Source organism: Trichomycterus rosablanca, chromosome 5 (genome assembly GCF_030014385.1).
Source record: "Trichomycterus rosablanca isolate fTriRos1 chromosome 5, fTriRos1.hap1, whole genome shotgun sequence".
In the NCBI taxonomy this organism is placed as follows: domain Eukaryota; kingdom Metazoa; phylum Chordata; class Actinopteri; order Siluriformes; family Trichomycteridae; genus Trichomycterus; species Trichomycterus rosablanca.
In genome coordinates this window covers 33,660,468-33,732,556 of record NC_085992.1, presented here as the reverse complement: position 1 = coordinate 33,732,556, position 72,089 = coordinate 33,660,468, and the positions used below count along the sequence as shown (strand labels likewise).

At 39.1% G+C, this 72,089-nt stretch overlaps 1 protein-coding gene across 2 annotated transcripts; it reads left to right on the top strand.

Annotated features, from left to right (window-relative positions):
- Positions 1 to 16,044: 16,044 nt before the first annotated feature.
- Positions 16,045 to 68,860, top strand: fgfr3 (fibroblast growth factor receptor 3). 2 transcript variants are annotated; one of them, XM_062995077.1, is made up of 17 exons: positions 16,045 to 16,189; positions 27,848 to 28,132; positions 33,167 to 33,232; positions 39,426 to 39,595; positions 47,277 to 47,400; positions 47,504 to 47,694; positions 54,364 to 54,508; positions 56,307 to 56,482; positions 59,497 to 59,645; positions 60,041 to 60,162; positions 60,261 to 60,371; positions 61,054 to 61,244; positions 62,610 to 62,732; positions 63,892 to 63,962; positions 66,644 to 66,781; positions 67,895 to 68,000; positions 68,139 to 68,860. In XM_062995077.1, exons 1-17 carry the CDS (start codon positions 16,045 to 16,047, stop codon positions 68,301 to 68,303), a joined length of 2,478 nt encoding a protein of 825 aa, XP_062851147.1. In that variant the 3' UTR covers positions 68,304 to 68,860. The 2 variants fall into 2 exon arrangements, with proteins under 2 accessions (XP_062851147.1, XP_062851148.1); XM_062995078.1 differs by having other exon boundaries at positions 16,049 to 16,189; positions 59,500 to 59,645.
- The last annotated feature ends 3,229 nt before the right edge of the window (positions 68,861 to 72,089 follow it).

Below are 72,089 nucleotides of genomic sequence, written 5' to 3'. Positions count from 1 at the left end.
CAATGCATGCCATTTAAACAATATTAAATGTATTATCTGGTAGCTATAAGATACAGTATCTATTGTACCTGTTAGTCTATCAGCTTTTTGGATCTATGCCACTCTAATACAGAAAGAAAAACTTCAAAACCGAAAGCTTGTCTTGACTAGAATATCCCCACCAACAACTGCTTCAACTGCAAATGTTAAACTATTCCTTTAATGATTACATCAGAGAAAGTTTCTGAAGAGAAAGGGAGTGACCTGAAGGAAAACAAATAGACTGTTATCAGCTGCTGAGGTTATCAGTAAAACTATGCACACAGATAAAAGCTCCCCTAACATAGAGATGAAACACATAAACACACACAAACAATTATTAAATACACTTACCAGCCACTTTATTGAGTACATTTACCTTATATGTACAGTTAAAGTCATAAGTTTACATACACTCAGGAATGTCACTTATAATTCACTCTAGAAAAAAAATGTGTTTACATACACTTTAAATATATAAAATGCCACAAAACAAGATCAAGGCTTTAGAAAGGTATATTGACATTATTTGAGTTATTTAGAGGTATAACTGTGGTTGCATTTAAGGCCTGCAATCAACGATGGGTTTACATTTACATTTTAAGCAAGGCCTGTCTGTCTAAGCAATTGAGGGTTAAGGGCCTTGTTTAAGGGCCCAACAGTGACAACCTGGCAGTGGCGGTGCTTGAACCAGCGATCTTTTGATCACTAGTCCAGTACCTTAACCACTGAGCTACAACTGCTACAACCACTAGGCTACACTGACTTACCACCTAACATGGGTCGTGCCAAACCTCAGGAGAGAAAAAGAGCATTTCTCAACACAAGATTGCAAACAATTTAGTTATTTACCATCTATTGTAGATAATGTTGTGAAAAGATTCAAAGAATCTTGAGAAAATCTTAGTCCATGTAGGCCATGGACACAAGCCAAAATTATTAGCCAAAAAATTATATTTAAAAGGCACATAAACACAAAATGGCAAATTGCACCATTGCAGACAGACCCAGTCTTCTCATGAATTAAGTATATATTATTTTGTGGTTTATGCGTTTGGAGTAGGATGCATTGTTTTTGTTTCGTGTGGGTCGTGTTAAAAATCATGGACAAAATGTGGGTCGGAAACATTTTGAAAAACCCTGCCATAGATTGAAACCACTGTTGAATGTGTATGACCTTAAAGTCCCCAGATGGCACTGCAGGAGAACCTGAATACAGCCACATGGGCTTGGGAGTACTTCAAAAAACCGTTGCCACACACAGTCACCACTGCATCAAAACACATAGCCTTAAACTCTACCACACACAGAAAAAGCCATACATCAATTGTAATACAGATATGCTGCTGAGTTTAACTTAGATGCACTGAAAGACAGTGGAAACCTGTGCTGTGGTCAGATGATTCAACATTTGAGCTTCTTTTTGGGAAAAACTGTTGTTAAATGCTTTGTGCCAGAGAAAAACAGGACCATCCAGACTGTTATCAGCGAAAGGTGCAAGAGCCAACCTCTGTCATTGTATGGGGGTGCGTCAATGCCCATGGCATAGGTGATTTGCATATGTGTGAAGGTACCATTAAGGTGGACTTTGTGTATTGGGATCTTAAAGAGAACCAGGCTGCCATCAAAATGACACCTTGTCCTGAAAGGTCTATGATTATTTTAGTAAGACAGTGCCAGGCGTCATTTTGTACATGCTACAACAGTGTGGCATCACTGTGTGAGTGACTGGCTTGCCTGCAGTCCAGATCTGTCTCCTATTGAAAATATACAGTGCATCATGAAGAGAATAATCAGACAACGGCAACCACAGACTGTTGAGCTTCCCCACTTTTTGTTTCTGTCCCAACTTTTTGACGTGTGTTGCAGGCATACAATTCTAAATGTGTTTACATTCACAAACTACAATGAAGTTAATCAGTAAAAACATTGGAGCAGAATTAATATATCACAGGTTCTTATTTTTAATAATAATAACACTGGGTTGGGTCTGTTGGTACCACTAGTTGACTGGTACTGATATAGTGTAGCATTGGGAAAATTCAGATGGTTTGAGATTAAGACTGATTTATTCGTCAGTTTTCATCAGCAGTAGTTCAAATGCAGAATGTCTGACTCTGCATTCTGCACAATTCTTTATCAATCTTCATCTGATTCAATAACACATGCTCTATTCAACAGCACACTGACCGGTCACACCTACTTAAATAGTCCTGCCAACTTCTATTCATTTGCCAAAGCAATTTTAATTTCAATTACATTCACATGTAATATCTGTCTCTATTAGTAGACAGTGTTTCTCTGGTTTAATCTTATAATACTGTTATAGCAGATATGAACTGAGGTATTAACTGCCATGGGGGTGTTGATAAAGTAACACCCCCACACCACATCTCCCATCAACACCCACTTGAAGGTCAGTGGTTATCACAAACAGCTCTCCATCAAGCCTGTATCTGAATGCAATACATGAATACACTATCTTGCAGTAGTGTTTGGCTCGGTATGAGAGTTTTGGTAGTTTTATAGGGACAGTGGTAGGCTAGTGGGTGGGGCTATCAATTGGAAAATTGTGGGTTCGAATACAGGCTCTGCCATGCAGTCACTGGCCCTTAACCCTGTCTACTCCAGGGGTGTCATACAATGGCTACCCCTGTGCTCTGACCCCAGCTGCCACACAAGCTGGGATATGTGGAAAAAAGGCATGTATTCTGTGTAGTAGAAAGGAAGTCATTTGTGATCTGGCATGTGTGCTTATTAATAAATGCATGAAAGATGGCAAATGGTGGCAAATGGTGGTAAATGTCTAAAACACATCTGAAAGTTTAAAGATTATGATGAAATGATTACAATTATTAATTCATTATGCTTACTGCTAGAATACACATCTTACCAAGATTCGCCTTTGTAGATAAAATCATCTTTGTCTCCTTTTGTTTGCACAGATTTTTAAACTTTTAAAAAATCTCACAAGATTTTTAGACATTTTCACAAGATTGTTTTTAATATTACTTATACAGTTAGGTAGTAACTTGTGAATTAACTGTAATTTTACTATTATTGCTACTAATACTATTGCTACTAATACTACTGCTATTACTACCAACATCTGCAGATCATTATCTGACTCATGTAGACTAGTGTGAATTTCAGTATCAAATACTTGATTAAATGCAAACTCACTGATTGACATACAACAGAAATCTTGTAGTTATCTTATTATTTGATACAGGTAATCATGCTCAGTGTTAAACAGTGTTTAAGAATTCATCTGTAACCATACTCTGTCAGTGAAGGTGCTGATGTGACTTAACATCTGTCTTTAAACATCTTGTTTTTACACTGATTATAAAACTTGGAGTCAATGGTCCATCATTTAGAGCAAACACAGATGAACAGCTATTGAAGGACACAACTCATCCTCCTTTTACACACACACATACACACACACAGCAGAGCCCCTCTAATTAAGAAGAAATCTCACCACTTTATAGTCCCATAAAACTCCCAGTACAAACACATTTACAGCTGCAGCAGTAATTGAGTCTTTGTTTAGTGCTTATTCTACAGAATTACAGCTGTTATTAGCATTTAGCACACCGCTAATCAGCCTACGTGAGACATGGGCGTGACATCTTTATTATCCAGGTACATGAAATACACACTGTGTGGTAGCAGCGTACTTGAACTTTAAGTAAAATTAACACCTGCATTACAAGAAGATTGTTTTGAAAACAGATATAGGGTGTGTTCGAAAACCTGGTGAGCTGCCCTGCTGTCTTACTGCCTACATAGGCAGCTGCCTAAGTAGAGAGGATTCTAATAAGTCATTGACTTATAAGGCAGGTTATTAGATTGCGCTACTTAAACAGCGATTCCATCAGTTTTCGCTAACTAACACAGTTAGCCTCATGCCATTCAGACCATCTCCCTCCATGTACCGAAAATGGTTAAATTCGCTGAAGCCCGAATTTGCAAATAAAAGACACTTGTGCAAGTTTATACAAATTAAAAATCAATAGTAATTTATTTATGTTTGAAAATAACTTAGTTCGTTACTCTGAACCGTTGTGCTGCACCATTCTCTGCAAAAGTTGTGCTGCACTGAATGCTGGGATTGCCTTCACCACTAAGGCAGCATCGGATGCTCACTCGTTCCTGAGTCAAAACAGCGTTGAAATTTTAAGATACCTTTCTAGAGGGCATATTAAGTCATCTAGGATTTAGAACAGCCTCCTTCTCGGGAGCGCACGTAGGATAATGTAAAATGCTGTCTATGTAGAGAGCTCCCTAGGTTTTCCAACACACCCATAATCTTATAAAGAATTACAACAAATTAATGACAATGACAATGAACATGGTCACTCATTTTCCAGCAGCTTTTAAATTATGACAGATTTGTTCTTGGATTACATCTGACCATTAAGACAAATTTCCTCTGAGTAGAATGTGAACGTTTGGGTTTCTATTTTTACCAGTCAATTTTAACTGTTTTATTAACAAACCCAATTTCCAGAAAAGTCTTGTAGTTTGAAGCAATGTGAAGAAAAATCTGGGATTTGTTAATTCTCTTGAATCTTAATTTAACTGATAAAAGTAAGAAACAAAGGATTTCCAGTGTTTTTACTGGTCAACTACGTTGTAGTTTGTGGGCGGAGTAATGGGTAGCACTGTCACCTCACAGCAAGAAGGTCCTGGGTTCAAACTCCAGGTGGGGCAAACTGGGTCCTTTCTGTGTGGAGTTTGCATGTTTTCCCTGTGTCTGCGTGGGTTTCCTCCGGGTGCTCTGGTTTCCTCCCAAAGTCCAAAGACATGCAATTGAGGTGAATTGGAGATACTAAATTGTCCATGACTGTGTTTGATATAAACTTCTGAACTGATGAATCTTGTGTAATGAGTAACTACCATTTCTGTCATGAATGTAACCAAAGAGTGTAAAACATGACATTAAAATCCTAATAAATAAACATTATAGTTTGTAAATGTGAACAAATGTAAAATGTTAAATCTGGTGTGATATGTCTATTACTTGTATATGTAGTTTTAACTTTGTATAGAAGTCTTTCTGGCCCTCTTAAATGTTTTAAGATTTTTTTTCACATTTCTCTGTTTTCTTCACCTTCCTGTTTATCAAAAGGAGTCCACACATATTTGTACACTTACTTTTTTGACCAGCGTAGAGTAAAATAAGTGATGGAATGTTCTAAATAGTCAGTGGCCAGTTTTATGTCTTCATCACTGTGTTTACGCATCCTTTATGCGCCTCATTATGTCTTAAAATCCATCAACACAAGTCACACCCTGTTTTATAAAATGTGCCGGGGCGGCTGGTACACTGAGTTTAACAGCTTTCCTGTTGCCACTCTCTTCGGATTGTGGGTGCGTGGGCATGTGTTTAACTCTTTGTAAGGACCAGCTGTCCCCACTATGACATGCATTTTTTTCCAGTTATACTATCACCTTAAACAATTTAATGAAAACCTGACATTGTTTTTCAATTTCTTCTATATGTGAACACATATTCAAAGCATCGAAATAAAATTCAGAGGCATCTTTTCTGGTGTAGTATGTTTTGAATGGTCTACCTTGTTTGCAAGGGTGTTCATTGGGTACTCCAGTTTCCTCCCACGTCCCAAAAATACACAAAATGGGGATTGACTGCTTTAAGGTAGGTGAATGTGCATGTGTCCGAGCAGTCAATCCAGCCTCTATTGTAGAAACAATAAGTGCAACTGGAAGCACTGAATGCATTTGCCAGCCCATTGCTATCCACTTACCTATTTACACAAGTACATTATAAGGGCAATTTAGCATTGCCAATACATGATGGGGTGGCATGTTTTGCAGGGGGTGGGAAAATTAAGTAGCCAGACGAAAACCCATGTTTATATCAGTAGAGCATCTCATCTCCCATACTCATTCAGTTATGCCTTAACTAAAGGGAATTAACATGGATATTGTGAGAACATGTCAATCTTCACACAGACACTAACTGAGGTTTAGGAGTGAATCTGGATCCCTAAAGGTTTGCAGCACTACACTGCTCATATTTTATCAGCAGTGTGAGTAATTAAATGAATAAAATGAATTGTGTTTATTCCTCTATTTTAATTAACTGGTTAAGGTCAGGAATACAGTGGCCCAGACCAGAGTGTGAATTACACAGTAACAATTGAGGGGTCAACTTCATGTATTATCGATGTAAATTATTTAATTTAATGTACTGCCTTGTGTATATTATTTGGGGAGGTGGGAGGAAACCCATGTGCCAAACTCAGACTACCTCAGAATCACTAAAACTTCATTCCCTGTATTTACACCACCACTAATTACTGCATCATTGAAAAGAAAAGTAATTCACTTGGACAGAAAAAAAATTGATGGGTAACACTGTCGCCTCACAGCAAAAAGATCTTGGATTCGATCCCCAGGTGGGGCGGTCCGGGTCCTTTCTGTGTGGAGTTTGCATGTTCTCCCCGTGTCTGTGTGGGTTTCCTCTGGGAGCTCCGGTTTTCTTGCACAGTCCAAAAACATGCAAGTGAGGTGAACGTGTGTAAAACATGACGTTAAAATCCTAATAAATACAGTAGACCCTTGAGTTACGAACGGTTTACCATATGAACATTTTGGGTTACGAACGATCTTTTTCAACTTAACGTACGAACAAATTTCGGATTGTGAACCGAAATTCACGAAACACGTGACGTCATGAACAAGTTCACTCTAACCGTCTCTCTCTCTATATATATACAGTGAGTGAACATTCGGACAGCGGACGGTCTTTTTCCGGTGTTTTCTTTATATTTTGTAAAGTTCAATATTAAAATGTCCCCAAAGAATGTGCAGAGGAAGTGCAGTGGTGAGAAAATCACTATTTGTTGTTGTATAATTACTCCTGCAAGTAGATGTCACTGTGTATCAGACAGAGGGACAGTGAGTGAGAGAGAAGAAGGAATTCGGCTCAGTAAAGTATTCTTTCTTTCGTGCAATTACACCTACAAAATACAACGCTACTGAAATAAAGAAGGAAATAATAGAGTAATATGAGGGTTATTGTTGTTTCTGGTAGATACATTTCATAAAATGAAATGTATCTACCTGCTGCGTTCTTCACCCCACTGCTGCGTTCTCTTCACTGGCTTCCTGTAGCTGCACGCATTTAGTTTAAAACACTGATGCTCGCCTACAAAGCCAAAAATGGACCAGCCCCAAGCTACCTTTGCGATCTAATCAAACCCCGCTCTGTACCACGCAACCTCCGAGCCACCAGTCTCGCTCGACTTGATCCTCCACTCAGGACTAGAGGAAGACAAGCATCAAGGCTCTTCTCTGTTCTAGCACCCAAGTGGTGGAATGAACTTCCTCTGTCTGTCCGAACATCTGAGTCTCTTGCTATCTTTAAAAAACGATTAAAAACCCACCTTTTTACTAAGCACTTAAGCTGACTTGTACTTATTTACTAACATTTTTTTTCCTTTTCCAAAAAAACAACACTTTGGTTCTAACAGGTTCAGCAGATTTGTGTTCATCGACTGTTGTTTACTTAAACTAGAGAAATGAAATGCTATTACTACTACTATGGAAGCACTTCTGTAAGTCGCTCTGGATAAGAGCGTCTGCTAAATGCAGAAAATGTAAATGTAAATAAAAAAAGAAGGAAATTTATTATGGTGTATAGTAAAGCACACGTACTGTACTAAAATGTGGTGTGTTTTATGTACAGTACAGTACTACTGTGTATTGTTTATTACAGGAATGTCTATTCTATAATTTAAGATTAAGGGAAAATATAGTTGTATTTATTACAAAAAAGACCTTTTAAGACATTAAAAGGGTTGGTTAGGTAAGGGAGTGGTTTGGGAGGTCTGGCACGGATTAATTCTGTTTACATTATTTCTTATGGGAAAAACAGGTTTAACTAACGAACATTTTGACTTAAGGACAGCCCTTCGGAACCAATTAAATTCGTAAGTCAAGGGTCCACTGTAAATAAACCGAAAGGCAGCAGAAATAAGCGCGCGCGCGCGTCGGCTCATTAGACAGGGGGCGCACGGTGAGGGTGAGGTGAGAGGATGATGGAGTGTTTGGGTTGATTGGGCGTGTCCGCGTATAGCCACACCCCCCGCTCAGCCTCGTGGAGAGGAGGCGGGAGACAGTCGGCGAGTGCGGAACGCAGCACTCGCGGCGGGGACGCGGTTTGAAATTCGATGCCGGCTAATTTTTTTTTTTTTACCCCCCTCTCCCTGCAGAGTGCGGAGCTCCAAAATGTTTAGCGGGAGTCGGATAGTCCAAGCTTTCACACTGTGCAGAGCTGCGAGTGAGTACACACAGACAGAGACACATCAGTTTCATCACAGAGCAGCGAAGTGAGTCCGAGCCGGACTGCTCAACCACATTCCATCTTCAGAGCTGCTCCGTGGAACTACTCCGGTGCTGTTAATGCGGGATTTCTTTCAGTTTAAACGTGGACGTGAGACGAATTTGGACATTTGGATTGTTTGGAAGAAGCTGAACTTATTTGAGGATTCTGTGGACATTCTAAGCTTCAGACTAATTAGGAGCTCTGCACTTTTTGGTGATTACTACTAATTGAGGATTACTGGCAAACTCACGGCACTTGGGTAATTATTATTATTAATATTATTAGTAGTATTAGTAGTATTAGTATATTATTGCTGGTGTTTTCCTTGCATGTGCTGTCAAATCTCAGTTCTACATTTCCTCGTTCTCACCCCAGACAGGTCGGTTCAGTTTAGTCAATTTTATCTCCTACACGGCGCGTTCCAATGACAGCCAACTATTTACCAACTAAACCCTGTCGCTGTGTCCTAAACAGTGCAATTTTCCCTATTTTCTTTATAGTGCCAACTTTATTGTGTTAATTCTGTTTTCTCGTTTTTACTCGTCTCTCGTATTTGCTTTGCTTTTGGAATTTCTAAGGAATTAAGGCACTTGATATTCTAAACTCTGCTGTCACTCATGACGAGAGAATAGAAGGAGCACCTTAAATAGTGCACTATCTAGTAAGCAGGGTGCGGTTTAGGACAGTCCGAAGAACCTGCGCGTCTCCGAGGCAACTCACGCTCTGGGTGCGCGGCGGTCACTGGCTGCTGCGCGCTCCCTGTCTCCAGTCTGCACACTTCAGTAGCATTGCTCCTACTTTGCTTTTTTCAAACTAAACATGTAAAAATTGTATATTTGTTAAAAAAAGCTTAGTATAGCAGTTATATGCCACCTGAAGTAGTTTTATTTGGCCATGTAAAGAATTACATTTAATATGTGCGTATCTATGTGTATATCTTGCAATTTAAATGAACTTGTATAGCAGTGTTTTCTTGCAATTCCAAGTCATTTCTTAAATATTTTGTTATAAAATTGCTTCTATTTTCTGTCAGATCACAAACCCTTTACATTTGTTTATGCAATTTCAAGTGAATGTTGTTATCATTAAATGTGTTTAAATAAATAAATTTGTGTTAATTACCACTAGCACAAAAATTTAGGTGAAACTAGTTATTTTGGTCTTTTTGGAATTGTAATAAGTAAAACTCCTGATTTATTCACTTAAACTGTCAAGATTACCCCCCTAAGTACGTCTTAAAAAACACCAAAATCTTTTCCTTTAAAGGATTATTTACTAAGAAAAAAAAAGGGTTCTGTACCATGCCAGCATAAGTACAATCATTTAAAATTAAGGTTCTCTGATTCTAATCAATAGTCCAATTACTCTACAGTATAAAGTTTTGCAGAATTTGGAAGGGAAAATATTTTATATTATATTTTATGTATTTCTGATTTTGTGTATATAAATACTTTGTTCTGTAGTGATTTACACAGATCCAATATAGTGAAGTAATCTAGGGTGACAGCAGCAGGGAAAAAGTCTTCAATTGGTCTAAAAATTGCTCTAAGAAACATTGAGAAACATCGACAAGACCAAGACTTTTGAAGCAGCCCAGATTTCAAATGACTATATCCAATTACTCTGCTTCAGTTTCTGTGTTTCTTTCTATGACTATAAGACAGTATTTAAACTTTAACTTTGTTCACATGACTCTGTAACGTTCTTCTGTAATTTGTCAGTTTAACGTAATACAGTAATCTTACTTTTATTTATATGACTATGAATAATAATCAAAATCTAAGTAGGTGTTGATCAGCTTTTGGGATCCTTCTTTCGAATTTGGCCACTCATAGGATTGCATTTTAGTTTCCCCTTTGGTTGACTGCCATCTTTGCTGTTGGTATGCTCATAGTGGGTCTAGATCCAGATTTTTGTAAATAAACTATGTCACATTATACTAAAAAGCAGCAGACCTGAGCATGTAAAACTACCTGTGTCACAGTATAGACTACAATGTGTTATAGCGATTTGATAAAATCTTCCTTTTGTATTCATAGTAGCTCTTATCCGATTCCCAAGTTAAGAAATCATTACAGATGTTAAGCTGCCCTGCGACTCTCTAAGACTGCACCCAGAGACTTTTAGTTGGAGCACTTATCCATTTTTTTCTAAAAAAAAAATGGATCCGTGTTTGTCAAGGGTCAGTTGAAGCAGATTGTGGGTGTTTTTGGTTGACTAGGCACAGCTGAGCCACTCTGTGTCCATTTGCACCCAGAGTACAGGCTAGACATCTGAAACCAATTTTGCACATCATGTTGCATTTAATGTCTTGCGGGGTGTTAACAGGGAGCCAGCAGGATTCATTAGCCACCTGCGAACAAACTGCTGTTCAAGTCTGTTTAGTCTTTCTTAGCTAACACTCGCATATTGGATTGAAACTGGGTAAATGTGGGCTTAATGAATTTTACGGCCAATGTAATTATTCATTACATTTTACACGAGTGGCTACAATCCACCCTTACAATGAAACAGTCCACATTTGACCATTTTTTATTGGAAGATATTCTGGGGTTTGCTTTGAGACTTGGTTTAGAGCTAACTGGTATTAAATCTGACTGCTATTTCTAACATTGGGTATAAAGAGCAATTCTGGACACCAGTCCCTTTTTTAGGTCTTCGGAGCGAAAAAACAATGTCTTCATTGACTGGCCTGTTTGAATGTGGCAGTGGTTAAAACAGCACATGCTTACCTAGGCCTGACTTAAAATCAATGTATGTCAGTCAGGATCCTCTCTGAGGAGCTCAGTCGGTCTGTGATGCTCACAACCAGTCCCTGATTAAACCCTTTTTCATTGACTGCCTGTCTTATTTGCCCTCTTTTCACATTTTCATTCTGTAATTGTAGCAACTGGCGTTTGACTGGAGTCTTAGTGGACATCAGCAGTGTGTAACATTCGAGTGATCTTTAAATACGTCCATAGACACTCTCGTGATGTCCTGGCAGCGTGCTTCTGTAAAGCCAAACAGGCTTAGCGCTGCTTTACGAATGTATTTTTGCTGTTACAGAAGGATGAGGAGTTATTTGTGACTGGATTTTCTGCGATTTATTTCATTAAGCTTCAAAAATAGATTACGATGCTTGTGATAGAGCGTGCAGCCTGATCAAAGCAGACACATGCGCTCACACACTCATACAGATATAAGCTACTGGTAAGAGTGAGTTTAAGAGAGAGCTGAAAAGGATTAGCCTACCTTTATAGTCTCTCTTCTAATCCTTGTGTTAAATGGCAGACCAGATCTGGACAAGTCATTGACTTAGCTGCATAATTATTACAGCTTATGATTTTTTTTGGATGTGAGCTGTGACTAGCATGTTATAGTACTAACATAAAGTCATAAACATTGATGAATATTTACTGATCACATTTGAGCAGTTGCATTTTTGCATACATATTTCAAGTGCTTCATCTTATTACTGCAAAATAGTTGCAGCTGCATGGATGCACAAACATTTATCTGTGCCAAGCTGGCCAGAGTCAGGGCAGCCTACATGCTTTGTCTGCTTCAGTGTTTTCATGCATATTTCTTGATTTGTGCCCCAAACCAGTAAGTGAAAAGCAGAACTAATGTGGCAGCCAACATTTAAATGCACAGGTCTGGATAATAAGATTTGTTTTTCATTAGAGCCCAAATGAAATTCCTAGTAAATCCCTTGGATAAATGTGGCCTAGCGAAGGGGTCCTGGCATTTTCATGCAGCAGATTTGCAGCAATGCTAATCAGTCATAATGGCCTGCCTGGCCATTTCTGACTTTTGTTAAGACTTTACACTTGATGTGCCGAAATGTCTCTGCCTCAAATTAAGCAACTCTCATTTGGATTGGATTGTTGCAGTCTTATTTTAGAAATGGTACAAGTCAAGCAGGGCTGGGTTTGGGCAAAATGCTTTCAAGAAGTATTCATGTCTGATTACTGAATTCTGTCTTTATTCTAACTGGTAATGTAATCTCTTAAAATACACAGAGTAAAAGAGTCAAATATTTAGAATATATTTAGAGTTCGTTTTTAAGGTTAAATGTATTTGGTCTAGCGGTTAGGGTACTGGACTAGTTATCAAAATTTCATTGGTTCATGCCCAACCACTGCCAGGTTGTCATTGTTGGGCCCTTGAGCAAGGCCCTTAACCTTTAATTGCTTAGACAATATCCTGTCACAGTACTGTAAGCTGCTTTGGATAAAAGCGTCAGCTATATGCCGACAACGTAAATGTTCCCTTTTTTAAGTCACTGCCCAAACACACATGCATTCATGCATTCAAACATGATTTTAAGTCAAGTGTAACACCGTCTTACACTGACTGGTTAGATTTTGTTTCTCCAGTTTACAGAGCATAGGACAGCTGTACAGACCAGCATCTTTCTTGAACGCTGTTTTATTGTCGCCACCCTGAATGTCAGGTGGACTTTACTAAATATTAAAATTTTGCAAAGAAAATAACATGCTTAGGAAAATGTGAGCATTTATATTTTAAGTATTAAGAGCTTGAGATTGTGGTTCATATTTGAAGGCAAGGTTTAAAAGTTCTGTGTAAAGAAAGGATTTAATAGCAGTTCGTATTAGATCATAAAATCTTGTAGGATTGTCAGAAATATTGTCAGAAATTAAGACCACCCATAAGAATAACTAGACTATTTTATCTCACAAACAATATATTACACTCAAACCATGGGAAAATCATTTTAGAATAGCCCAGATCTACTGGAAATCATATATAACATTTCCATTTGAATGCTAAAATGGGCGGCATCGTGGCTCGGTGGGTAGCACTGTCGCCTCACAGCAAGAAGGTCCTGGGTGTGATTCCCAGCTGGAACAATCTGGGTCCTTTTTGTGTGGAGTTTGCATGTTCTCCCCATGTCTGTGTGGGTTTTCTCCCATAGTTCAAAGACATGCAGTCAGATTAATTGGAGATACAAAATTGTCTTAAGTGTATGTTTGCCCTGTGATGGAGTGGCGACCTGTCCAGGGTGTTTCCTACATTTCGCCCAGTGAATTGCACCCACTGTAACCCTGACCAGGATAAAGCGATGGTAAAACACTCAATACATTTTCAAAATGATTACAAATCACAAATATTTTTTTGAATACATATACCTAATATTTGCATTCCACTGCTCAATACACAGTTAAGATTAGACTCCACAAATACACCCTTCATACACACAGATACACTATCACACACAGCGCCTAACCCACTCTGCACAGCACCGCCAGAAAAAACACAGCGTTGCTCAACATGTGTGTATAGATAAGCTCTCGAGTTTAACCTCTCCTCAGCATGTGCTGACCAAGACATGGTCTCTACTCATCAGGAGAAAGAAAAACAGGACAGCGCCAGCCTCGGGCGGGCGCGTGGGTGTCAGGGTTCGCGTCAACTGCGGTCGCCTCCGCCACTATTTCTCATTTATATAAACACTGGGAGTTTTTGTGTGCGTCTGTGTGTCTCAGCCAAGGTTATAAAAATAATTCAAATTTCCAAGACAACACAGAGCTCTGTTAGATTCAAAGCAGAAAACCAGTAAGTGGGGCACAAAATCTGACAGTGTGTGTCTGTACGCGCACATTTAGACCACTTTACATTCTTTGTATTGTAAACTTTCAGTGTGTTAGGGCAAGGCAATCTCACACACACACTCAGACAGAGGCTGCAGTGTGTGAGGGGAGCGTGTGTTTTTTTTAGGGAGATAAGTGTGTTTGTATTGGCCTAATGAAAGACGCGTTTCAAAGCAGTACGACTGCACAAAAAAGCATTCACAACAAATCCACCAATGTAAACCTGAATAAGACAGAGAAATGTAAATAATTCCATCTGCACAATTAGCACCTTATTTTCTCAGCACATGTACTAACAACATTTCAAAAGCAGCTAACTAGTAATGATAATAGTCTGGGATAATGTGTTCCCTGAAAAACGGGTCCTAATTCCTGAATGTTTAGAACATTTTTGGGCGGCATGTTTGCACAGCGGTTAGTGCGAGTAAATCACAGCTTTAAGGTGTTGTAACTCTAATAGTCTGTGTGAGATTTTGTGGCTTTCCTCTGGGTATTGACACCTTTCTCCTCTCCCCTAAAAACCGACCAGTGAGCGGTGTAGAACAAAGTGTTCCTCAGACCCTGGGTTCATTTCGAACCTCTGGTTGCTCTTTGTGTTGGCTTCCTTTAGTTTCTACCCACTTTGTCTCTCTAGGTCTGAGTAATTAAGTGATTGGATGAATGTGTGATACCTTCTGATGATTGAAGCTGTACAGTTCCATGGTCCTGAGAACCTGGGTTTGATCAGTGTCTCTAGGACAGTCTCTTATATGTAGGGCCCTACTAAATTCACGGGGAAATGTGCTTAATTTCACAGACCTCGTTTTTCAAAAATCACAGCTTACATGTATTTTTAACCACCACCATTTCATGGTGGTCATTAAATAACACACATAAATTACATTATATAATCAATGGAAGCTACAACACACAGCACAGCTACCTTTTGTGTTACCTTATGTTTTGACACACCATCCTCTGTGTCTACAGAATCGAGTCTTGTTTTTAGCTGCTTTAGACTTCGACATCTTGAACATTTTGTTTAACCAATTGCTAGTGTAACTGAGCATCTTTGAAGTTTATATAGAAATAAATAAACTGTACTCAAACTATCGCAGTAGGTCACCTGGGTAGTTTTAATGTACTACATGTTTGGCCACACTACCTGCTCTCGCATACTGCTTTTGCATACTGTTTAGCATGGAAGTATGCGACTTCGGATACAGCCTCAGTCAGCTCTCTACACACCACGTAATTACCGTCTGATTGCTAGGACTGCCGCACATTACATATTGCGCCTCATATTTCATACACTACGTGAATGAAAAATTTAAAATCGCTGAACCCAAACCTTACATTTGGACTTTTACAGCAAATCACATATTACACGGGAAACTGCTCATTTCACGGTCTGTGATGCGATTTTCACAGCCGTGAATTACGTAGGGCCTTACATATACTATGTTAAGCATATAACCACACATGGGTTTCCTTCTGATACTTTAGTAGTCTTACACCTAAAAACATGCTAATAGGTGGTTGGTTATAATATTCCCTTTATGTATGAATAGTGAGATAGTGAGTTTGAAGCCCTGTGGCAGATTTGCACACTTTCAGGATGCTTGTCATCCTTTTGAATTGTTGTTCCCTGTCCCACTGTAACATTAATTGGATAGTACTGTGAATGAATAGATAAATATAATATTTTATTGTTATTTTCTAAAATTGCCGGAACAAAGTGAAAACATATCAGGGAACACTTTCTCAGGGTACATGACAATATTTTATTAATATTTATCAATAAGTCATAAGTGAAAAATATCTCTAAGGCAGTGCTTAGAGTTTGATGTAGCTTTTTAAATCTATAAATTTTCATAATTATCATTAAATACAAAAGAATTACAGCAAAATATAAAAAACATTTTCATTTTGCTTGCTATTTTATGCTTATGTCTGTCATTCTAAATAAAATGATCTTTCTGGTGTTGCCTTTCAGGTAGCAAGAGAACCAGAGACACGTGCGACTGCGGACCGCTCTCCTGCATTGTGTGTGGCAGCACTCCGTTGGCGTCATGCGTGGGACAGTGAAAGATGTGTGAGTCTGGTGTCTGTGGCGAGGAGCCAGGGTCCCGCAGCACTTCGGCTGGGATGATGGCGCTTTGCCTTCTCCTCTGCCTCTCCTCTGCCATCCTTCCATCAGTCCACAGCGCCCGCCTGCCCTCGGCACAGCCCACAGGTCAGACTGCGCCACTTTATTTGTCCTCTCAGTCTCTCACTTTTGCTAACGAGTGTCCTTGTATTATATCCTCATGAATTAGGCTAGCGGTTTTTCCTGCAACCTCCTTTTCTTGAGATTTTGTGTATTTATCAGGGGAGTTATCTTTGTATTTTGAGAGTAGTTAAAATTGTGTTTTCTGATTATTATCACTCTATTTGTAATAGTACCAACAATAAAAAACAAAGCACTGTTCTCTAAAGCTTCAGTCGATTGGGATCACTTTACTGACACCTGCATGCTGGGTGTGTGTTTATACTTTCCCCTGTGTTGTGGCATGGGGACTACGGAACTAGTCAAAGCCCACATAACCAAATTGAAGCTCTGAACACAAGAGTGGAAGGTGAAAGAGAAAGAGGATGGCCGGCAACATGATGGATGGTGGATACAATTAACCCAAAGATCTAAACAGTCACCATAATGTTCTGGAAAAGCGCTATCCACACGGTTGCCAAGGGTCAGAATCGATTTGACAGCAATTAATAATATCCTACCCACAGACCTGCATTCAGGGATTACCAGCAGCGAAAGACAAATTGACTACACTAAATTGGGAGAAAAGGGGAGAAAAACGCATAAATAAATAGGAAAATTTTTTATTGTATTTAACTTAGCTTCGCCTACACTCAGCTCTGCTAAACCAGCTTGATGTTTGTCACTTGGTCGTCTTTTTCATTGCCAACCTGACCCATTGTGCCCTCATGATGTGGACATGGTGACCTTCCTCGTTGGGAGACGTACATCTTAAGCTATAGACTGCTTATTTAAAGTCTGCAAAGCAAAACTATTTAAATCACAAACGTAAATATTCATAAAATGTGAACACAGCCATGGACAAAGTGCAACTCGTGTATCGTCTGGCATCATTCAGTTCTACAAGCACTTTATAACAACACACAATTCTGATGACTTTGCCTTTTAGTCATTTAACGAATTATGTTAGAAAGTTTTGTTGGCCTTGTGTATGTGGGTATTGGAGTGTATTATTGGAACGCTGCGAGTAGTCCGGGCAGTTTTAATGAGCGCTTGTAGCTGTTATTGTGTAAGCACAACCTGTCTGAGCTGATGATTTATTACATAATCCAGACGATGGATTGGTTGCTGCAGCGTGGTTTACATTACAGAGAAGGCAGTGTGTGCATGTGCATGCTTGTGAATCTTATAGCTTCTATGCTTACCATTCTCATCCTCATCCCCATCCAACTTATCATGCAGATTTTGCCAGTTACTTTTAACCGATAACTGATCGCCATTGGTCGACGATTGACTGATTAAAGTGTCAAACTCCATACTGATACTAAACATTAGAAATTACTAAGTCATTCAATATTTAAATAAAATAAATACATTAAAAGTTTTACTGTTAAGGTTAGAACTGTAGCTTGTTGTAATACAGCGCATGTGCTTTCAGGGCGGGTAAAGGTGAGTCTTAAATCAACACTTCTCCTGCGCTCTACCACTTACAGATCTGTAGCGTCACTGTTGCTTTAAATCAAGCGCCAGCTGTTGAAAATTAATTTAATTGACATTTTTAACTAAAGGCATTAATCAAACAATCACTGATTTATTCCTTATCAACCATCCCCACCTCTAGTACAAATACTAAAATCTAAAAAGCAGGAAAAAATTCGGAAAGTCAGCAATGAAGAAAAAACTTCTCCACTTGGGCTACACTCACACGGACATGTTTAACGTCTGTCAGAAAATGAATTAATAAAAATGATAAGTAATCATGTGACCTGGGAACGTACACATGTGTATGTATAAGCAAAAGCTGATAAGCCTGTAAGCACACTGACAGTTAGTGTGTGTTGTTTTTAAGCATTTTTATCACTGAGGCACCACACACGGTCTATAGATTTGTTGATGCATTATGTTGTCATAATTTGAACTCTGGTAACCCTTTTCTTCCAGATAATAAAGCGTGTTCATTATTCTTTGCCAGGTGCTGCTGCATGTTGTCTGTTACCAGATCATTCTCTGTGATATTACTGTCAGAGTGTTAGAATTCCATTATTTATTCAGCCACACTGTCATGATCAGAAAAAGGTTTTTTTTTACCTAAAGGAGGCATCATGGTAAAAATGACTCTTATTTCAGTCTTATTATAACACGACTTTAGCTGTTTCATTGTTTCATTGCCATTTAGTTGGCAGTTGTCGCTACTGGTCTAGGTCACTGGTTCAAGCCCCATCACAGCCAGGTTGCCACTGTTGGGCCCATGAGCAAGGCCCTTAACCTTTAATTGCTTGGACAATATACACAATACTGTAAGTCGCTGTGGATAAAAGCGTCTGCTAAATGCTTACAGTGATATTTAATATGTAAGTAATGTAAATACAAAGCTGTTAAATTTTTCGTTAACCTTTACTTTCATTTATCATTTCTGGACTGGGTGCCAGTCTATCGCAGGGCCCTACACACTTAGCAATGTACTCACTCACTCACACAGTTCAAAGCAGCCAAGAATTTGGAGAATATGTAAATACATCAGCATTAAGACCACAGTGCTGTGGCCATAATGTATGTGCTTTTGAGTCTTTAGCTTATTTAAAACTTTTATTTTATTTACTATAAAATTGTACAAATTTGGGCGCCCAAGTGGCACAGCTGTATATTCTGCTAGCACATCAGCACCGAGATTCCGAACTCCTCGGTTCGAAATTCGGTGTTGCCCCGGTCGGCTGAGCGCCATCTAGCAGGCATAATTGGCAGTGCCTGCAGCAGACACGGTTCGGCTAGGGCGGGGTGACCAGACTATGTGGGTGGGGTCTTCAAACGCTGTGTAAGGACCCTGACTGGCAGACAGAAAGGCACCTGTGCAGAGTGCATATAGGTGAAAAAGGGTTCCTCTAAGGGCTGTGGTCGGAAGAGGCGTGAGCAGCAATATACCCACCTTGACTGCAATCAGGGATCCCCAGCAGTGGAAGAGAAATTGACTACGCTAAATTGGGAGATAAATGGGAGAAAATGCATCAATAAATTAGAAAAAAATGGTAAAAATTCTCAAATTGGATATATTTGACTAGCAATGTAATCTATGAAAGTTCAAATATTAAAGGAAAGTTATGCTTTGCTGGGGTTTCCATTTTTGTCAGGGTGTTCATCACCGTGTTGGGGCTTTCACCTCATTAATGCTCTTTGAAATCTAAGTTCAGACCAGCCAGTAAATTATAAATGAACTCCAGTACTGCATCATTTCAGGCCACCTGTTCATACGCATACCCAGATTCAAACATTGATGTGCAGACCTATTCACATACAGGTGGCTGGGAACCTGACAGTCACGTCATCGTGTCAGCTTTAGTGATGTGTATTTCACTGCAGAATATTGATTGGGTAGCTTAAGATCTTATGTGACAATTAATGAAACAGAGCAGAGGTTTGCTATTTGATGCTTTGGTTTAGAAGAAGAAGAATAATACCTTTATTTGTCATATATACGTATACACATGTACAGTACAATGAAATTATTTTTCCGCATAACCCAGCTTTTTCGGAGTGCAGAGCCATTGTAACATCTCTGAATGTCTTCATAGTATCAGGATGTAAAAGCTCCACCATATAAGGTGTTCTTACCTGGTTTTACTATAACAAAAATCACTTATGTTGGCCTTTTTAGGGCCTGTCTTACTGTGTATTTTTCTTTGTGTGTCTAAGTGTGTGTGGTTGTGCGTGTGCATGTGTGTGTGTTCTTGATTTCTCTTAAGCTCTCATATGTTGCTGCTGCCAGTCATGAACAGATGGTCAGTTATGTGCTGTAAGAAATCCAACACATACATATAGCCCTTCTTTACCACCCATAAAATGACCCTCTGCTTTGCCATCCCCCACCGGACGACCATACACACACATTCACACACTCAAACACACACAAACCTGTATCCATAGTTCTAGGATCAGGGAAGCTGTGTTAGCAGTGGTTAGCAGTCATATGTATGTATATCCTATTATTGATAATATGGATGACAACATTACTGTTAATATATGCACTTTTCTGGTGCATAATAATAATCAATTAATTAATTTATAATCAATATGCTGCTGTTAATACTTTTATTATTAATTACACAAGAGATTTAATCATTTGCAAGAGCAAATCTCTATATGTGTACATATAAATGTATGTGAGATAAATAGTGTGTATATGTGCCTTAATGTGTGTGTGGATATCTTAAAGCAGCTGTTGCCAGTTGCTTTTAGTCGTCACCAGCTGGAGGGAAGGAAAGTAAAGGATTAGGACTGTTCCTGCCCACTTCACCTCCTTGTTCCCACTCACTCTATTTCTTGTATTTTTCTGTCCTGTCATGTTGTTCACTTTGACAATTTATTTCCAGACAGTCGCTTGTCTTGCAGTAAATCTAGTACACCTAACAGCAGATGTAATATCATCCTGCTGGAGGAAAGTGTGGACAGGTTTTCAGCACACACTCTCTGTTTTTTGGTTGCTTCTTTTATTTGAGGGACAGAGGCGATGTAAGGGTGGAATCTGATGTCTCTGTTTTCAGAGCTGCCTCCTTTCTTTGTCTAACACTGCAGGCTTATTCAACCCAAATAAAGCCCTGACCGGTGAAACATTGTGTGAGTGTGTGTGTGTTTGTGTGTGTGTGTGTGTGTGTGTGTGTGTGTGTGTGTGTGTGTGTGTGTGAATGTCTGTTTAGGTCACTGAGATTGGATACACTGCTCTGGGTCAGAAGGTGAAAGGGCAAGATGTCACTTTGCCTAATGTCCCAGTGCACTCATGTGTAAATGACTAAGCGCTTATCTATTGATGTCGCTCTAATAAGCTGTCCTGCTCCGTCCTAATCTGCAGGATAAAGATGTAAAGATTCATCCATTCAAAGTGGTGCGGTGATAAAGCCTTGCACATATTCAAATTAGGGATCAACACGGTTTAATGAACATTACTTCAGTAACCGAATCACAAAGTCCATATTAATAATAAAAGAATAAATGATCAAAACACTGAGATTTTATTGCTTGTCTGTTGTGAGAATCCTTATGTAAATTAACTGGTTCAATTGTAACAATAGGGAACGTAAAATATCAGCTAACATTTACCATAACACTACTGTGTAACTTTTGAATATCATGCTTTGTGCATAATGAGAAATCTCTGGCTCTACCACAACCTGCTAAAAATAAAGCAAAAAAAAACTTTGTGAATACTAGGTACATGTAAGAGTAGATTCATGTGCAGTTTGTGAGGACTAGACTTACCTGTAGACTTAGCCATGTTTATCTTACTGCTTTTTATATATTTAACCAAGATGTAAACATTGCTTATATACTGTATATATATATGTGTGTGTGTGACTCGGTGGTTAGCCCTGTTGCCTCACCAGCACGAAGGTCCTGGGTTTCATTCCCAGGTGGAGGGATCTGCGTCCTTTCTGTGTGGAGTTTGCATGTTCTCCCTGTGTCCACGTGGGTTTCCTCTGGATGTTCCAGTGTCCTCCCACAGTCCAAAGATATTATTTAGAGATAGAAAATTGTTTGTGTGTGTATATATACACTGACCAGGCATAACATTATGAGCACTGACAGGTGAAGTGTACAACACTGATTATCTCTTCATCACGGCACCTGTTAGTGGGTGGGATATATTAGGCAGCAAGTGAACATTTTATCCTCAAAGTTGATGTGTAAGAAGCAGGAAAAATGGGCAAGTGTAAGGATTTGAGCGAGTTTGTCAAGGACTAAATTTTGATGGCTAGACAACTGGGTCAGAGCATCTCCAAAACTGCAGCTCTTGTGGGGTGTTCCCAGTCTGCAGTGGTCAGTATCTATCAAAAGTGGTCCAAGGAAGGAACAGTGGTAAACTGGCAACCGGGTCATGGGCGGGGGCCAGGGCTCATTGATGTATGTGGGGAGTGAAAGCTGGCCCGTGTGGTCCGATCCAACAGACGAGCTACTGTAACTGAAATTGCTGAAGAAGTTAATGCTGGTTCTGATAGAAAGGTGTCAGAATATACAGTGCATTGCAGTTACAGGGCTGTTTTGGCAGCCAAAGGGGCACCAACAAAATATTAGGAAGGTGGTCATAATGTTATGCCTGATCGGTGTATATGTGTTTTATGTGTGACTGGCGACCTGTCCAGGTGGTTTCCTTACTTTCGCCCAGTGAATTGTACCCACTGCGACCCTGATTAGGATAAAGCAGTGGTAAAACAGACAGTAAATAAATGAAAGAATATACAGTATATGTGTGTGTGTCTGTGTGTGTGTGGCATTTTCTTTCCTTTTTTTCCTAATACTGATTGCCTTCCACAGCCTAAAATATCCTGCCAGCTGGTAATATAGTCTGTAGAAGTGATTAGGAATTAATGAGTGCGAGAAGCATTGTGAGGAACCGGTGTTCCTTCCAGGGTTGATCTTGCTCAGTGTTACAGGGATTCCACAGCCATCACCAGTATATTATCAGGTTATTGTGAATGAATGAGTGAATGAATGAATGTGCAGCACCTTTTATGTTCTGTACATGTTTGACTAACCATTCGAAGAGTTAAATATGTGAGTAGGGGGCTTGTAGGGCAAAACAATGTTGATTGGTAGTCAACTACAATCTAGACTTATATCTAGATAATATCATTGAGGGATTCAAATATTGTAACTGTGATTACAGTACGATGATATGTGAAGTCCTAGTGGAGACTGCTTAGAAGATACTCATATGAAAAGTAATAAGTAATGACTTAAAAAAGTTTAGACCGGGGTATTGCCTGGTACTCATGTAACTAAAAAAGGGACCTCTGTACAAACATATGGTCATATTTAGTGGTAAGTATAGTTCTGAGTGTTGTCTCATACAGTGCACTGCACCTGAAACTAGGCCATTTTCTCAGTGGAATAACAATTATGACAGCATGGTTCTTTATTAGAATATGTGTGTGACAGAGAAACAGAGAGAGTTTCTGAATAGTGAGCAGGCAAGTTTTGAATGTGACGTGCAGAAATGTGTTGTATTTTAGGTGGGTGTATTTTAAAGGTTTTGGCAAATATAAGAGACATGGCGGTTGAATAATGCAGCTTCCGTTACTAATTAGTGCACCGAGGCGGGATTTGTGTGTGTGTGTGTGTAGAGAGAGGGGCATTTGAACGCTGCAGCCGTCTTAAACTTTTCTAAGGGGTGTGCGTCAGTCCACACAATCCTCACAAACACACGCCTCAACAGAGTAGAAGAAAAGAGGCAACAAGCCGAAAGCCATTCTCCTCCCAGCTCCCTTTCTTTCAGCGAATGTGGAATAGTGATCCAGACCCCCCGTCCTCTCTCAGTCTCCTTTCCTTTCTATTTCTGTTTCTCCCGCTCTTTTACCCTCTCCACTGGAAGCCTTCTCAGAGTGTCCATCCATACTTAGGATCTTGTCCATTAGAATTTACCTCCATCATCTGTGGGAGGATATAGAAGTTCTTTATAGACCACACCACCACTTTCACATATTTATAGTCAAGTTTTGAGCTTTAAGATCATGACATTTTGTTCTTTTCTAAAAGTTTACCTCTAGAATATGGGTACATTTAGCCAATCCTTGCAATACTTTTGTAAAATGTGTATGTCAGACTAACATGTTTTCAGCTAAGCCATGAAAGCTGAATGGTTTACATTTAATACTGAATATTTCAGAAAAAAATGAAGAGAAACGGCATTGTAAGCCATGCATCATTGCCATAACCATATACAAAATTAAACCTTGACTTTTACTGTTCCACCACAAAGCATAAATGAGGAATTATTGAAGGATTTTAGCTCACTGGAGCATTTTTTCCAAATGAATGAAATTATTAAAAAAAAAAAAATATGTTTTTGAGTTCATAAAGAACATCTTCAATCTGAACAGTTTGAGAGCATACAAGTTTTAAAAGCCAAGTTTTTACAGTATGTTGATAGTCGCAGGGAACATTAAACGCTGGTTCACAGTCAGGCAGTGTTACCTAAGAGAGAGAACTTTACTTACAGGTTTTTCTTTTTTCTTTTTTCATTTATTTAAATCATCATTATCTTGAACAGAAAACACTTAATTGACTGGTTATTTACTCTAAAGTACAGAGAAATAATGTTAAGTGCCAGAGAGCACAGGTTTTTAATTTTTTATATTTATTTAAATTATCCTTATCTTAAATAGTTTACATTTAATACTGAATATTTCAGAAAAAAATGAAGAGAAACGGCATTGTAAGCCATGCATCATTGCCATAACCATATACAAAATGGTTTTTTTTCAGACTTAATTGACTGGTTATTTACCCAAATGTACAGAGAAAATGGTAAATAATGATAAAAAGCCAGAGATCACTTTTTTATTTTACAGTTTTTTAATTGTTTTAAATGTATTGAAATTATCGTTATCTTAAATAAAAAACACTTAATTGACTGTTTATTTTCCCAAATGTACAGAGAAAATGTAAAAAAAAAAAAAAAAGGAATACAATGTTAAAAGCATTTTTCACAGATTTTCTTTTTCCATTTATTGGGCGCCCAGGTGGCTATATTATATATTCCACTAGCACACCAGCGCCGAGATTCTGAACTCCTCGGTCGAAACTCTGCTTTGCCCCCGGTCAGCTGGGCGCCATCTAGCGGGCATAGTTGGCAGTGCCTACAGCAGACACATTTCTGCTAGGGCAGGATGACCGGACTATATGTGTGGGGTCTTCAAACGCTGTGTAGGGACCCTGATTAGCAGATACAAAAGGCACCTGTGCAGAGTGCATGGGTGAAAAGGGGTTCCTCTAAGGGCTGCGCGCGGGTCGGAGGAGGCGTGAGCAGCAATATACCCACCTAGACTGCAGGAAGATAAACTGACTACACTAAATTGGGAGAAAATGCATAAATAAAAATAGAAAAAAAAATATTTAAATGATCCTTATCTTAAATAAAAACAATCGTCTGGTTATTTACCCAAATGTACAGTGAAAATGTTAAATAACGGTAAGTAATGGTAAATTACCAGCGCACACTTTGTTAAATTGTAGTACTTTTTATCTACATTTAATTTCATTACATCATTTCATGTAATTAAAATAGTTTAATGGAAATTGAAAATTTGGCATTTTTTCCTTACATGTACACTTAATTTTCTTCTCATGCTTTAACTTTGTTTGAGAAACTAACCAGGCTACATTCAACATGTTAATATGATCAGGCTCAGTCACTCGTTTTCATAGCAATGCCTCACCTTACAGTAAAAACATGCAAAGCAGGTTTCATATATTATGAAAAGCTATAATGTCTATATGCCTATATTCTGTACATGTCTGCATGGGTTTCCTCAATTGTTACAGCCCCAAATCCACACAAAACCCAAGTTTATTAACCATTCCACTCAGTGTCAGTAAGCTGACTGAATAATTGTTATTTATATGAGCATTTGTGGGCTGTACTTTTCATGTTTCTTTCGAAAAGGCTTTCTTCCAATCAGGGTCACTGGGGTCCAGCAGCACCTGTAACAATGGGCTCAATAATGCACCCTTTACAGGCCAGGCCCTATGTAACATAGATAGTCTACCCCATGCAAGTTTTGTTGGAGGGAACCAGTTACCTGAGGAAAATGTACACAGGTACAGAAAGAGCATCACAGACAGTGACCATGATGAGGTTCGAACCCAGGTTTCCACATTGTCTGGTGCTCTGTGGTATCCACTTTACCTGCTGCACTATGAGCTGTATAATTAATAGAAATTGATGGTCAAAGTGACTGTTGGTGTATATGTTCATGTAGTATAATAAAACATAAACATACACAACTTTATGTGTATTTTAATAAGAGTGCAGGACCTTGTTTTTGTAAATCATCTGACTGTAAGTCATTTCTGCAGTATTCTCTGCAGTCCCTGCAAATGTACCATAGAATTTCATCATGCACTGATCAAAGAAGCACTGTCTTTAATATGAGTGTGTGTGTATGTGTAGGCTTGCGCTAAGACTCCATAAAAAGCTACAGAGAGCCTGAGCTATAGCTCTCATGAGGTTCCTGATATATCAGGCCTGTAAAAACGCACTCTCACACTGGCCCCATTCTCCACTCGAACTTCCGTCCCAGCCAGCATCCCAACACACAGTAGCCATTTATAATGTTTATTTATGATCCTGCGCTGCACATTAGGGAGATATTTATTCTCTAGACATTTACATTCACAAAAAAACACGTCATACTCTTAAAAGCCAAGAAATGAAAGGTATAAATAAACACTAGTATACCCAGAGAGAAAATTAAATTAAGTTGTAAGAAGTGGATAAATAGAGAAAATGTGAACCAGTTTCACATATATCAAATTACATTCATTCATTTTTTATTCTATCAGGGTGTGCACGATTATGTGTGTCTGTGTATGCTGTACACCGATGATCCATAATTCATGCTTCAGTTTCTGTATTCCACTCAGCTCGTTCTTGTCTGATAGCTGTCTGTGAGCCCTCTTTTTTCATAAATGTCACATACACAGGCGTACATGGACACAAAGTCATGAATATATTTCTTTATAGCAACCGCATCTCTTTGATGACAAGATGAACAGCTCTGAAGATACTAGGTCACAGTGAGATAGACTGAAGGAAAAACATAAGGCAGCAGATGCCAGTGTTGGCATGTGTGGGTGTGGAAGATATACTGTTGGTACTTTGATGAACGTGGACAGAATTAAAGGGTTAGAATGAATGCATTATTAAGAAGTCTGATGCTGTGATATTTAATGAACCCATCTTTAATTATTCGCTTTATGAATAGCATGCTTGTCATCTGCACAGTGCAGTTAAATCATAGTTATTATACACCGATCAGCCATAACATTAAAACCACCTCCTTGTTTCTACACTTACTGTCCATTTTATCAGCTCCACTTACCATATAGGAGCACTTTGTAGTTCTACAATTACTGGCTGTAGTCCATCTGTTTCTCTACATGCTTTGTTAGCCCCCGTTCATGCTGTTCTTCAATTGTCAGGACCCCTACATGACCACTACAGAGTAGGTATTTTTTAGGTGGTGGATCATTCTCAGCACTGCAGTTTTTAAACACCTCACTGTCACTGCTGGACTGAGAATAGTCCACCAACCAAAAATATCCAGCCAACAGCGCCCCATGGGCAGCATCCTGTGACCACTGATGAAGGTCTAGAAGATGACCAACTCAAACAGCAGCAATAGATGAGCGATCATCTCTGACTTTACATCTACAAGGTGGACCAACTAACACGGTATTTAAGAACTCCAGCAGAGCTGCTTTGTCTTATCCACTCATACCAGCACAACACACACTAACACACCACCACCATGTCATTGTCACTGCAGTGCTGAGAATCAACCACCACCTAAATGATACCTACTATGTGGTGGTCCTGACCATTGAAGAACAGGATGAAAGCTACTATGACAGTATTTTGTCTAAGCAGTTGAGGGTTAAAAGCCTTGCTCAAGGGCCCAACAGTGGCAGTGGTGGGGCTTGAACCAGCCACCTTTTGATTACGAGCCCAGTACCTTAACCGCTAGGCTACAACTGCCCTACACTCTAGCTATTCGTTAACCATTCAATTAATTATGTGAACGATATAAAAGTCTGTTTGTAATGAAACATAATTTCATTCATTTTTCATATTCTTTACTATTTGTTTGTTTGTCTCAGACTGGCAGTCGAGTGAGACAGAGACCGAACTAGAGACAGAGGGGTTCCTGGAGGACTATGTGGTGGCATTAGGGGACTCATTGGATCTTCCCTGCAACGCACACAACATCCTTCTTCCTGTCGTGTGGCTGAAAGGAGGCGAAGTCGTGTTACCTGGCAACCGCACACGGCCAGGTCACAAAGCTCTACACATCAACAACATCTCATACGAGGACTCGGGCATGTACTCGTGCAGATACGAACACAGCAACACTCTACTCAGCAACTACACCATCAGGGTCACTGGTCAGTATATTTTTAGTTCACTTCTCATCTCTTTCATGTACTTTCCTCTCGATTTCTCAGAGTTGTGGTTTTTTTTATCCTTACTGCAGTCATTCACCCACTCATTCTTTTAAACGTACTTTCTGGGGCACCCAGGTGGCACAGCAGGATAATCCGCTAGCACACCAGACAGAGATTCTGAGCTCCCGGGTTCGAATCTCGGCTCTGCTACCGGTCAGCTGGGCACCCTCTACCAGTCACAATTGGCTAATGCCTGCCCCTGCAGCAGACAAAATTGGCTTCCAGTCTGCTGGGTGGGAAAGACCGGACTAAAGGTTCGAGTTATGAATGCTGTGTAAAGACCTTGGTTGCCCAGGCCACCTGTACAGAAAGTGGAGGCGCGCAGAGATTGGGGCATGGCTCTCCGTACGTGAAGACAACCTCATGCGCAAATCCACCCAAGTATGGGTAAATAAGAATGTATAAGTATGAGAATGCACACGTCAGAGGGAGTGTGTGTCAGACGAATATACACCCTCCCTGGACGCCGTCCCCAGCAGCGGATTGGCTATGCTAAATTGGGAGAAAAAGGAGGTAATATGCGTTAAAAAAACATGCTCCCTATCTGTCTGTCTTCACTCCCTGCTGTAATATGTTGGGACTTGAGGATCATTATTGTCTATTTTTGTACAATAGTCCACGTCTTTCGTGTTTTGGCTTGTACAGATTTGATCGATGTATGTGTCAGCGGTGGCTTTCTGCCAGTCGAAATTCATGTCACACCACACTGATAAAATAATCCGTCCGAGCAAACCTTCAGGTAATCATATGTTCCAGTGTTCAAAAACAATAAGAGTAGTACAAACACTCACATAAAGAGTTATCCATGCAAAGAGTGAATCCTCAGCAAAGCATGGCAGACTCCGTTTTTAATAAACTGTCTGAGCTCAAGTCTCAGTAAACTGTTCCACTACAGACAGAGCGAGTGAAGGGGAAAGGAGGGGGGGCATTGTTGCCCAATGAAACGTTTGTGTCTACGTACTTGTGTCAACTATGTTCCCAGCCTTAAGTCTGCTTTCTGCTACCACCCAAATCTTTTGCCAATATCTTCAGGCAGTTGGATAGATTCTTTAAATAGGTGTAGCCAGTGTCAGTTAAATAATTCACTGTCTAAATCTAAATTACCCCAAAACCTTTGCAGTGATTGGTCATTAAAGGTGTGTGGTTATGAGTGAGACATATTTTCTTAATGCTCTCATTAAGAGGCTTTGATTACTTAATTCGTCTATCAGGTTGTGAATGTCTGGTCAGAGACTGCAAAGCTTGTAGAGACGTATCCAAGACTGGCAGAGGGAGCTTCTAAAAAGTACTGCATAAAGGGTCTGAATACTTTATACTAGGGATGTAACGATGCACCACAAGACAGTTAAAAATCGATTCACATGTGTAACGATTACAATCGGTTTACATGTATAATGAATCGATATTCACTTTAAACAGCAGAGGGCACTGGCACTATTCACCTTGCCTGGTTTACGTGACTACAGGGTTGCCAGGTTCAGAAATTTCCAGCCAAATTTATTTACCTATGTGAGGATACTTTCTTTATTTGTATTATTCATTTATTTATTTATTGTGGGATTTATTTCATTTCAGTTTGTGAAATGTGCTGCATTATTTTACCTACCTCAAAAATAAAAGGGCATTCATTATTAAGATCAATAAAAGATAAGCACAAATACAGTATTTTATTTTATTTTTTTTAAAGAAATAATAAAAGGAAACTTTCATAATTTGTCTTTTATTTAATTTTAATTAAATTTCATAAAAAATTCAGGAAACAATCGTATCATGAACCCAGTATCATGAATCCCATCACATCGTGGGTAGAGTGTATCGTTACATCCATACTTTATACAATAAGGGATTTCAGCTTTTTGTTGCAATTAATGTTCATTAATGTGTTCTAAATACTTCTCTGGGAAGCACATTACAGCCTTTTAGTGTCAGCAGTCATATTCAGGTGTGTAAATGCCAGCATGGGGGTGACCAGAGCGCTGTACACTCCAGAGCTCAGAGACACAAGTTAAGTCGTCCATTGACAACAAATTAAAGAGCAATTGTCTGGAATCACCTCATCATTTAAACCAGATGGAGAGCAATAAGGTCGCTTTCTTTTTTTCATGTGTTTGGCATTAGTCCAGCTCCAGTCAGCCTTATCTGCCACCCTCTGTCTATAAAGGTGGCTACAAATACTGAATCAATGACTGAAAGTCGATAGAATGTCCAAAAGCAGCAATATCCTGTTACTCTCAATTAGACACATACAGGCAATCCAAAAACAATACAACAAACAACAGGGCACTTAAATAGCATGAACACAATGATGTTGAAATACTGCAAATATGTAGATTTTTTTATGGCAACCAGTAATGTAGCTGGTCAGGTGTACCCATCTAGTCTAGTGTAAAATCCATTATGTTGATATAATTATTTTTTCTCTCCTATCAGCTCTCAGATCTAAATAAAAACAGAACCAACAAGGATAGATGAAACTGAGATGTACAACTTTGGATGAAAAGTTTATCTGGTGTAATGTGCGATATTATTATATACAACTATACAATTTACATATACACACAAAATTACACACAACGCTATGTACACAACCAATCTAATCAAAACTGACACAAACAATAGCAGGGACTGAAACAATAGCAGCGAACAACAGTTCATCTAGTGGGCCATGAGCAAAGGCCTCGCATGAGCGTTGGTCTGCGACTTTTTAATGGTTGGCTTCTGCCTCCCCACATGGATCTGATGCTCTGGTTGGCAGTTGAATCCAGACTGAAGCGTCAGTTCGTTGTTGCCGATCCCAGCCACCGAATTAGACAGTGCTCTATTGGTTGCAAAAGAATCTGCCGCAGAAGTGACAATACAAAAGCAATACGCTGCCAGTTTGCTGATGTAACATTGTTCATATTGTTGTTTGTATTACAGCCATTTATTGACCAGTGACTGTTTCGTTTAGACATTGCAAAACTATTACGCTTGACTTCCATTCCATTCTGACACATTGACTACAGCAACATTGTGAGGTTCATATCAAATCTGGTAAATGTTAGAAAACACAACCCACTCTGAATCTTGCATTACTAGCCAGGAACCTTTATAGCTCCTGCTGCAGTAACTGTAGGGGTGATGCTAGCTGTGTTAAATGTTGCTGACTGGACATACACAAGCTTTCCAGACTGAACATTATATAAAAATGTTTCCACTCTTTCCCCCCAATTTTTTTTTTACAGTACCCATTTAAATAATAGCTTAGTCTGCCCCATTACACATCAGCTACCAGCTTAAAAGGGGCGAAAACTGCACTTTTAAACTTGTGCAGCCTTACTTGGCAGCTTGGAGGGCATGCTCACTGCCATGTTCTGTACATTTAAGTTAACAGAGACCTGAGGTGGCACACAGTCAGGTTGATCAATAAAGGAAAAGTGAGAAGTTATGCTGTCTTGGAGTCCTGGCCATAGGTTTGGTGTTGTTGGGGCTCAAACTAAGATTGTACTGTTTAATTGTTCTGACTTGCGTTTAATTAAGCTTGTTTTATATAAAACGTCTTTCTGGTTACAGGTGGCGTGATTTAGAGAGTAATTTATACTTGATTCTAATAACACAGCACTCATAGCAAACACAATTAGAAAATACTTGAGGCGGCACAGGGGCTCGGTGGGTAGTCGCCTCACAGCAAGAAGGTCCTGGGTTCTGTTCCCAGGTGGGTCCTTTCTGTGTGGAGTTTGCAAGCCGTAGCCTAGTGGTTAAGGTACAGGACTAGTAATCCGAAGGTTGCTGGTTCAAGCCCCACCACTGCTAGGTTGCTACTGTTGGGCCCTTGAGCAAGGCCCTTAACCCTCAATCGTTCAGACAGTATACTGTAACTGTAGTGTAAGTCGCTTTGGATAAAGGCAACTGCTAAATGCCGAAAATGTAAATTTAAAATGTTCTCCCCATGTCTGTGTGGGTTTCTTCCGGGACCTCCAGTTTCCTCCCACAGTCCAAAGACATATAAGTGAGGTAAATTGGAGATACAAAATTGTCCATGACTGTGTTTGACATTAAACTTGAACTGATGAATCTTGAGTAACTACCATTTCTGTCATGAATGTAACCAAAGTGTGAAAAACATGACGTTAAAATCCTAATAAATAAAATATGAAATACTTGAAACTGTATTTAAAGGACAAAGCTGGTTTTTAAAAAAACTACCATAGACAAACCAATAAACATTAACACTTTGTTCCTGAACCTTTGCCATGAGCATGTATTCTTTTTAACGTTCTAGCTATGGTACCTCCAGAAACTATTTAATCAACCAGAGATCTTATTAGTAAAATGTAAATAAAATGCTTCAAAACTGGCTGGTAGCATGTGGACCAGCACATACCCAAACGTTGAATAAAGCCTTACACACATTTTATAATGTCCAGAAGGACACAGATGCCTTGACATGGCACATTTTTAACCTCAGAGAAACAAGAGTGCTTAGTGAAAGCTAAAGGAACATTCGGGTTAGAGCCGGGTTATGTGTTGTGAGCACTGTTTGTGTAAAACGTGTGTGTGGAGCCAGTACCTGTGTGAATGACTAGTAGAATAATTGCTTTTTCATGGTCGTGTTATTTTTTCCTCCCACTGAATAGGTTCATTTAGAACTACTATATGGGAGGGAGACTGTGTCTGTGTGTGAAAGAGAGAGAGACATATGCTGAGAGAGAGAGAGAGCTTGTGTAATAATACAGCTGTTGTTAAAAATCTCATGGAGGTTTTGCTGAGAGCCTGCTAACATCTGTCAGCCATTAAGTGCTGTGTGTGAATGTGTACGTGTGTAGATGTGTGTGGTAGTGAATGAGGGGTGGGCTGTGTTTGTCTATGCAATTATTTGTGTTTGATTTGTTATCAGTTCCATGTTTCTATTGCATGGATTATTTATTATAGTGAAGGGAAAATCAGTGGCATAAAGTAACACAATTTGTATTTCTGTCTGTCTTTGTCTCTCAGATTCCCTCTCGTCCGGTGATGATGAAGACTATGATGAGGAGCCTGATGATGCAGGTAATGACGATGGTGTGTTCCTTCATGTCTTTTTTTAAACTCGTTTCACGGTTGGACAATCAACTAGCCTTGGCATTGTGTTTTTATTTAGCCAGCAGACAAGTGACTCAGTACTGTGCTGATAAAGCAGTCACTAACAGTTTTACTTCTGTCCATCACTAAGAAAGATTTAGCACTTAAACCTAAATGTCTTTACAGCTTTGTAAGTATTTTATTTAAAATTAATTTTAAATGCAAAATAATTGGGTCATATACAAGGGATCTTCAAAAAGTTTCCGCACTGTTATATTTTTATTGGAAACGGTGAGGGTGAGAGGAGTAGTAATTGGTCGTGCCTGAGAGACTGAGAGAGCTTATAGTCTGGATTTAGCACCATCTGATTTCCACTTTTTTGGATCGCTACAAGAAGCTTTAAGGGGAAGAAGATTTTAATGTGATGATGATGTGAAAGCAGCGGTGCATCAGTGGCTACAAGCTCAACCAAAAAATGTTTTTGCTGATGGCATTAAAAAGTTGGTACGACGCTGGGATGCACGGTGGCTCGGTGGGTAGCACTGTCACCTCACAGCAAAAAGATCATGGGTTCGATCCCCAGGTGGGGAGTTTGCATGTTCTCCCTGTGTCTGTGTGAGTTTCCTCCGGGAGGTCCGGTTTCCTCTCACAGTCCAAAAACATGCAGTCAGTTTAATTATAGACACTGAATTGCCCTGTAGGTGAATGGGTGTCTGTGTGTGTGTATGTGTGTCTGCCCTGAGATGGACTGGTGCCCCATCCAGGGTGTTACTGTGTGCCTTGCACCCATTGAAAAGCTGGGGTAGGCTCCAGCACCCTCCCGCGACCCTAACTGGATAAGTGGTTAAGTGAGTGAGTGAGTGAACCTTTAATAAATAGAGTTAAAAAAAGTGCGGAAACTTTTTGAAGAACCCTCGTACATTCTATTGATTTAAAAAGATTCTAGCTATAGTTTGCCTTTTTCTGAAGTTATTATGGTTAGCATCGTCACCTGACAGCATGCATATCCTGGATTCGATTCCCAGGTAGAGCGGTCTCAGCCCTTTCTGTATGAAGTTTGCATGTTTTCCCTATGTCTGTGTTTTCCCCCACAGTTCACAGTCAGTTTAACTGTGGGAGGATCTATATCTATCCTCCTATATCTATGTTTCTTCGAGGTGAGAGGACACTGGAGTACCCCGAGGCAACCAGTGTGGGCATAAAAAACACATAAAAACATAAAAAGAGACAGCAGTAGCCTAGTGGGTAGACCTTTGGACTATCAATCAGAAGATTGTCGGTTCAAATCCAGGCTCTGCTATGCAACACTGTCTGCTCCAGGGATGCTGTACAATGGCTGACCCTGCGCTCTAAACCCCAGCTTCCAAACAAGCTGAAATATGCAGATAAAGACTTTTATTGTACTGTAACTGAAGCTACTACAAATGTGTGTAGGTGACTTGTACCCACCACAATCATGAACAGGCTACAGTGTTGGTAAAACAGACAATGAATGAATGAATGAATAATTGGGGTTCAGGATGAGCACATTAAAGCAGCCACTTGCACTGTGGAACAGATAATAATGTATTATTTGTATACCCTGTGTAAGCCTGTGTGCTGATTTTGGACCTGTCATTCACCTTTTAGCTTACTTTTAGTTTCATCATCTACCATTCTCTGCTACTGTAAATGATAGCATCGCTAGCAGTTCCTTAAGTGTGTGTATGTGTGTGCGCGCAGCATGGAAGCGAAAGAGATAATTGGAGTTTTGCTGACAGCTCCCGTGGCTCTTTGGACGGAGAGCAGAAGGGGACAGGAAGCAGAGAAAATGCAGTTAAACAGTTTAGCTCAGGGTGATTGGCTCTGCACACGTCCAAATTGTGTGTGTTTGTGTGTGCGTGTGTGTATGTGTGTGTGCGTTTGCTGGTTGAATGGATTCAGACTAACAGTGGAGAAGTGAAAGTTGTGTGGAAGATTTTTATTGGCAGTGCAAGATAAAGAAAAAAAGGAAGAAAAAAGAAAAGAAATGGAATAATAAGAAAAAATAAGTTAAGGGAAATTATAAAGAACAAAACTAAATTATAAACAGAAACAGAATTTGGACGAAGAAATACAAAAAAGAAAGATGGAAATAGAAGAAAACTGTGAAAAAAGGAACAAATTAAGAGAAGGGGACAGAGAAAAAAAATATTTATTCCACATTTTAATTATTTATTTTATTTTTATTTATTACAACTTCATTCTTGTCAGGGTCACGCTGAGTCCAGCCTCACCCAGAAACACTGGTCGCAAGGCAGGAATACATCCTCAGACAGGATACTGATCAAAAAATTCCAGATTCAATCACACCTAGGGGCGGTTTAGTGCAGCTAATCCTTTATCTTTATTTTTTGAGGTGAGAGGACACTGGAGTACCCCGAGGCAACCCGTGCGGGCACGAAAAACACATAAAACACATAAAAAGACAGTGGTTGCCTAGTGGGTAGAGCTTTGAACTATAAATCAGAAGACTGTCCGTTCAAATCCAGGCTCTGCTATGCAGCCACTGTTGGGCCCTTTGAGCAAGTCCCTCAACCCTTGTCTGCTCAAGCAAGGATATGTGGAAAAATAATTTTATTGTACTGTACACGTGTTTATGTACATATGACCAATAAAGACATTTTTCTAACAACCCCGTCACAGTGGCCAGAGCTAAGGATCAAACCCAGCTCCTGTCCAGGTCCAACACTTTCTTTAGCGACTGTGCCACCCAGAATTCATCCAAATAAAGGGACAAACTGGAGAGATGAGGGAGTTAGAGTGCCGGGAGAAGGATTAGTAGAATACTTTAAGCCATTTAGATTTTAATGAGCAGTAATCTGCTTGTAATAGAAGGAGATTGGTACGTCATGTGGAAGTTAATCCAGGTTTTGAACATGTGAGGAGTCTGATCTGATGACATCACTCTCCCGTGAATCAAGTCTTGGTCCTGAACTGCTTCTGTGTTTCACAATGTAAACCCCAGATAAGTGTTATTTTATGACGATGCAGGCCAGGACAGGGCTTTAGCTGTTGCATGGATGGGCTGTAATACATCAATATAAAATACACACAAAAACAATCAAATTGCATCTTATTTTATCCTTTATTCATTCATTGTTTTACCACTGCTTTATTCAGTTTAGGGTTGCAATGGGTCTGATTCATTGAGCAAAAGGCAGGAAACACCCCGGACAGGTCGCCGATCCATTACAGGACACACACACATACACACACACTCAGACACACATTTAGGCCAATTTCTTAAAAAGCTTCAGAGGTGGCTCGGTGGGTAGCACTGTTGCCTCACAGCAAGAAGGTCCTGGGTCCAATTCCCAGGTGCAGCGGTCCGGGTCCTTTCTGTGTGGAGTTTACATGTTCTCCCCGTGTCTGTGTGGGTTACCTCCGGGAGCGCCGGTTTCCTCCCGCAGTCCAAAGACATGCAAGTGAGGTGAATTGGAGATACAAAATTGTCCATGACTGTGTTTGACATTAAAACTGATGAATCTTGTGTAACTAGTTACTACCTGTCCTATCATGAATGTTGGCCTGACTGCATGTCTTTGGGCTGTTGGAGAAAATCGTAGCACCCAGAGGAAACCCACATGGACACAGGGAAACTCCCCACAGAAAGGACAGAATCGAACCTAGACTCTTTTTGCTGTAAGGCAACAGTGTTACCACTTAATTTAGACTATTTAAAATTTCTAATGGCCAATTTTAGGAGGCGTAAAGGTTTTGAAGGGGCAGAGAAAGTCCTTTCCCAAGAGCTCTATTTAACACTTAAAAACTTTGTACACATTAATTGACTGCAGGTAAATTAAATGAACTTAAAGTGGCCCTATAGTGGGAGTCTCTAAGTGAACATCTTTCTTTGCATCTGTTGGCATATTTCTTAAACCTTAGTTGCTTACTTCATTTGCGAACTCTAAATAAGGCCCTGTGTGGGTCCTGTCCGCACCCCCCTCTGGGGTTATGGGTGTTCTTGGCAGTTTTGCTGTGCTTTGTAAGCTTATTTTGGCAGGCACATAGTCTCCTACTCAAAGTGCTGTTTGTCCATGGGGAGTTCTACAAGAGCGTCGAAGAGGGCGAACAACCCCACCCACACACGCACACAATTGGCACTTGTTGGACTCCTGCTTAACACACTCCGCTGACCGGCAGCAAATCGTCTGAGACAGAAAAAGTGCAGTGTGTTTGAGTGCCAGTACAGCATGTTTTTGTTTGTGTTTGTCTGTGCCGGTGGGTGTGTACATGTGCGTGAGGCCGATTGCGTGCAAGCAAGAATGTGTTTGCCGGACCTCTGTAACCATTAGATGGCAAAGGAAATTCCAGCATGTTGATCACCCCTCGCACTCAGATCTTTGATACCAACTTTTTTGAAAGAAGTAGAGAGAGCAGAGAAAGGATGAAGAAGGAATCTATAACAGGTTGAGAAGCTGTGTAATTCCATGTATGATGTGCTGTGTTCACTGGCTGTTATGTACATACAGATTTCAGAGACTTGAAGAGGAGAGCTAGAGGATTTTTTTATATACAGTGGTACCTTGTAACTCGACATCCCCTAAACTCGAAATCTTTGAAACCCGACGCCCTTCGTCGAGAAATTTGTACCCCTAAACTCGACTGTGCGACTGCCGCTTTGTGCAGCGCTTGGCTTGAGCAGTGTGGTAAAACATCATCAAACTGCGAATATGAGACGAATCTGTATTTGTGTGGAATAACCGTCGAATTCACTGATTAAAATTCAGATCAAGCATAACTTTTAACTGTTTTTCAATTGTATTTCAGTGTTTTTATATTATATTTGTGTTATTTTTAGTGTATAAGTGTCAAAAACAACCTCATTATTTGACATAAGCCTAAAATATATGCAGTTCTACTGGAGCATGGAACGCATTAACAGGTTTTCCATACATCCTTATGGGAAAAAATACCTTGAAACTCAACGCCTTTTAAACTCGATGCCACTCCCAGAACCAACTGACGGTGAGTTTCAAAAACTGTACACCAGTCTAATACTTGGTAGGTCCACCATGGGAGCGTAGGACTGTAGAAATATGATGGAGCATGGACTCCACTAGCTTGTGAAAATATTCTGTAGGCAACGAACACCATGCTTCCAGCAGAACGTATTCCCAGGTGTTGGATTTCTGTGTTCCACAGCGCGTTGCATGGCATTCCAGATGTGTTTGATAACGTTGAGATTTGGTAACTTTGGTGGTAGTGGCAAAACCCCAAACTGGCCACAATTTAACATCTCTAGACGTGTGTGATGGCACATTGTCCTGTTGACTGAGGCCAAACCTATCAGAATGAATGCAGAACATGAAAGGGTGTAACTTGTAGAAAGGAGGCACACATAGTGTTCACCTGTCAGAGGCGTTTGTAGACAAACCAGGGGTCCCATGAAATGCCAGCTAAAGAAACAGCATGCCATTATGGAGCCACCACCAGTTGCTACATTTCCCTGTTGTACCAGTTTTTTCTGACATTTCAGTGTGCGTGTATATAATTGTTATCTTTATTACTCTACATTAAGTGAGATGTGATGTACAAACTAAAAGTACTAAAAATACTTTATGTGGGTTAAAAAATCTATTTATTGTGACTTGGATTTAAAACCAAAAAAAATATTCTGAATTATTCCAACAAATATACATAAATGTTTCCTTACTCTAGCATTCACTAATGATTTGCATCATTTTTACACTCCTGAACCCATTCAGTGGCCCCTCGTGTCATGTGGGCAGGGGAATTGTGATCCTGGAAAATACCATTGCCGTCAGGATTAAAAAGTCACGTTATAAAGATCAGTCAGAATAACTTGCTATTCGTTTGCAAAAAAGGTTTCACATCTCTCAGAACCACAGCACAGATTTACACCCACAGTGTGTGTGTATGTGCGTGTGTTTCCCTTTTCAAACAAATCTTTGTTCAGTCTGGGAATTAAGCAGCCAGTCCGTCGCTGCCACGGTGTGCGAGGAGAACTTTCCATAAACATTCACCCACACAAGTACATACAAAGACACACTCTCACACTCATGGAGGAGAAACACCCATTTCATATAGGCCGCCGTAAAATAAATACAAATGATTGTATTTATGCAAAAGCTTGGGATTTATTATGTACTTGTATGTTGCAGAATAGAAGTGGATTTTAACATCATGTGATTTCTGATTCTCTGTTTAGTACCGCCGTACTGGATCCGCCAGGATCAGATGGATAAGAAGCTCTTGGCCGTTCCCGCTGCCAACACGGTGAAGTTCCGCTGTGCCGCAGGGGGCAACCCCACCCCCACCATCCACTGGCTGAAGAATGGCAAAGAGTTTAAGGGCGAGCAGAGGATGGGCGGGATTAAGGTAAATACTCTGCCAACTGAAGGAATGTAGAAGTGGTTAATACTGGAATGCATGTATGACTGTATGTTCAGTTATAGGGTTACATTTAATTAGCATCTGGTCATTAACAGTTTACACAGCTCGTCGCCATCTGCCTCCTTCACTCCGTCCCTCGCTCTCATTCTCTCTCTTGTCTGATTCTCTCACACTTTTTCTGATTCTCTCTCTCTCTCTCTCTCTGTCTGTCTTGTTGCACCTGTTGCTGTTTATCTGAAAGCATCTTGAAGGTACTATCAGTTCTGTGCTGCGCTGCTGTTATTTATGGTTTATAAATTGGTGTGGTCATGTGTGCGCATTCTTCCCTGTTCTTACTTGTCCCTGTTTGTTCTTACTGGTACCTGTTGGCTTTAGTTCAATGATTATAGTTTTTGACTTCATAATTTTATTTAAAACAGGGAGCATCTCATTAAAATAAAACATACATGCCATGACATGTATGTACTACACCTGGGAGTTGGGAGTCCCAACCTTAACTAAAATGATGTAATCTCTTTTTAAATATCAGTTTGTAATTCCAAGATCGGACATACAAATCCCATTTTAGAAAGTTGGAAAGTAGAAAAAAATCTAAATAGTTATTATTTGTGTCATTTATTTCATTTAAAACAGTACAAAGACAAAAAAGTACCCCTGTGTATTTATGATATATTTACATATGTGCAAGTTACTTGAGGCATTAACATTCCCCAGTGATATGACAGGCACTGGCTTTCACATTAATCTTGGTAACAATCAGGGTGGTTCATTTTCATTTTGGTCCCTAGAACACAACGTTTGTTATTTCTTAAAACAATTTGAAAGAGGGAACACAGCACAAACCTCCACTTTCAGTCCATCCTAGATGTCTTTGTGCCCAAAAAATTTGCCAAAGTTTTTGGATGTTGCTTCTGCTTTGCGTAGTAGAATCTTGCATTTGAAGATGCTTCAATGAACTATTTAGTTATTATCAAGCTGCTCTAAGAGCAGTTTTCATCCTGTAAAATGTTAAAAATGTTGTATTATTTTAGCATAATATTTACACTATGTATTTGATTATTTTAAGTGGTTAATATTGTAAAGTGGAGTATATATAGTAAAAGCTGTATACGTATATAGGCGAAAGTTCTTACTTTTAATGAAAGACATTTCTAGTGCCCAGCTGTGTGCTGATAGATTCATCTTTAGGGTCAGAGTTGATGATGGCATTGACAGCTTTATTATTGGCAAACCTCTAACACACCCACAGTGGGTCAGGGCTCGAGTCTGTGTTTGACAGCTACACAATGACTTTCTGCAAACTCTATTGAAGCAACAGGCTCAGGGGCATAACCCTCATAGCTTTGCCTAAAAACATGCCCTCCCTGTGTTTGTATGTGTGCTCTGTTCTAGTGTTTGTTTAAAAGAACAGTTTTCAATGAGTAGAACTACATTTTACATAAAATTAAAAATCCAGCTGCACAATTAAATGTGCAGTCATATCAGTCACCATAATCTTAAGTAATGACAGGATGATATTAGTGATGCTGGTAAGATTACTAAGGATGGTTCACTGGCTTGGTTATTAATGTTTAGATTTTCTTTTGCCACAAATCTTGATTAGTATATACAGTATATACACTGATTTGCTGCTGATACCAGTCTGATATCTGAACATTTACATGTTCTAGATCATACAGCTACACAGTTCTATGTATAAAATTACTAAAACCTAGACAAAATAGGTAAGACTGCTCTGAAATCAAATCAAATAAAGAGCAGCTTACAACATAGAAACATAAAATCTAGAGGCCTTTAAATCATAATTTAAATCACAATTTAAACCAAAAAGTATCAAACATTATTAAAAGTAAATACCAAAAAAACATAGCAGTAATTGTTTCTAACAACTCATAATGCTTATAAAGTTTTCCTGATGATTCCACTTGCTGCACTGTTGCTTTGTTACACTTACTTAAGTGTTTATTACATTTACTTAAGTGTTTAGTGGCCTTTTAAAGTTTTATGTATACTCTTTCAGACAGAATCAGGACATCCCTAATATTTTGGATACTTTGAGCATTAAATCATAAGCTGTTCATGGATCATTTTAAACTGTATGTTTGATTGCGTAAAATGTGGCCTTATTTATATACAATCTAATTGTACTTATAATTCCCATTGAAATTTTCTGCTACCGTTATGTTGATATAAATGACAAAGTGATGAAATAATAGAGATGAATATTTAGTAATTGTGATTGTCCATTTAGCCATTATTATAAAGCCCTAGAAATGCTGGGCTGCAACAATTTATAGTTAAACAAAAGATATTATTAACTCGTTAGTGTAATTGTGATTAAAAACACTATGTTTAAACCATGTTTACATGAACAGAATTATTTACTGAATGGATTGAACTTGTACTGCTTTCTCATGTGAATGTTGAACTGTTTCTACATTAATGCTGGCGCGTCAGCACTGAGGTAAAAAGCTCTTTGTTTTCTAACCTGTTACACAGAGCATGATTAATCATGTAGAAATGTGCTAGGAATTCCTAATGAGCTGTGGATGTAAGAAAATTAGCCACTGCCTGTAGTCCTATTGTCTGAGGCTGTCTAGTCCTCTGTCGAAACAGTTGACTTTCCCACAGCTTTCTTTCCAATATACACACTTACACAGACGCACATGTGGACAGAGCTCTGTACGGACTGGCAGGGCCGAGGGGTCAAGGTTCAGCTCTCTATTGAGTTATCACTGAGGGGCGGGTCTGCGTGGGTGTTGCCGTGGCGATTGAGAGCCTTTGACTGACGGAGAAGGCAGGGCTTCCATCATGGTCACATATGCTACCAGGGTCTTATTGTTTTTATTGCTACCCCCCCCACACACACACACACACTAAGGATTTGTGCAAGTGTGCTGGTTTGATTGGTTTGTGTGTGTGTACATTAAACAGCTCAATCAACAAGTCAGTCTGCAGAGCCAGATTAAGTCATCTACATCTCCAGCTTCATTTGTTCAATATGTGAATATGTGTGTGTGTGAGTGTGGGCAAAAAAAGGGGGGAAGGGGTGTTAGGGGCTATTTTTTCTGGGTAATTATACACTATTGGCTATATGTAAATGAATACATAGTGCATATATTTGCATAAATATTTCTATATGATTGACATTTTAAGCAATACTTCATCCAGAAATTACATTTACATAATTTTTAATTTACCCTAAATGCAGTCAATCAAGCAAGATATGTCTGGCCTACTGAATCATGACTAAGCCTTATGACTAAAGGAAGCTTATGGAATCTATTTTAAATTGATGCAAACTGCAGCATGTCATTACACTTTTTTTTTATATATATTTGGCTTTTTATTTCTTCGAATAATAATCACTACATACCAGCCCTTGGGTATTTCATAATAAATGTAGCCCTATTTTTACGTTTGGACACCCCTGGTACATACTGCAGTTACTGCATAGCAAATGCAGGTTTTTTTTAAGTTTGCTACCCAAAATTGCACCATTAATAACCTTGAGTAAGTCAGTAATGTCCTGCTATAAAGTGCTAACCTGTCTATTGCATATTTCTTGCTTGTGCCTGGGTCCCTCAGCAGCGGAACACAAATTGAGTGTGTTAAATTTGGAGGAAAATTCGTTAAAAACACTAATTAAAAAACATTAACAAATAAATAAATTGTTTTAATAATTGACATTTAAAATATTAAATCTATTGGCTATTCGTGCCCATTACTATACTAGTATCCATTGGTCATCAAATTATCCATTGGTTATAAATAGACTAATAGTCCATAATCTCATGATAATGTATTGTTGCATAAGACATTTCAGGTATTTAAAGCAGTCTATGTATTTTATGAGAATATGAGTTTACATATTTTCCTTGCTGTAAAGTCAGTCAGTGAATGTGGAAGGGCAGGTTCTGTCTTCTGTGGGTACACGTCCCTGCTCAACAACTCCAGTTTCTAAGCGTCTGATATTTGCTCTGAGGGACTATTTAACAGCACCTGTGTATGGTCCCACACTGAGGCCCTTCGTTTAGCCTTTGGCTCTTTCATGTGATAGTGTATGTGTAGTTATGTGTATTCTGTAAATGATGAACGGATTTGTTTGATGTTAAAGTCTTCATATTCTATTAAAGCTTCTCTTTCTGTGCTGGTTTGAATCGCAGAAAGAAAGAAAAATAGCAAAAAAGGAAAGTTTTGTCATTTTAATGACCAACCCAGGGGTTAGAAATTTTCGCTTCCTGTCTCTGTGGGTCAAATTATACTGCGCTGCTGTCTGAATGAGCCTGCATCGTCCTGACACCGCCATAAATCCTGCACTTACACCCGTTAGAACGAGCTGAACTTTTCTGCTGCCCTTTGGTTCTTTGATTCTTTTTACCTAGCCTCACTCAACCCAGCTTTGTCATGTTGTCTTTCTGTCTTTGTGTGTTGCTGTTTTTGTGTTCTCAGCCAGTCTCATGTCTCCTGTGAACTGTCTTGTGACTCCAGCTCTAAGCTCTTTAAGCTAAAGCAGGGCTAATTCAGGGCAGACACAGTGTCAGGGTCAGGCTATCTGACAGAGCTCTAACTCTTCTCATGCTGACTCTAGTTTAGTGTTATCGCAGTTAAGATTTTTTAACCTTTGTGTGTTCAGGGTTTTTGAGACCCCAGCCTCTGTTTAATATCTCAAAACCATACCATACTTCACATTCATCACTATGTCATGGCCTTCTGAGTTATATTAAAATGGTGTATAAGGTCATTACATGTGTCTTGAATATCAGGATTATATCCAGATAAGGAATTTAACACATATAACAGATGTAATCGTACCCTAGATTTGTTTGAAAACATTACATATAACATAATGTCACATTATTTGGACCCAGGAGGACCCAAGTGTCATTGTTGGCACCATAAAAAGTCACACATTCTAATCCAAAACCTTTGCATAAATACAAGAAATTAAGCTACAACACGGTAAATTGGTTCTTCAGTGTTCTAAGCTGGTTTGCAAATTGTACAGACACAAATGTGACTGGTAGTGTAAGTGAACATGGTTAAAACCTCATCATGTCACAATCCAGAAACAAGGCATACAAATGACCAGGTGAAAATGGAATTCATACCTGCTGTGTGGCAGAGTGGAGGTTAGGACTTTTAGCATAATTGATTTTATTACATTTAAAAAATGAAGAATGAAAAGACTGGACTTCAGTTCATTTTATTAAGGTTTGAGGGCAGTTTCTGGGCAGTGTTTACCTATGGTTTGTACAGTCTTAATTAGGTGCAGTGGTGGAAAATAATTATTAATGAGTGGTTGGTAAAGTGTTTACAAGTCAATTTGCTGATGTTGGTGGTGTTTAATGCAGAACCCTCTGAAAGATCAAGGATCACAGAAGTGATTTCCCCATATGTCTTAATTATTTTAATATTTACACTTAAAAATCTTAAAATCTTTGCAACAGCTTATTAAGTAACTTTTTTTCAAAACTATTATATTCTCTAGGGGGTCTTACCTATTCTTCAGAAAGGATTGTTTTCCTATTAATACCCAAGAATAATTGCATCATTTGTTTATTATATGGTTTTCAAGATGATGCTAGTCTTTAATTGTACGCGACATGTAAAAATTTTTAGTTTATATATATATATAAACATGAACATGAATAAACATGAAATAACTTTGTGTTCTGTTTTAATTTAAATACCTGTCAAACTGAATTAACACACCTGCTATCTTTTCTATTTGCATTTCACATACAAATAATTGTACCCACAGAATACTAGGTCTGTAGTTTTTGATTAAAAAATATTTTATTCTTTATATATTCCTAATTTCACTTCTTAAGCTGAGCTCCATATAACACAGCCTTCCCCAACACTCAGCCCCTCTCTCACAGTCATGTCCTCTGATGCAGGGTGTCTGTCAGCAGCCTCTTAGAGGCCATTGACTCGGACAGCAGCACTGAGTGACGGAAGAGGAACGTGGGTTGGGTAGATTGGGGGGGTAGGGTTAAGGGCACCAGACATGCTTGCCAACGTTCTAGAGCAAGTGTGAATATATGTGCGTAGCCCGGTATATATGTAACCATGCAACCGTGTGCAAACACATGCCATAATATTTACACAGTTACATTTTTTCCATGCAGACCCTCAAAGTGTAGAACGATGAAGCGAGAGACACTAAGATTAAAAAACGAGAAGGAAAGGGATGTCTTCTTTTTAATGTGCGAGAAGTATAATGTGTAAGAACAGTATGAATGACGTGTTTGTTTATAGACTAAGTGACACACTTTGTAATTTGTCGGCACCAGTTCTGGTAAGAGTGGTACAGCTGACATACCGTTTAAGTGTGTGTGTGACTGTTTGCTTCTTTATAGCAGAATCAACTTATTGTACCTATGTAGCATGTAGGACTGCATAATTAATTATATTTCAATAGTGATTCCAATTTTTCCATATTTATATCTTGGCATTGCAGCAGTGTCTAATGTCTAGTTATAATGTTTTACCTGTGTCTCCACAGAGCTTTTTCTCCCACCCCAAAACATGTATATGAATTTGTTATTCTAATTTGTCCCTGGGTGTGAATAAATGTGAATAAGTGAGTGAGTCTGGGCTGCGTGCAGTGGACTTGGCACCATGTCTAGGGTGGGGACTTTGGATTCCTTCAACCACTGTTTAGAAATAAATATTACTTAAGATAAATAAATAAATGAATAAAAAGGGCAGTTGTAGCCTAGTGGTTAAAGTACTGGACTATTAATTAAAAGGTTGCTGGTTTAAACCACACCACTGCCTGAGCAAGGCCCTGAACCCTCAATTGCTTTGACAATATACTGTCACAGTACTATAAGTTGCTTTGGATAAAAGTGTCTTCTAAATGCCAAAAATGTAAATGTAAAAACACCACAGCACAGTTTAATTCTTAGTTCTGTTTGTTCATGAGATGTTTGTAATGTTTTATAACATTATCCACCTTAACCTGGTTCAGAAGATCTTATTACCAAGGATGATTGAATGAATATGCACTATATGGACAAATGCATTGGGTGTGACCCTTCTAATTTTGGAATTCATGTGTTTCAGCCACATCAACTGCTAACAGGTGTAATAAATTAATTATAAAAAGGAAATCATATGCTTTTAACTTTGCAGCAACAGTTTAGGGAAGGCCCTTTTATGTTCCTGCATGCCTGTGCACAAAGCAAGATCTATAAAGACATTAAGAAAAGCTTACTAAGAAACTCCAGTGGCCTGCACAGAGCCCTGATCTCAGCCCCAATGAACAGCTTTGGAATGAACTGGAATATTAGTTTGAGGATTCCTTGACCAACATCAGTGACCAACCTAACAAATGCTCTTTTGACTGAATGGGCACAAGTACCACAGACAAACTTCAAAATCTTGTGAGAAGTTTGAGGTCACTTTATTTTTATAGCATTTGTTTTTGAAATAAGATGTCCAACAAGCTCATGGTCAGATGTCTAAATACTTTTGGGCATAAAGTGTATTACAGTACAGTTCATTTTTAAAACAATGTTTAATAACTGAATCTGATCAGGCTTGCTGGGAATAAATAAATGAATGAATGCCCTAAGGTCACATGACTTTAACATCGTAAACATGCAGCCCTGTTTGAACACTAAAATTCATATTTTCTCTCTCTTTGTGTTCCTAGTTAAGGCATCTGCAGTGGAGTTTGGTGATGGAGAGTGCCGTTCCATCAGACAAAGGGAACTACACCTGCGTAGTGCAGAACAAATACGGCACCATCTCCCACACTTACCAACTCGATGTACTGGGTGAGTGCACAAAATTATTTCAACCTAAACACGTAAAACCTTCCAAGATTCTTTCTCCATTCTTTTTCTCAATTCACCACCTTTTCTTTCTACGTTGAATCAGAACGCTCCCCTCATCGGCCAATCCTGCAGGCAGGTCTGCCGGCCAACCAGACAGTGGTGGTGGGCAGTGATGTGGAGTTTCACTGTAAAGTGTACAGCGATGCACAACCTCATATCCAGTGGCTCAAACACATCGAGGTGAACGGCAGCAGATACGGGCCCAACGAAACTCCCTATGTCACCGTGCTCAAGGTAAAGCACTGACCTCGCAAATAAACTTGAATAGGCTATTGATTGTTTTAATCTGTACTGTTGTTAGAACGTTTACACTAGTATCCAAGTAGAGAGTAAGATCCATAGTGTACAAGTCTTCTATGGTTAAAAGGGGGGAAAAGAGGTTTTTGGGACTGTGTTTAAGACTTGTTTTTGCAGTGTTTCATATTCAGTTATTACTTTGCAGTAGTGATAAATTCATCAGATATTATTGTGACTGTAATGTTACTTGACTAAAAAGGTAAATGATAAATATTTTAATACCTATCATTATTAGGATTGTCGTAATCCAATACTGACTAATGGCAGATTTTCCAGCAACTTTGTGCCCCTGTACACAAAGCAAGGTCTTTAAAGACATGAAGAAAAGCTTGGTTTAAAAGAAACTCCAGTGGACTGACCGCAGCCTCACTAAACAGCTTTGGAATGAACTGGAATATTAATTTGAGGCTTTTCTTGACCAACATCAGTGCCCAGCCATACAGCTGCTCTTTTGACTGAAAGTCCACAGACAACTTCTAAATCTTTTGAAAAGCATTCTCAGAGAATCTTGCTTGTTATGCTCAGAATTTTGTTTTATAGTCAGTGATTACTTTGCAGTAGTGATAAATGTATTAAATATTATTGTGACTGTAATGTTACTCGACTAAATGTGATGAAAACGTTTTAGGATCCATCATTTAAATGATTGTCGTGATCCAATACTGACTAATAGCAGATTTTCCAATACAATTTTAAGCAATTAATGTGTGAGATGTCTTTAAAGTTTACATAACTTGTTTATAAACATGTAGCTTGGTCAGTGCAGTGATGCCTGTACTGCCCCAGTATTGTCAGACGTAAAGAACATTAATATTGGGGGGTTTTTTTTATGTTTTTTTTCTATTCTAAATGTCCTTTTATTTATTAGTGAGATTGAGTTGTGTTGCTGTTTGTTTATTACTAGTCCCTCTATTGTGATTTCTCCTAGCTAAATATCACTAGAGTTTTGTGACCTCCCAAATAGAATGAATATAATATAATAGAATGCCTTTATTTGTCATATATACATATACAGACGTACAGTACAATGAAATTCTTTCTTCACATATCCCAGCTTGTTTGGAAGCTGGGGTCAGAGTGCAGGGTCAGCCATTGTACGGCGCCCCTGGAGCAGAGAGGGTAAGGGGCTTTGCTCAAGGGCCCAACAGTGGCTGCATAGCAGAGCTGGGATTCGAACTCTTAACTTTTCAGTTGATAGCCCAAACTCTACCCACTAGGCTACCACTGTCCCAAATAAAGAGCTTGTGAGCACAATTTAAATTTTGATTGGAAAAATAGGAAACAATGTGACCTTACAAACTTAGCTCTCATACTCACAGCTAGAATGTATCCCTGCATTTACACCGGCAGCAACATGATAGAGCAAGCAGCTGTCATTCATTTTTAGTTAAAGCTGCCGATTTCTGCTGACAGGAGATTGACAACACAAAGTGGGCGGAGTCTGTGACACGACAAAGTTGAGTGAAGTTTAACCTTTTGCAAATTAGTGTGTCGATTACCAATAGAAATTGAGCACTAAAGAGTCATCCCAGCCACTGTGAAATGGTGAGCTCCATTTTTGGTTCCTAGATAATTGTTACTACTAGACATGGAAGAGAAACTCATTGGCGTGGTGTTTAACTTCTGCAAATAGACGCCAGCGATCACAAATAACATACACAGTTTTCTTTTCATATTGGGATGGGATCAAATTTTTAGATGAGCAAGTTCCCTCCAGTATTCGGACTTAACAGAAACACGTCTGATTTGTGGTAAGAACTGAATGGAAAGGGATTTAATTTGTAGTCACTAGCCAGCAAAGTACACTGTACTGCCATGGCAATTTTTTTTTTTTTTGGCGTCAGTTATAACAAAGGTCAGCTTGAGTTTAGAAACGCCCATAGGCAATGATGATGATGCTGGTGTGATTTGGGTAACAAGAGGCGAAATGTCACTGTTAGTGTGAAAACAGGGTAAGTGTGCCATTTGCTACAAGCCTTTAATAATCCAAGTCCTGGCGTCAATGGAATTATAAAATTGTTTTTGTTTTTGTTTTTTTGTCTTTTATTTCATTGTAAAATCTTACTACTGGTGGGAATCCCAGGTAAGCTATTCTCCTGCAAATTGAGCTGGGCAAGAATAAAACAGTCCACCTATACAGTTATGGTGAAAAAAAACCCTACTCTATGCCACCCATGTTAGCAAATGCTCTTTCAGCAATACTTCAACAGCCTGTCACTTGAAACCAGAGAGGCTGGGGCTGCTCTCTGTGTCTATCTCTCTTCATTAAGAAAGAGTGGGGTAGCAGGGAGGCACACACATCTGTTTTGGGCTAAGCAAACTGCCGCGCTGGCGTCGCGTGGGTAGACAGCCACTTTCCCTGCTGCCCTTCTACAGCCACAAAAGAGAAGGAGGAGAGAGGCAGCAAGGGATGAGGCATCCGAAAAAGCCATGGAAAAAATGAGCACGGGAAGCAAGGGAAGGGCAAAGTCAGCAGGCAAAGGAGGGGATTGCGACGGCCAGCCAGACCGCCGCTCTATTTTCGACTACCACATAATTGAAACAGTACTTTACTGTGAGCTGTGTACCCGCTTTTCCCTTCCCCACAGCCTCATCTGCGCACCCTCAAACATCACCCCCACCGCTCCCCCACCTCAGCCCACAGTGCAGAGCGACGGATTCTGTGTGGCATCGAGTCTGCGGACAGAAAGGAGGGGAAACCCAAAGAGAGAGAGAGAGACCGAGTAGAAAATAATGTGTAATTGAAGTGAAATGAAAGAGCGGGAGCCATATTTGGAGGAATGAGAGGGAAAGTGTTTAAACTGATCAGCACTTAGAGACGTTGATGAAACAGAAAGGCAGTGTTTTTCTGTGCTGTTATCTGTGCCCAGATCAACATCAAAGCTCTGTGGGTTCTCTCCATATGTTAAAGTTTGACGTCTGCTCGGTTTCTGCATTGGTCATGGTCGGCAGCAAGAACTATCATTAAAGTGTACGGTATGTGTGTATGAGAGGAAGAAAGAGAGGGAAAAAACACTGCAGCTCATATATACTGCCAGTCAGTTGTTCAGATGTTGGCTTTTTCTGAATTTTTCCAAAGAATGTTTAATTTCAGTGACCGCAAATTTATAGTAAAAAATAAAAATAAAAAAGCACTGCTGACTATAATTAAATAGCCTACCAAGTCACTGCCCAACTTTTTTAAAAAGTAATCTCCGTTAACCCCATTTGTGCCATATAGGAAATGTACAATAATAAAAAACAAACCTTAATCTGTTAGAAAAATCTGTTGGCAACGAATTCCTTAGCCATACAGCTAAATACACAACCTCTGATAAAATGTCTTGATCCCACTAGTGTAAACCAACCCCAAACCCCAATTTCACTCCTAAATTGTACTTCCGTGCAGCACACACAACTAAGAAAATGGTACCAACATCCTCCCAAGTATGGGAACGATTCCGAAAAGGGCCATGTCTTTTATTAACCCTTGCTCATTATCACTGGGTATTTATTTCTAGTTTAGGTCGCCCAACTGTAATGAGGATTTAATGTCATATTTATCCTTTGTACTCCGTCAGTAAATACGTTTGCAAGTTATTTTGGTTAAACATTTGTATGTCAGCTCAATGGGTTAAAAATAAGTAAACATGATCTCATATGAATGATGAATCTACTTGACGAACGTTTTTCCACTTCAAAATATAACTCATGGTATTAGGCCAAATTTGTTTACTGTGATATTTATATTTATTAATATGACTCTGTGTTAAGTATATGATACATTTAGAGCAGCCCCGGTTCTGGACTGCTTTGCTTGGGGGGGCAGTAAAACCTAATGAGGGGGCATGTTGATAGTCATGTCTTTGAAGCCAGAAATATATTCAAGGCTTGATTTGTGCATGAATGATGACAGCCAAGCTATTGATACTGGCTTAAAGTGATGTATGAGGTAAAGAAATAAAAATGCATGTTTTCGAACTTAAACTTAAAACCCAATGATTAAAAAATACATGTTGATTATGTAAATGGGGAAAAAAGATTATCTAATTGTATTTCATTTTAATACGCCCCCTTAATTAAATTGCCATTAGTTCATTAGCCTAACCGCTAACGGCTAATAAAATAATTTAAGCAACACCTATGTAAGAGGTAAGTAACATTAAAGCAACGAAAAACCACAGTTAAGCAAATATTACCATGTGGAAGTCAGTTTAAACTCAGAAGAGTGTTTACCAGTATACCTGCCTCTCGCTCACACTAACAGAACATATACTGCCGAACTGAACTGTTTGGGGCAGTCTGCCGATTTTTATATGACTCAAAGAGCCAATCAGGAATAAGCAAGGAAATATCTTCACACTGTAAAACAAAATGCATTTTTGTGATTGGTTCAGAGATAATTTTAAAAATAGCCGTTGCTTGCATTGTGCTTGGGGGGGCAAAGACACAATTTGGGGGGGCAATGCCCCCCTCAGCCCCCCCCTAGCGCCGGCCCTGATTTAGAGTATACTTTTTATATAATTCATATGTTCGGGTGCAATCCAATAACTTCCTCACTCACTTTCTAAGCCGCTTATCCATAACAGGGTAGTGGGGGGTGCTGGAGCCTGTCCCACCTCTCAATGGGTGCAAGGCACACAGAAACACCCTGGGCAGGGCGCCAGTCTATTGCAGGGCACAATCCAACAACTGAATATTATGATTTTATTTTACTGGTATCTATTTCTATTCATTTTATTAGTAGATAACAGTAGTAGTTGGATTACAGTGGTGCAAATCATTTTAATTGTTTTTAATGTATCATATTAAAAAACAACTAAACCAACTCATTGATAATTAAAGAAATATTGACAAATAATTGATTATCAAAATAACTGTGACTAATAGCCCTATTTAACTGTGAATAACAATTCTGTATAAAACTTTAGCAATGCTGGTAAAAATTGACTTTTTAAGATTTTATGACTTTCAAGGATGCTTAGGCAGAAACAGACTTTGTTGATTATGCATAAACACAACGTCATCTATCTAGTACCATCTAAAAAATAGTACCATCTCTCAAAGTATTACACTTGGGTTCAATCCAAAATCATCTATCCAACGTCTAGTACCATCTAAAAAAAATATTACCATCTCTCAAAGTATTACACTTGGGTTCAGTCATGAGCTCCAATTGTTGCATGTAAGGAGATTGGCATATTTTCTTCCACCTTACAATTAGTGAGTGTCTGATGTATGAGCTACATAGCCACAGCTATTCTCACCAGGATAACAGCAGTTACTGTGGATAAAAAAAGCATCAGCAATATAAGTGAACACAATTATATAGAAAGCCTGGAGGAAGCACTGTCTGTAGAAAGTAGATGATTCGTGAGCAGCTTGCATACATACACAATAAGTGTTTGGTATGTAGCTTTAGAGAGAACAAAGAAGGGCTACATTTGAGTAGATGTTAATAATCAAACATAAGATTCAGCTAAAACAGTCACTGGCATAATAATAATGATAAGTTGGATTTATATAGAGCCTTTCTTAAACCCAAGGCCACTTTACATAGCAAAAGGTGAAAATACCCACACACACTTATGTAAAAGTAAAAATTACTAGATTTTTGAAAGTAAGGGGTGTGAAATGTACGAGTGTAGTGAATGAGAGCCCATAGGTTTCACTTAATAAGTACGAACGCATGTGTTTGTGTGTTTTTGCAGAGTCTGACTAGTAAGGAAAAGGAATATGTTAATAAGCTTACTCTGTTAAATGTAACAGAGAAGGATGCAGGCCAGTACTGGTGTACAGGCTCCAACTTTTTAGGCAAGTCTGAGATCCCTTTCTGGCTCACAGTACGACAACCAGGTAATCCCCCGCGAACAGAGTTTGACGTCTGCCTCCATAAACAGAGGGCGTTTAATTGCATTCTGCTTCCGGTGCTGGTGATCTAGGGCCTGCTTTGTTCTCTCATTCTTTTTTATTCATGAATGGGCTAAGTGCCAGCCTTCTCTGACGACACAGAGCGTATGTCTGTGTCTATGTGTGTGTGTTTTATTTTACCCTTTACCTCTTCATCTTCTCTAATCGATGCAACACACATAAAGGGTTGCACTATAATGGGAACCAGGAGTGCACCACACACACTTATATTGATTTCACATTCACCGCTACCCACAATTAAGCCTCTGCTCTTTTAGCGAGCCCATACATACTTACATACATACAGTACACATTTGGCAGTTCTCTCGCTGATGACTCGATGGCAGCACAAACTACAGGGAGTCTCAAAGAAGCATTAAAGACATTAATGGGCACCTTACCACAGAGCAATTTCAGCTCAAATAAGAAACAGACCCAGTGGAGAAACCCGGTCAGTAAAGTGCCTCTGAAAACACAGCAATCACACTGACAGTTCAGTCCCATACTTGGGAACTTTCCAACTATGAATGCTTTTTTCAAGGTCTGGTGGCAGGGCTGTGAACGGGATGCTTTGGTGGCTTTTTGGTATCTGGTGATGGGCTAATTTTTTGCATTTACTAGGTGACTGGCTCCATTTTCTCACCTGTCTCTCTCCAGGGTTTATGGTTTAAGAGTTTCTTTCTTTCTCTCCCTTTTCTTCTCCGTCTCCCTCTTCAGACTGCTGGCATTAATACTACGGATAAGGAGCTGGAGGTTCTCTTACTGACCAATGTGTCCTTTGAGGATGCGGGCGAGTACACCTGTCTTGCGGGAAACTCTATTGGCATTGCCCATCACTCTGCCTGGCTTACGGTTCTACCAGGTACACCTTCTGTTCTTCCTATCTTCCTTAGTGCCATCTACACTTTCTGATAAGTATCATTCTTCCTCTTAATGGATTTTGTTTAGCTTCAATTTTTTGCATGTGTAATGTATTTGATTGCATCATTGTACTGTATGTATTTCTGTATGTCAGTTAGATTTTAAATCTACATATGAGGGATCTTCAAAAAGTTTTCACACTTTTATATTTTCGTTGGAAACTGTGATGGCGGGAAGAGTAGTAATTGGTTGTGTCTGAAAGACTGAGAGAGAGCTTATAGTCCGGATCTAATTTCCACCTTTTTGAACCGCTCAAAGAAGCTTTAAGGGGAAGAGGATTTCCATGTGATGATGATGTGAAAGCAGTGGTGCATCAGTGGCTACAAGCTCAACCAAAAACATTTTTTGCTGATGGCATTAAAATGATACAATACTGGGAAAAATGAATCGCAAAGGAAGGTGACTATGTAGAAAAGTGATGTCATTTGTTTTTGCAATTCTTAATAAATAGAGTAAAAAAAAGTGCAGAAACTTTTTGAAGAACCCTCGTAGAATGTTTTCCCCCATTTCTAAGCTGTCTTTATTTTGATCTAGAAAAAAATTACTACATTTTATAAAAATGACTTACAGAAATTACAATTGTGTATTTTTTAGAATGTATGCATATAATAATAAATTATACCTTCTTTTCTTTATTTACATTGGAATGGTCCTATTATCATTTCTTGATCTAAAATGTAAATCTGTAAATGTGATCACTTTTTGTTTAAAAAAAATCTATATAATTTTTCATTCAAGTTGTTATTAAAATTATAGTTTTATTTAATTTAGTCATTACCTTTTTAATAGCAATATTTAAATAATTATTTGGGTATTAAATTAATGCAATATTTAAATACTTGATTAAGTAAATAAAAAATAATAGAGTTTAATCAGAATAAATGCCTCAATCTTTAATTAATAATACTATTATTATTTGATTTTAGCTTATTATTACGTAAGTTCTCATATATTTTATACCAGAGCTTCTTCTAAATTTGTGCATTCACACAGAAACCCTGGATGGAGAAAAGTAATTTGTAAATTAGAAAATAATATAGATTTATCAGCTCACTGAAGGATAGAATTATTGCTACATACATAGAGATACTTCATGTGAAATATTATTTGCATCATCCTTTTGGGGCCTGTTGGCAGGTTGCAAAGCAGCTGTGGACGTGCATTCATTCTGTAACTAGAGGAAATTGAATTGTTTATTAATGTAAATGGAATTTTCTATTTATCTGATTACTAAGGATGAACAGGTTATAGCCAGAATGGGATTTATTCAGTTATTAGACTGACGTGTACTGATTGATGCTTCATATAGTCAGGAAATGTCAGAGACTGTTGTCATTCAGTCTCTTTTTAATGATTAGACTCATATCTGTGGATGCTGCAGTAAATAACAGCATATGCACACAGCTTCCACAGCTCTCTTCACACATATGCACATGCTTTTTTTTAATTAAAAATAATGTGCTGATTTTCTCTGCTCTTGAGCGCTTGGAAGGCAGGTTGAAAAATGCTGTCCCTTGGGAGATGAACGTTATGGGATCTGCGTACCTGCCGGGGATCGTGACAGCTCAGTAATTAGTTTGTAATGAGGCTCTAAGTTGTCTTTGGGCTTAATGACCAAGCTTACTGTTTGGGTCTAAAAAAATTTTTTTTTAATCTGTAGGAACAGGATGTTTAAGACGTAATGTCATGTAATAGCATATATTAAAATCTCTAACCTTTTTCCCTGTGCCTTGTGTCAGACGTGGAATTAGAAAAGAAAGACGATTATGCTGATTTTCTGATCTACGGAACGGGCTGTGTGCTCTTCATCTTAACTGTGATCATCATCGTCCTGTGTCTCATGCGGATGAACACGCAGAAGACCTTGCCCACACCTCCTGTACAAAAGCTCTCCAAATTCCCCCTCAAAAGACAGGTAACAGAAAGTAGATACAAGATTTGATCAGTCTACCATTCTCTCACATTCTCTTTCTTTCCTTTTTAAGTTAAATCTGATTATCTTTTCTCTCCCTGTAATTGCATTTTTGTAAATATTTGCCTCACGGTGCTTAGCGTACCAGTAACTGTGAAGGAAATATGAGTAGGGCGAGTAGAAAAATAGAACATATCTGCATATGTGTGTGTCACGTGTGTGGGAGAAAGCGAGTTGGTCGTAGTTATAACGTAGCTGCCGATTATTCAGATTCTCCCATGACTGCTAGAGTTTGGATCATATTTCACCTTTAGCGCACCCCTGTCTCACTCAGTTGTTTTAAAGATTTTAAATGGCAGCAGCTGCAGCTGGATACACACAGATTCACTCCTGCTTTCTGTCATTCATTCTTTCCCTCTTGTTTCTCCCTACTCCGTACAGTAGCTATGGAACGTCATCTCAGTCTGTTTCAGTTAAAATCACCTCAGTGATATATACACTGATCAGCCATAACAACCTCCTTGTTTCTACATTCACTGTCCACTTTATCAGCTCCACTTACCATATAGGAGCACTTTGTAGTTCTACAATTACTGACTGTAGTCCATCTATTTCTCTACATACCTTTTTAGCCTGCTTTCACCCTGTTCTTTAATGGTCAGGACCCCCATAGGACCACTACAGAGCAGGTATTATTTAGGTGGTGTGTTAGTGTGTGTTGTGCTGGTTTGAGTGGATCAGACACAGCAGCACTGCTGGAGTTTTTAAATACTGTGTCAACTCACTGTCCACTCTATTAGACACTCCTACCTAGTTGGTCCACCTTGTAGATGTAAAGTCAGAGACGATCGCTCATCTATTGCTGCTGTTTGAGTTGGTCATCTTCTAGACCTTCATCAGTGGTCACAGGACGCTGCCCATGGGGCGATGTTGGCTGGATATTTTTGGTTGGTGGACTATTCTCAGTCCAGCAGTGACAGTGAGGTATTTAAAAAACTCCATTAGCATTGCTGTGTCTTATCCACTCATACCAGCACAACACACACTAACACACCACCACCATGTCAGTGTCACTGCAGTGCTGAGAATGATCCACCACCCAAATAATACCTGCTCTGTGGTGATCCTGGGAGAGTCCTGACCATTGAAGACCAGCATGAAAAGGGGCTAACAAAGCATTCAGAGAAACAGATGGACTACAGTCAGTAATTGTAGAACTACAAAGTGCTTCTATATGGTAAGTGGAGCTGATAAAATGGACAGTGAGTGTAGAAACAAGGAGGTGGTTTTAATGTTATGGCTGATTGGTGTAGATACTGGGTTTTACTGATTCGTTCATATCTTTGGTGAAGATTCTTATTAAGATGAACCATTGTTGGTGGCTTGGTTGAACAGTGTTAAATTTTTATGCTCTAATATCAGTACATTTAGTACAAGTACAAGATCTATTATTTCTTTTCTATGTTGTGGCACTATTTTGTCTACTAAATGAAATATTAACATCATACAGTATTGTGTTGCATTTTTCTCGTGTTATATCATGTTACTCCCTAACCACTGCCAGTCCCACCAACAGCTACCGACTTAAAGCTTGAGACACCTGAAGCCAGCGGATTTCTCTTTTTTACTGTTGTTTATGCACCATGATTGGGCAGGTTAATGTGCTTGGAGAAGACCACTACCTTCTCTTTTCTAAATAGCTCATACATTTATTGTCTAGAAGGACTTTGATTAAGGAAGACAGGAATGCCATCACTTGCAGCCTGAAAGCAGGACTTGCTATGCTGTCTTGGACTCCTGACACAGATTTTTTGTTTCATTTCATGATATTTTAACCATGATGTATGATATTTTCGTTAGCTATTTAACAAAGTCTGTCAGTCTTTTACGGCAGTGTTTTGATAGGTAGGACGGTACGTGTAAAAACATTTTAACACTGTACCTAAACTCTCTGTCATGACACTGACATAGACATGTCATAAACCTGTTATGCCAGATGTCATCTGCAGTAGTCAAATCATGTTATGTTACCAGTATATTTGATTTTCATGAAAGCTCTCATAATATATAACGTCATAATACATTTTCTGTAAAGAAAAGCACAAATAGAAGACATTTTCTATGTCTCAGACAGTTATGGACCGCCCGAGGCCTGCTCTAGTATAATTTGTCCTGGTTTTATCTCACTCTTTCCTGGATTGAAGCCTTTTACAGCTTGTTTTGACATTTCATACACAGGTGTGTGTGTGTGTGTGTGTGTGTGTGTGTGTGTGTGTGTGTGTGTGTGTGATGAGCTCTCACCCTTGTCTCTCAGATATTCCCCTGTGGAGGCTAATTCTGACAGCACTTAGATTGAGTCATCCTTGCCTGAGCTTTTGATATTCACACTGCTATCATTGATCTCACATGTGACTGCTACAGGAGAGAGAGTGAAGGGCACAGAATAAGGGGATAGGGAGAGAGATTCGAAGCATGTTTGTCATGAAAACCTCCCAGAGGTTAGGACAGAGCAGAAAACAATTGAATAGACATCTCCTTCTGTATGTCCAGACCATCCATCAACCTGCGGGGAGAGATTTCAAGATATATAGCAGTCAGAAGGTAAAAGACAGACAGAGAAGGGAAACAATGAGAAAGTAGGGGACTAACAGCAGCAGTTAAATTGACAGCTCCTCTGGCTTTCCCTTAGGAGACGATATGACAACGGTAATACATAAATCTCCTGTCAGCTCCTGTGTTTCTGTGTAACTATTAAATTCTTATTATTCAAGACTTCCCGGGTCCATTCCATCTCAGCTTCAACCTCTGGTTTTTCTCCATGGAGTATTTGCCAAAGGGTATCGACAGCCACAATGCTTGTGTCTTTCATATCTCAGAAAAAGACTCCACCACAAGCTACATTCACATCTCTTTCTCCTCCCATACCTCTTCTCTTTATTTCTGTCTGTTTTACACACTTTGCATCATCTCCTTTTTGGACAGAGACAATAACATTTTATTTTGCTTCTTCATTTAAGCAGGTGTCCTTGGACTCCAATTCTTCCATGAATTCTAATACGCCACTGGTAAGGATCGCCCGCTTATCATCAAGCGACGGTCCCATGCTGCCCAACGTCTTGGAGCTAGAACTGCCCTCAGACCCTAAATGGGAGTTTCCCCGCTCAAGGTGCGCTAGCTGATTATCTAGAAAGTTCTAGGTTTACATAATAGGCTTAGTTTTTATTGTTGTCGCCTAGTGGTTACGGTACTAGACTAGTAATCAGGAGGTTGCTGGTTTAAACCCCACCACTGCCAGGTTGCTGTTTTTGGGCCCTTGCGCAAAGTCTTTAACCCTCAATTGCTTCGACTGTATACTGCCAATGTACTGTGAGTTGCTTTGGATAAAAGCGTCTGCTAAATGCTGAAAATGTAAATGTAAATATTGTGCTGTGTAAAAATAGGCTAGTAAAATTTAGAGTAGTAACCTTAAACCCAGAAGATTCCTTGTTAAATGTAGCTAATAACTTCTTGGTGTTGTGTTTCTCCTGTGATTTAGCTTCATGTTTTTGTGTGCTGTTGCAGGCTAACCCTGGGGAAAGCTCTTGGTGAAGGCTGCTTTGGACAGGTGGTGATGGCTGAGGCTATCGGAGTCGATAAAGAGAAACCCAACAAGCCTGTTACTGTTGCAGTAAAGATGCTAAAAGGTGGGTATAATCCTAATGCATTGCCAGTTTTAACTGTCTATTTACTGTATATAATACATATATGTATGACCCATGTATGTATGTATTTTTTGTCTCAGATGATGGTACAGATAAGGACCTTTCAGACCTGGTGTCTGAAATGGAGATGATGAAGATGATTGGCAAACACAAGAACATCATTAACCTGCTTGGCGCATGCACACAGGATGGTTAGTACTAATATATGAACAGACAAAATTAACCCCTTTTAGGTTATGTTTGAAATGACTAAGGGTCTGTCCAAAAACCTAGTGAGCTGCCTTGTTGTCTACTGCCTACCTAGGCAGCTGCCTAAGTAGAGAGGATTCTAATAAGACATCGACTTATATTGTAAACGCATATTATTTGGACACACTACTTACAGGAGCAATAATGTCACCACAGTTTTTGCTTACTAAGCTAACACAGTTAGCCTCAGGCCATTCAATCCAATGGGCTGAGGCGACACAACCCGCTAGCATGTCAGGTAACATCTTCCTGTGTACTGACAATGGTTTTATTGTCACTGACAAGCCTGAATTTGCAAATAAATGAAACTTCTACACCTTTATACAAATTTAAAGTCAATGAGAATTTATTTACATTTGAAAAGACTTTGTTTGTTGCTCCGCATTCGTTGTGCCGCATTGAATGCTGAGATTGCCTCCACCGCTAAGTAAGCATCAGATGCTCTCTTGTTATTCAGTCAGGTTATCACTTTGAAATAAGGCACCATAGCAGGCAGCATTTTAAGGTATCTAAGAATTCGGACAGACTTCTTCTCAGGAGCGTGCGTAGGATGACGTAAAATGCTGTGTATGTAGAGAGCACACTAGGTTTTCGGACAGACCCTAAATGTATGAATGTCTGTAGGTCCTCTCTACGTTCTGGTTGAGTACGCCTCTAAAGGGAACTTGAGGGAGTATCTGCGAGCACGGCGGCCTCCTGGCATGGACTACTCGTTCGACACCTGCAAAATTCCAGATGAGACTCTCACCTTTAAAGACCTGGTTTCTTGTGCATACCAGGTTGCCAGAGGCATGGAGTACCTGGCATCCCAAAAGGTACCACACAAACACAACAGATCTTATGTTTTACACTGCAGTCCTATTTTTTAAACCAGTCTATCTACAAACACCAAATAAAAAAATTTGGATTTTGTAAAATTCTGATTTGTTTATTCTCTTGAACCTTAATTTAACTGACTAAAATACAAGAAGGGAGCTCAGCTTTCACTGAGCTACTTAATTGTATTTTGTAAAGATAAACACATTTAGAATGTGATGCCTGCACCACACTCTAAAAAGTTGGAACAGATACATGTTTACCACTGTGTTACATCACCTGATCTATTGTTTCACTTTTTATTTGTTTGAGAAGTGGAATTTTTACCCATTCTTACCTAATACAAGATTTCAGCTACTCTGTGGTTGCCGCTGCCAGATTCTTCTCTTCATAATGTGCAATACATTTTCATTTGGAGAGAGATCTGCAGGCAGGCCTGTCGAGCACACACACTCTATGTCTGTGAAGCCACGGTGTTGTAGTGTGTGCAAAATGAAGTTATGTCTTGCTAAAATATCCATGGGTCTCTCTAACATTCCAATATACACCTTCTTGTCAATGTACATTCACATATACAAGGCACTGATGCACCCCATGGCATGACAAATGTTAGCTTTTGCTGATAACAGTCTGGATGATCATTTTCTTTGGCACAAAGAACTCAACATCCATTGTTTTCCAAAAGTAAGATGAAGTGTGGACTTACCTGACTTCAGCATACAATTCCACTGTATTTTGGTCCATCTGAGATGAGCTCTGGTCCAGAGATTTTGGTGGCATTTCTGCATAAGATTGATGAATGAAACATGTAACGATGCAACATATAGTACTTTTCGAGGGCTCTAAGGTCATGCACATTCACCAGTGGTTTCCAGCCTTGCCCTACATGGACTGCAATTCTTTGAATCCTTTTACAATATTATGTACAGTAGATTGTATAAGACCTAAATTATTTGTAATTCTGCATTGAGAAATTGAACTGAATTAATTTGCTCATAAAGTTTGGCTCAAGGTGGTGAGCCACCACCCATCTTTGCTTGCGGAACAATGTAACTTGAATATTCTTTACACATTTCAGTCATACTGTCTTCCCATCCCTACTTTTATATGTGTTGGAGGAATCAAATTCAAACATTTTGAATTTCAAGTCAATCAGTCAATACATTAACTCATTTTTTAAGTTTTGCAATTAAATGAAAGTTCAGGAGAATTAACAAATCACATATTCTTGTTTTTATTTATTCATTTATGCATTTTACAAAATGGCTCAAATTCTCTAAACTAGGGTTAGTATATCTAATAAATCAATTGAAAACTCAAATCATAATGGTAGTGCTAATGAACTTTCTGTTCTGTGTGTGCAGTGTATCCACAGAGACCTGGCAGCTAGAAATGTGCTGGTTACAGAGGATAATGTGATGAAGATTGCTGACTTTGGTCTGGCTAGAGACGTTCATAATATAGACTACTACAAAAAGACCACCAATGTGAGTTAGAGACCTCTTCTTTGTAATGACTGGAAGGACTGACACCGATCAAATGTGCTGTGTATTTATGGAAAGTATGTTTGCAATGTAGTTTGTTGCTGTTGACACTTTCTTGGCAATGACAACTGTTTATGCTGAAACAAGGCAAAGACTGATGATGGTCTTATGTTACAAAAAGAAACTTAAAGGAAAAAAAGAAATCAAACAAATCCTAAACTTTATATGTATGCTATGAAAAATTACAACAGACAGCATCGTTCACAAATTCTTTCATGATGCCACAGTGTGTATGTCATGCAAAAAAGGTCCCAGGAACCTGGGTTTGATACTGTATTCCAGTTTGATCTCACATCCTAAAAACTGCCATGTGGTGGATTGACTGCTTTGAATTAACCCTGGGTATGAGTAAAGGAGTGAACGGGAAAGTGTCTACAATTTACTGTTCGGAATAAGCAGCTTGTTCCTAGTTTCGCCAACCAGTAGATTGCATTTTCATTTTCAGTCAAGTAACTGTTTGGCTTTGGAATTTGCTACATGTGTCATTTTAGGCTGAATTGCCAGCCAGTTCCAGCCTCCAGGCCTTATGTTTTGACAAGCTTTTTCAGAGCTTTAAATAAATTAATTTAAATGAAGTATTAAATCAAAATGGAAGCGATTGTTTATTATAGTCCTCGAATACACTACAGACTAAAGACAGGTTTCAAATGAGTTTTCTTTTAAATAAGAGTTCCTGCCCAACATCACTGCCTGACCTCACAAATAAGCACAAATTCCATCAGATTTTAGTGGAAGGCATTTTTAAATGGGATGTTCAACAAGAGTATGGTCAGGTGTTCACATATTTTCGGCCGTAGTGTATATAAAAACTGGTAAAAACCGATTTAGTTCAATATATTGTAGTAATGGAAGGATATAAAGTGTTTAAATAACGTAACTGTAAGAAGATGTAACAAAGCATCTGCATGGGACTGGACAGGTTATAGAAACAGCTCAGGATCCGGGTGTCTGCATTAGTGCTGGGTTTTTGCTGGTAGGAATGTCCGTGTAATTTATGGGACAGTAGGGGATTAAACCATGGCCTTGTTGACTTAAGCTGGGCGTCCGGCCACTATGCTTGGTCAGCTCTTTTCTTTTTCTGATCGGTTGTTTTTGCTTTCAGGGTCGTTTGCCCGTTAAATGGATGGCACCGGAGGCTCTGTTCGACCGAGTCTACACGCACCAGAGCGATGTGTGAGTTGGAAATGCTGTGCATGATGCTTCCATTTCACTCCATCTTTTCTTTCCATCATGCCATCACTCAATCCTGTGTATTAATTAGTCAGCAGAGGTATTCCGCTGTTTGAATACAGTGGCTGGATTTGTTAGCATCAAACTTAGTTAAGCGTGAATTTTGGTCTTGGTGTCTGATAGGATTTCTTCTTTCCTGTCTGGTACATCCTTTCCTGGGACTAGGGTTTTGCTAATCACTGTTATATATTTTCAGGGCAGTCGTAACATAGTGGTTAAGGTACTGGACTAGTAATCGAAAGGTCGCTGGTTCAAGCCCCACCACTGCCAGGTTACCACTGTTGGGCCCTTGAGCAAGACCTATAAACCTAGATTGCTTAGACAATATACTGTAACAGTACTGTAAGTCGCTTTGGATAAAAGCATCTGCTAAATGCCAGAAATATAAATGTAAGACATTTCAACTAAAAGAACAGCTTTTTTTATTTATTGGGACAGTAAAGATTCTCAGATTACTTTACAACTGTAATATGCATACATGCTTTGCATCTTTACATGTGTTTACATCATCATGTATTGTGCAACATACTGGTTGTACCATTTTACATTCTACAAGCTTTAAAAATAATCGGTGGGTGGTAGCTTGTCACACTAATACTAATTAGAACTATTGGCACTTTTGTTTTAGGCTACATGTACTGTAAGTGTATGTATATTATATCAGAATGCCACCTTTAAACAGTTCAAAATTGCAACCTTTTTTGAATTGATAGTGATTAAGAATTAAAATTATGCACATGCAGTTAAAGCCATTGTTTAAAAGTGGGACAATTATAGTCTCCCAGTTACACACACATTGCTATATTTGGCCCTTCATTACTGTTAGCAGAAGTCAAAAATGAACAAAGCCTTTTTGTTTTGATTCTGTTTTGCACCACACCAGTCCCCAGCCCTGTATGAACTGTTGCTACATTGCCTACTGATATGTGTGAATAAGATCTGAGACATAAAGCTAATGACTGGATATGAATGCCACGATGGGCCAATTATTCAGCATTCATAGTGCTTCTCATGCAGCGTTCTTATGGTGTGTGAGAGAGAGTTTAGCTAACTAATGAAAACTGGCTTCTAGCTCCTTTTGTCTGTCAGCGTGGTTAATTTGATTAGCACTGCTCAGTGGGAGTGTGGAAGGAATAGAGCCAAACAAAAGAACCCTGAGTTAACAGAACAGCTCGTGATAACACACACATACGTACGCACAAACACACACTTAAACACACTCACACCGGTATAATTGACTTGCCTCTTGTATCAGAGACACACATTTTAAGGCTCAGTAAGAAACCAATGATACTGGCCTTTCACATCCGCAAACATCACCAGCACCCCAGGGAGAGTACAAGACATGGAGAAATCAGGAGAAAGAGGCAGAGAGAATGATGCTCACGGATCTATTTTTGTACTTATTGGAATATGTTTCTACATCTTGTGTCTATCCTAACCAATCAAGAAATGTATAAAGATATAAATGTACTAGTTCTGTCTAAAACTGGAATCTATGTCCGTAAAAGTAATCCAAGTAGTTTTAAGACTTCAAATCTGCAAACAGTAGCAAAGTAGCAAAGCTGTCAGATTCTTAGTTTTTGAATCAGGTTTCCTGAAAACAGTCTTGAATATGCCGTTTACAAGACTGGGGGGGGGGGGGGGGGGTGCTGGAACTTCTCCCAGCTTTTCAATGGGTGCAAGGCACACAGTAACACCATGGACGGGGCGCCAGTACATCGCAGGGCAGACACACATATACACACACACACACATTCTCCTATAGGGCAATTCAGTGTCTCCAATTAACCTGACTGCATGTTTTTTGGACTGTGGGAGGAAACCCACGCAGACATAGGGAGAACATGCAAACTCCACACAGAAAGGACCCGGACAGCCCTGCCTGGGGAACGAACCCAAAACCTTCTTGCTGTGAGGCGACAGTGCTACCCACCGAGCCACCGTGCTGCCCCTGCAAAATTCATTCATAGATAATTCATAGCATTCCCTCTATAACTGTATAATTCTTGGCACCCTGGTAAAGATGAGTAAAGAGTTCTTTAAAAAATCACCTTTTGATCAGTTAGCTTAATCACACATGGAAAATTCCAGCCTTTAATTGAAGTAGATCTATTCAAAACAAAAAATGATCCCTCATCAAAAAATTTTTTTTATTACAACAGCATGTGCTACAATTATTGGCACCCCTATAAATTCCTAGAAATTCATTTCATGTCCCTGAAATACATTTCCCATTTATATTTTACATTTATTATGTTTATGCAGTGATCCATGACTTCCTGACTTCTCTAGAGTATATATACTATGGGGGGTATATGAGTATATGAGGTGACACAGAGGTCACATTCTCTAATCATTCCTCAACAAAGAGACAACACACAATTCTATTAAGGGAAAAGTGTGTTGTCAAGAATGTCTGTTCATTTTATTGCACATAAAGTGTATATTTACAGGGTTTATCAGTTCTGTCAGTGGTGTCCAGTCTTTAGACTGTAAATTGACATTTTAAAACTCTATTCATAATGCAGCTTAGTGACTTGCACACTTGTCAGCCTACAGGTTTTCATTGTTCTTTCATTGTCTTGTTCTGTATTCACCTTCTGTTTTTTTCTCTTTCACAGCTGGTCATATGGGGTGTTGTTATGGGAGATCTTCACTCTAGGTGGTTCGCCGTACCCTGGCATCCCAGTGGAGGAGCTCTTTAAGCTTCTCAAGGAAGGCCATCGAATGGACAAGCCTGCTAACTGCACTCATGAACTGTATGTCCTAAATACATATTAGTTTTATTTTAACATATTTCATTACATGTGCTTTTATTTGTGTATGTCTAGCAGTATGAGATAGTGCAGAGATATTGTACTAAAATGTGAATGTGTGCATGATTGTTTATGGAAGTATGTGTGTTTAAGCATTTATGGGTGTTCTGTGTATTTAGTACAATTATGTTTACTTAAATTAAGTAAAGCATGAAAAATGCAGCAAAATGAATAATTATTTATGTAAATATCTGCATAGCTTATTTTTCAGTTAAATACATGGTACATTTGATGCATCATGTTATGGTAATACAGTATGAGCAACCAGTTAAAAATGACAAGATGCCTCAACCTTAAATTGCCAGTCTTAAAAAAAAGCTTATTTATAGACAGAGTTAGCCTTGTTGTTTAATTTTTTGCTAACAAATTACCAAAAATAACCCTCCTCTATTCAAAATGCTTGTCACACTCCAATACAATTCAGGTTTTTTAGAAGTACTGGCACTTTTGTTTTAGGCTACACATACTGTAAGTATATGTATCAAAATGCCATGCATAAACAGTTCAGAATTGCAACCTTTTATGAATTGATGGTGATTGAGAATGAAAAGCTATTGTTTAAGAGCGGGGCAATTATAGAGTCTCACAGTTACACACACATTGTTAAATTTGGCTCTATTCAAAATGCACAGATTATTCTGTGTGCATATTTTTTGTATTACATTTATATAGTTGCATTTATACCATATTATTTTATATTACATTTATTTAGTTGACAGTGTTACTACAGCTGCACAACCATAGTTCTCTTGTTTTGTCTTGTTGTCAGTCTTAGGCCTGCCAGAACAAACTTAGCCAGAAACAGTTGACTGGTTAGTTGGATCAAATAGTAAAAACACCAGGGCTTATCATAACTTCAGCAAATTACTGTACATAGCACATGTCTGGGCAAGAGTTCTTCTTCTAATTGTCAGTCCTGAGGAGGACGTACTGAATCTAAAGTACATTTCTGCTAGTTTCTGTGGCATTTTGAACCTAATATGTTGATATACATGTACATTGCTTCTGTATTTTGAAAAATATTTGACTATTAATGCTACTTTGTGCTCCTGTTAGGTATATGATCATGCGTGAGTGCTGGCATGCTGTTCCGTCTCAAAGACCCACATTCAGACAACTGGTGGAGGATCACGACCGTGTGCTCTCCATGACTTCGACTGATGTAAGAGCGCTCATATTCTCTTTCCATCTGCCTTCCTCTCTCCTGCTATTATGTTTCTAATCTCTTATGTGCAGAGATATACTCAGCTGTTGTGCATTAAGTGAAACCCTGTTGTTTGTGTGTGTGTGATCGCTCCAGGAGTATCTGGATCTCTCCGTACCGTTTGAGCAGTACTCGCCCACCTGTCCAGACTCGAACAGCACCTGCTCATCTGGAGACGACTCTGTGTTTGCTCATGACCCCCTGCCCGATGAGCCGTGCCTCCCTAAACACCACCACAGCAACGGCGTGATACGGACGTAGACGGTGTAAACGCTACAACAGCGGCATCATAGACAGCTTAAGCACTGCTGCCACCATCATACGGGTGTACACAGCATAAACATCATGAGAGTGCCATACAGACATCAAGACCCTAAATGCCATTCTGAGAACGTAAGACACCCTAAAGAGAAAGAGGGCTCAGAGGTTTACCGTGGCTGCCGTAACTCCGCTCCTCTTCCTGCTGCCCTTTCTCTGCTCGCTCGATGTCATTCTGCTTTTTTAATCATTTTACAAACAAAAGAATTTCTATTTTTCTACTCGGCCAGTTTAATTTTTCTGTCCTCTCTTCAGAGGGCAACCATTCCGTGCCTACTGTACGGGTGCAGAGACAGTGCAACAGGACACAAAGGAAAAAAGGAGGGGTTCTCTTAAAAGTATTTGTCGCAATATCAAACAAACCGTTGCTTTTAAACTCATGGCCAGTTTCATTTTATAACTCCATTACATTTTTTATTCACAAGAACTGTTGACGTGCCAGTTTTAAGAAGAAAACAATCCCAGATGTGAGCTCATATTTGAGGATATGCAGTATAATTGTGTGCTTTGTATGTATCTAATTTTTATATTGTAAATATATAGATATAAATATGTATCATATTGCAGTCAGCAACAGTGTACGTAAGAGAGAAGAATAGATTTTTAAATAGAATACAATGCATTGCAAATAAGCATGTATTGTTTTGGTCATGTAAACATTTAATCTTAAAAAGCTAAACAAATGTTTTATTTGAATTAACATGTATATTTGTAAAGCTATTTATAGACTTAACATAAGGATTTTATGCTCTAAAATTATAGTCTAGGGTTCTGGTACTGTAAACAAAGGGGTTTCATTGAGTTTAAGTTATTTGCCACAGAGGTACAGCAGCCAGTGGATTTGTGTTCACTTTCGTCTTGTTTGTTTTTTTGGGTTTTTTTTATCCATCTCTTTGTTTACAGTGTCAAGAATGTATAAAACACTTTTGGCAACGAGTACCAGTTTAATGTCATGAACTAGAACATCAATTGTGAGATGTAAACTGAGGATGCCACATGTTCTACATTGTGTTGGCTGTGTTGAATTCTGGAATATCAGGACCATATGTGATTTTCTCTGATGACAAAACTGTCCGTTAAAGTGCAGAGCAGAGAGTCGAGAGGGAATCGTAAAATACAGCACTTCTTAAAGTTAAATCTAAATGCCTAAAAGCTCATTTTGTCCATAATATTTGTGGTAATTGGGGGCTAATTTGCCATTATTTGTCATAGAAACTCATAATTTGTTAATGAAAGACCAGGGGCAAATGGATTGTGTTGATGCTGGACAGCTTTAGTGTTCTGGGTTTAAGTATGTGAAGTGTGTTTACCCACTGTGGCACATTTGACAGCACCATGTCAGCTTCAACGTCCCTGGTTTTATCCTCATTTTCCAGGGTGTTCTCTGCATCCATGATGTTTCCTCTGGATACTTTCAGTGTCCCTCTCACCTTCCAAAAACATGGCATGCTTCCTAAAGCATTGGATGCTTCATAAAGGCCCAAAGCATGAGTGGGTGTGAACACAGTGTAGTCCTGCCTCTCATCCAGTGTCCCCGTTATATGCTTTGGATTCACCGTGACTCTTACCAGAATAAAGCATTAGATTGCATTAGAAATTAATTAATAAATGAACTGTTTTTAGTTCCTCCAACGGAGCTAGAGGTTTAGTCTTAGAGAAGAGAGTGGAATTCCTCTCTGGGAAAAATACATGTTGGTCCTGTTTGTTGCTGTATGATATGAAGGAATGTTTTGTGGTAAAAACCCAAAACTATATGGTCAAACCAGTTTTATAAGTGTGTTTTTTTTTGTTCCAAAATAACTTCAAGCTTTTTCTCCATTGCTATATTTTCAAGTGCCAAAATCTTCCATCTTTCTAACTGTCACTGAGTACAAACCTAATGTTTCTTTTCAATGTTTTGCCATGCTTGTCTCTGGCTGTATGAATCTAAAGAAGGTACGCTGGTATACTTGTATGTGTCTCAGGGTGTCCTTTGACCTTTTTATCATCTGGGCTGCAACAGTGGACGGAATGCATCTCGTTGGCCACATAAGCATTAATGTACAGTAAAAACTGAGTTCTAGTATGAAAGTATGGGCCGCAGGTCGAGAACCACTGCTTTAAACAGTTGTGTCTGAACAGATAACTGGCAATAATGTTAAGGAACAAAGGAAGAGACATAAGGTGAGGTGATGCTGCTTAAATGCAAACTATAGATTTAATACCTGATTAGTATCTCTGTCCTCTCAGATTTGTTTCTGTAGCCCAGTTTTGATACACATGAAGTGCCTGACCCTAAAAATGTTGCTAGGAATTGAATGTACAGCAACAGTTGAACGGATGTATGCAGGGTGATATTTAAAAAGGGTGATTTTTTTAAAGCACTTCATTACTGGTGTCCTTGGATTGGGAATGTTTCATCTCTTCATCTTTTAATCGGGGGTAGCTGTTTTCTCTAAGGAGAGCGCACTAGACGCTCAGCAGCTGATTTGTTTAGAGTTAGTGGACAGATATTCTCCTATATATTCTCTGGCTCACCTCCAAACGCCCTTTTCCACTACTGAAGGCCCGCACTGTGTAGCTGGTCTTTTCCCCGAGAATATTTATTGCTACATATTTATGATTTAGTTTGTATAACTGTGCATACAAAAGTGTTGAATAAGTAATGCTTTTGTCTACTTAGGTGGAGGTACGGAGAAGTGCTTTGGTGTTGAGAGGGTTCGATTCCGATGAAAATGTTTACATTCTCTTCCAGACATCGATCAGTTTTTAAACTGGCTGGAATAATTAGCAATACGGTCTAATGACCACATACTCATTCATTCATCTTTAATTTCTCCCTTTTTAGCTCTTAGTGATAGTGCCATTCAGCTCTTATTGGAAGGTTTGAAGTTAAATTGTAGATTTCATTTGCAAATAACCATACAATGAGTAGATTTTATACAGGCTTATGATATGAGAGAGAGAGTGATCTTTGCAGTATTTTTAGTCAATCCTAGTCAAGCAATGAATGCATTCCATGTAGAATTAAAGTTTGCTATAGATATCCAGGTTATCACATACTCCTCTGATCTAACAGAAAAAATATGGAAACAACATTTACTAACAGTTTGATATGAATGCCTTTCTTTTTTTTGTCCTTTTTCTTTCTAAAACATTCCGTTGTATTTGGTTTTCACCCCACAGTGGTGGTGAACCTACACCTCTTTGCTCTCAGAGTCTGTGCCTGACGCTCAAACCGTTTTCAATAAACACACTTCAAAACAATAGAAAATCTTTTGTGTTTTATTGTATTCATTGTCTTGTGCTTGCATGTGTTCTTCAAAAAGTTTCCGCACTTTTAAACTTTATTTATTAAGAATTACATCAATTTTCTACATAGTCACCTTCTGATGCATTTTTCCCAACTTTTTTGAGTTGCCATCAACAAAAATTTTTTTTGGTTGAGCTTGTAGCCACTGATGCACCGCTGCGTTCACATCATCACCACATGAAAATCTTCTTCCTCTTAAAGCTGCTTTGAGCGTCCAAAAAGGTGGAAATCAAATGGTGCTACATCCGGACTATAAGCTCTCTCTCAGTCTCTCAAAAACGACCAATTACTACTCCTCCCGCCCTCACCGTTTCCAACCAAAATATAAAAGTGCAGAAACTTTTTGAAGAGCCCTTGTATTACTGCTTGTCTATTGTTTCTGCTTTGATTTATAATGCAATACAACATTATGTGGACACAGAGACATCACTATACAC

What these genes read in the sequence shown, in the direction of transcription:
- fgfr3 (XM_062995077.1), top strand. Translation starts at nt 16,045, where the DNA reads ATGTGTGAGTCTGGTGTCTGTGGCGAGGAGCCAGGGTCCCGCAGCACT. An exon ending in CTGGCTTACGGTTCTACCAG is followed by an intron (nt 54,509 to 56,306) that starts GTACACCTTCTG and finishes GCCTTGTGTCAG; the next exon opens with ACGTGGAATTAGAAAAGAAA. An exon ending in TGGGAGTTTCCCCGCTCAAG is followed by an intron (nt 59,646 to 60,040) that starts GTGCGCTAGCTG and finishes GTGCTGTTGCAG; the next exon opens with GCTAACCCTGGGGAAAGCTC.